Source organism: Aquila chrysaetos, chromosome 13 (genome assembly GCF_900496995.4).
Source record: "Aquila chrysaetos chrysaetos chromosome 13, bAquChr1.4, whole genome shotgun sequence".
Lineage (NCBI taxonomy): Eukaryota > Metazoa > Chordata > Aves > Accipitriformes > Accipitridae > Aquila > Aquila chrysaetos.
In genome coordinates this window covers 2,144,441-2,216,529 of record NC_044016.1, presented here as the reverse complement: position 1 = coordinate 2,216,529, position 72,089 = coordinate 2,144,441, and the positions used below count along the sequence as shown (strand labels likewise).

General features: G+C 40.8%; 2 protein-coding genes across 2 annotated transcripts; both read left to right on the top strand.

Moving 5' to 3' along the window:
- The first annotated feature begins 31,720 nt into the window (after positions 1 to 31,720).
- Positions 31,721 to 33,752, top strand: LOC115350226. Its single transcript, XM_041128576.1, has 7 exons — positions 31,721 to 32,037; positions 32,117 to 32,236; positions 32,433 to 32,597; positions 32,827 to 32,868; positions 33,034 to 33,118; positions 33,223 to 33,276; positions 33,585 to 33,752. The coding sequence occupies exons 1-7, from the start codon at positions 32,006 to 32,008 to the stop codon at positions 33,693 to 33,695; spliced, it is 609 nt and encodes a 202-aa protein (XP_040984510.1). The 5' UTR covers positions 31,721 to 32,005; the 3' UTR covers positions 33,696 to 33,752.
- A 137-nt stretch (positions 33,753 to 33,889) lies between these two features.
- LOC115350225 (T-cell activation Rho GTPase-activating protein-like) lies at positions 33,890 to 37,844 on the top strand. The gene is made up of 9 exons (XM_030035634.1): positions 33,890 to 33,995; positions 34,077 to 34,252; positions 34,485 to 34,646; positions 34,731 to 34,840; positions 35,008 to 35,203; positions 35,430 to 35,547; positions 36,117 to 36,262; positions 37,236 to 37,327; positions 37,414 to 37,844. The coding sequence occupies exons 1-9, from the start codon at positions 33,890 to 33,892 to the stop codon at positions 37,547 to 37,549; spliced, it is 1,242 nt and encodes a 413-aa protein (XP_029891494.1). The 3' UTR covers positions 37,550 to 37,844.
- The last annotated feature ends 34,245 nt before the right edge of the window (positions 37,845 to 72,089 follow it).

Below are 72,089 nucleotides of genomic sequence, written 5' to 3'. Positions count from 1 at the left end.
GAAACATAACTAGATCCTTAAGCTTTCAAAAAATTATGTATGTGGTTTACCTCCAGACATTGTGAATAGAATTGGCAAGGAATTCTTCTTACTGATTTCTTAAAGAATCCTCTGAACCTCTTTCACTCTACTTGATTAAACTGAAACATGTGATTACACATTTACCCTGTTTTCTGATTTGAAGGTGGGGGAGTTACCTTGGCTCACTTTACAGTTTCTGACTAGAAAATTTTGGGCGCTTGGTAAAAACAAATTCCTTCACATTTTAAATTTAACAGATGTGGACCAGAGTTCACATCTAAACAAAACATTTCACCATTTTGTGTTTCTTTCCATCCTCAGAAGGAGCTCTTCATTATGGGCTGAAATGAAGGGCAAAACTCGTTATTTGAGTTCCATGCTGCCCAGACAAGCCCCATGGAAAACCCCTGGAAAAGACAGAGTAAAATAAAGCCACACACATTGAGCACAGATTGAACAAAAGAACTTTGAAACAGCATTCTCTGGTTTGCCCCTTCTGCAGACTTGGGGAATGGTGCTTATTTTAACATTGTGAAAAACAGTGATTTTATTGCAATTCTGCATAGTTCATTCATAGCTTTGTAGTAACAGAAATAGTACCCATCTTTCCAGCAAGTTGTCTGAATCTGCATGTGAAACACTCATAAGTGGAAACGCCTAGCACAGTTAAAATCTGCTATTCCTTGACTATAATGGTTCTACAACACCCTTCCATATAGTAAATCTTAATTGGCTTTTCACATGAAAAACAATCTCCCAAATTAAGAGCAGTTTAAGAGTTAACTATTACAGCTTTGTGAATGCCCATGCAATTACAAGGACTATGTAATTTTTTTAAAATTACAAGTTCCATCATTTCAAACAAAAATAACTTTCCTCAATACTCTTTTTAGAGCTGCAGTGAGGGATAGGCTATATCAATTTGATTAGAGGAATATTTTCCTTCCCTTGAGATTGACTTCCTACACATCTCTTGCAGAATGATTCATAGGGCTCAGTCATTTAGAATTGCAAATGTCGTATGGGACTTCTTGTCAGTTGACAAATGGGTGTAGTCACATTTAAACAAAGAAAGAAAAGACAGAAATTATAACATGGAAGAGATTAAACTTCACTCATTCTAACCATTACAACTCCAGTGCTCCACACTCATTCATTGTTGTGATTACTCTAATTAAGGAACTTCACTGGCTTACTGGGTCTCTTAGTTCACACGTGTCGTCAAAAGTGTATCTTGTCTATCCATGCTAGCAGAAACTGAGACAGAAGCCATTTTGGCTCATGAAATGCACTAAAGTAGCTGCCAGCATTGCTTCTGCTTGAAATTTTGTGGTGCAACATATTTAGTGTGCTTGAGTAGTCGACTTGGAACAGCAATGTGGAAGTGTCATTCACCTGTCATGTAAGCTGAACTTAATTATACAATAATTGCACATCCGATACACTGAAAGTGAAAGGAAGCAGCATTTCCTTGTACTTACCATGAAACAAACATGTATTATTCATTCAGTTACTACACTGAAGTACTATTACAGGCATTACCATTTTGCTTTAAGGTACGATGAGTAATTTATTAAGTAGTGATGCAGATGTTTATAAAAATGCTAAACTGAAGTTCTGAAATGAAGTATTGCAAAGAGTACGTGAGACTGACGGTCTAATTCATGGCCAGAGAAAATAGGCAGTTATTAAGGTTGGGTAGGACTGCTCAAAGGAAAGCTTTGCACTTTTCCAAAACCCAAGGTATAGATACTCACGAGGTGTCTGTCACTGAAAACGAACAAACAAACAAAAGAGTCTCTTAAAAGTTTCAAGAAAGAAATGGTCAAGGTTTCATAATACTTTGGTTCTGTATGTCAGCAATTGCTGATTTGCTGATGGTGAGCACTATCTCATGTCTCCTCTTGCCATTTCCCCACCGTGGTTTACTCCAGAGCATTCAGAGTGGTTGGTACTGATACCACTTCTGTAGCATTTAACAGCGAAGCTACTGCCTCTCTATAGTTGCTTCACCTATATCCTCCTAACAGTTCCCGTGTAGCATACGGTACTGCGATGACTACCTCTCCACAGCTGAATCTTACCCTTAAGCCACTGAATAGACTGTTCTGCAATAGGAGGGACTTCATGGAAACCACAACAGAGGTGACAGGAAGGAAAAATATGCAATTGAAAAGCAAAGATACACACAACCACTTAGAAAATTTACAGGATTTGAAATATTGGTTTATACTTGTACTATAAAAATCCACAGCTAGTTCAGCATGCACCGATCTCAGAAATAAGGCTTACATCATTCAGTTGCCTCAGTTTAATCTAGTCCATCCTGAAACAATCACTGCAGAACAGGAAAGAAATGTTTAAGATCGACATATTAGTAAAAATCAACATCATGAATAGTATTAAACAACTCCCAAAACATTTGCTAATGTACCTACTTTCAGCTTACAAGATTCTATTCTGCCTGGTTGACTGAAACAGAAATGAGCAGCTGTACTCTAAGAGACATGAGATATTCAGTTGTTTAAATTAGAGAAAACAAGCCCTGCATAAATACATGTACAACCTTTTTTTAAAGGACCCCACAGCCCTTGAAAGGGCCATAGGATGAAGGTCTAGCCAGTGTGGAAAGAAACTGCTCTTTACAGAAAACTCAGTAAAGTGAGAAAATAAGAGCTTTGACTAAACATGGACCCCAGACCTGCAGCTAAACGATGAGTTAAACCCAACCGTTGTGAAAACCTGAAACCTGGGTGTGATGTGCAGGGCATTATGGAGGGTGGGTACTCACCACCATGAGGTTAGCGTTGGCAGTGTACCAGGAAATGTAAGCAGCACCCAGTGACTAAATACTCCCTTTTCTGCTGTATCACCCCCCAGTGGGGATTTTTCTCTTCCTTCTCATTCAGGAAACTACCTAGCCATATAAGAAAAAGGGACCTTGCCTGTTGGCTGGCTCCTCTACTCTAAATCTTACCTATATTCATGCTGTCAGAAGACCTCTTTTAGTCCAGTTTGAGAAAAGTTTCCTGCCAAACTGTAACAAGATTGTCAGACTAAAGTAATCATAAACAGAAGATCGCAAATTTGGCATAGAAAGAAAAAACGAATATGGAAAGCCTCTTAATTCTTCATCAGCTCACCAAAAAATAATTTCCTTTTAAATTTAGGAGGAAGCATGAGCACGTTTATTAGTCTGCATGCCAGAGCAAAATGCCTGAGCAAACTGTGACAATGGACATTGCTATACAATTTAAACACTTAGTAGTGCAAGTAATTAAATGCTCCTCCACACCTTACTTGCTTCTCTTTTCAGACACATATATAGCAATACACTTCACCACATAAAAACGATTTTTCTACTTATAAGAGGACATGAATAAATATAAATTCTGTCCAACTTCAAATGGCTGAACAGGATATTCACACAGTCAACTTTATTCAGTTAATACACATGCCTGAAACAGTTTTGCCTTCCATATAGTCACTGACACCAATATGGCACTTGAGTGCTTTGTCTCATTCTCTGGAAACTCCGCTGACTGATAACTCCATAGGTCACTAACTCAAGCACCCACTTCTATTGAAGCATACTGAAAGAATAAGATTCTTTTCCACGACACTCAAAGAACACTAGGGTTTTGTGTATTGCTAGTTTTCCACCCTAAACCCTGAAGGCTTGTACAGAGATAGAAAATTTTGCAAAACTTCTAACCAGACTTCATGATGTAAGAATCTGAAGTACCCCTTTGGAAAGATAATAGTTTTGGGTTCAGAAAACCAGCTGCACCACAAAGCCTATCATTACAGAGCTCAACCACAGTAATTGGAAGATTCACACAATAATTCTCATTCACCAAAACAATCTGTAAGTAGCAATATCCCCTTTTAGTTAGATATGGCTTGATTAGCCAATACCTTACAATAAAAATGTCTGAATAAATTACAGGTGGTTAGACTTTGGGAATTCACTGGACTAGTCCTGGGCTAGAAGTAATGCATAGGAGCCTTTCAGAATTCACATGGTATTTCTAAGACCCTGACAATTATTTTCCAGAGTCCTGTGTATATGAGGTGAATTTTTTATAAGTCCAGATCTTTTATAAGTAAGATCCTTTTTGGATCATCCAGATCTATTTTAATGTCTAAAGGAAATAACTCATTCGGCACAATAACAAGGATTTATTAGAGCCTTTGTAGGGCCAAACTAAGCAGAGCAAGGAATTGAGTGTGGTTTGGTTTTTTCCTAATGGCATGATACATATGCAAGGTTTCCCAGTGCTCTGCATCGACTAATGAGTGAAGCATCAATTTCAAGCATACAGAACAGCTTCATGCATTCAACAGCAGCTCACCCAGGGGCATCAGTTTTAGAATTTATTCTATTCAGGAGTAAATACAATATATATACATATTACATATGTATATATGTACAATATACTTGTATATATGACTGGTATGTATACAGCCAAATACAGTTTCAGATGAGAGCAAGTAGAGGAATGCTGGCAAGAGAAACACATTTAGATTTTTCAAAAGCAATGAAGAATATTTAATAACAACTTCTAGAGGTGTTAAAAATTAAGAAAATGCAATCCCAGTTTAGCATCTTATTATTAATTCAGCACAACATGCATACCTCTGCGCCCCAGTCCCTTTGCATCAGCAAGGGTGTAGGACAGAGGACAGAAATTCTCTTACCACATTTCTTTAAAACTGCAGGAATTCCAGAAGTACAAATGTGATTGTATTTTCTTACAGCTGCTAAATAGTCACAGCTGATGTATTCTTTAATGATATAAGTACAGTGAACTACAGCTACTACCACTCCCTAGTGCTCACTGCTTGCTCAACATTCAAGGACAGACTTACAACCAAGGAAAGCACCAGACAGTGGGGGTGTGAGCTGGGAATAGTGCTATATTCAGAATGTTGACCACTCTTGCAGTTTTATCACACATTTTTTAATAATTTGTACGTTTCCCAGCAATGTAAATGCTTGTAGTGTCATGTAAGCATACATTCATGCAACTACTCGAGATTTGCAGTTTTCATTAAGAAAAACAAGCCTGGTGGTAACCTCAGATCAGCAGGACTAGTAAGAGAGAAGGGCTAATGAGAGAAACTAAGAAGGTATTTCAAATTACTGTTGCCTTTGGCCTGTCTCACAGTTCCACAGAGCGGTGCTAACCCATGGATTATTAATTTTTGTGAACAGCACACTACAGCACTACAAACTCCACCTTGGACAGAGAAACACTGAGAAAAAGGTATGGCAGATACAAGACAAGAAAGACTACCATAGACATGAAAACCCCTTATACAGGTTACTACTGTGACTTTAGGCAAGGGGACTGTAGTTGTTAACATTCTGCATCAAGTAATGAGTTTTTTAAGTCATTACTTTAAATCAGATTTTGGAAAGACAGAGTAGGAATGACTTAGCAAAGTGATTCAGAACTCTTCCAAAACACACTTAAGACTTGATATCATTAGTGCATATCTAGCAAAACTCACAGTTTCTTTCTGACATTGCTCTAGTAGCAGGTAAGTATTGATAGAGTGTTAAAGAAATGGAGTGTAAGATTTCTCTCACAAGACCATGCAATATATTGAACACCTACCCAAGACACTGATTTTACCTGTTCATAGAGGTATGTATAGGTCAGACCATACTATGTAAAAAAGCACGGTTAATTAGTATTGATATTTTCCTGGTAACACCTAGTTCCTTTCACTTGCAGATCTCCACGTGCTTTACATGTACAAGGTGTCCACTTAACCAGAAGCAAAGACTGAGGCAGATAGAGCAGTAATATAGCAAGACAGCTCAATATGATGCCAGTGGATTACAAAACTCAGATCTTCAGGTCCTAGTGTACTGCTGAAGCCCTTAACAGCTCTTTCTCAGACTGCTAGTTAATTGCCTTCTCATGAATGGTGTAAATGCCTTTTCAAGCAAATCCCATCAGCATTTTCTTAGAACAATGCCCTATCATCAGCAAAATTACTCACTTGCCTACATACATGATGTAAAAATCCAGGGCATTTGTTACCTGTGTTAATGAAACTTGCTATGATGTTATCTTCCATTCTGAGTATTAGGACTACAGCAAATACTGCAAGCTGGTACATGTTCTTTTTCTTAAAGGGACCTATTCAAAAGACAATGAAAATGACAGAGTTATTTACTGTATTATTTTCACAGTGATGGAAAATGCAAGAGAGCCACATAAAAACAAAAGCCATTTTTAAACTTCATTATAATTCTTTTTTTTCTCCTTTAAAATTCAGTACTCTCTTCAGAAGAGGCTGCATATATACTAGCTACGGTGCCTTCTTTAAATTGCGCATATAATTTAGAACATAAACTGAGACTACATGAAAACTGCTAAAAGACTCTCCCATCCAGGACATTTAGAAGACCAGTATATCTCTATGCCAAAGACATACTTTCAAGAGACTAGTTTTACTTAATATTAGCTGGCTGAGTTGCAAAAGCCTCTTGTTTCTCAAACGTCCGCCTTCAGATGTGCCAGTTTGTTGTGGTTTCAGCCCAGCTGGTAACAAAGCACCACACAGCCGCCCACCCTGGACAAGGTGGGATGAGGAGAAAATATAAAGACAGGCTGGTGGGTCGAGACAAGGACTGGGAGGGATCACTCCCCACTTAATGGTCACGGGCAAGAGACAGGCTCAACTTGGGGAAGAAACAAAGTCAATTTAATTTACTACAAATTGAATCAAAACAAGGATATTAGGAAGTAAATCTTAACCTTAGAACACCTTCCCCCCAGCCCTCCCTCCTTCCCGCCTCAACCCCACTCCCGATTCTCTCCACCTCCTCATCCCGGCGGCGCAGGGGAACAGGGGACGGGGTTGGGGTCAGTTCCTCACACCTTGTCTCTACCGCTCCTTCCTCCTCAGGGAGAGGACTCCTCACTCGGCCCCTGCTCCAGCGTGGGGTCCCTCCCACGGGAGACAGTCCTCCACGAACTTCTCCAACGTGGGTCCTTCCCACAAGCTGCAGTTCCTCACAAACTGCTCCAGCGTGGGTCCCTTCCACAGGCTGCAGTCCTCCAGGCACAGACTGCTCCAGCGTGGGCTTTCCCATGGAGTCACGGCCATCTGCACCCCGGCTCACCTCCACGGGCTGCAGGGGCATCCACCTCCTTCCTCGCTGACCTCAGTATCTGCAGAGCTGTTCCTCTCACATTCCAATCCCCTACTCACTGCAGGTTCCCCTTCTTAAATCTGTTCTCCCACAGGTGTTACCACCATCACTGATGGGCTCAGCCTGGGCCAGAGGCGGGTCCAGCTTGGAGCCAGGGAAGCTTCTAGCAGCTTCTCACAGGAGCCACCCCTGCGGCCCCCTCCCCTGCTACCACAAAAAAAAAAAAGTGCCACACAAACCCATGACACAGTTAAAATATTTTTACCTTGATCCTCCTTACTCAATTAATAACCCCACCTCACAGATGTATCTTCTCACTGTTGATTCTTCACATTTGAAAGACCACATAGAAAACACCGTCTCTCAACAAACTTCTTGTTTTCTCTTGTGGTATCTTAAGCATGTCTTTGTTTCTTTAGTTTACAATATTTTATCATCACTGCAGCAAAAATCCCACAGAAGGCCATAGCAACAGACTGAATTTATGTGGAGAGCGATCAGTCAGCCACAGCTGGAAGGAATAGTGAATCCCAATTTCATTTCAAAATCTAATGAAGTTGGCCTCTCAAATCTACTTGATGTATCTACTAATATTAGGCTTAGATTGAAATATAAGATTTCTTCCTCAAGACCTTTCATGATCATTTGAATCAGGGTTGTTTAGAATAGAGGAAAGGAGGTAAAAAAGGGGAACATGGTAACACTTTCAGTGACACAAAAATCTGCTGCAATGAAGAAGGAAATAACCTTGGTCTTCATGTCCACAGTGGACAGGGACAAGAAAAGAGTGTTGCTTAGACAAAAGACACAGGATAGAGGAAGGGGGGGTTGATTAAAAAATAAATCAGCTTTCAATGACAGAGATAATGAACTACTGTCACACATTGCCTGGGGAAGTCCCAGAGTCACTGTCTTTGGCGGTTTCTAAGAAAATGATAGTCATTCATAGCATTAAGAATGGAAAATCCATCAGGAATGATATAGGGAAAATATTCCCATACTGGACCAGATGACCCCAAGAAGTTTCTTTCAGTCCTGTGCCTCTATGATTCTGGCAACTTTTACTTATATAGCACATATTACATTATCAATCTAGTCATGTATTTCTCACAAAATGCTTATGGAAAGATGTACCCATAGACAACTACAGATTTCAAATAAAGAAAAAAGATTGACTTGGCCTTGTACTGGTATTTGAAAGAAAAACTCTATTAAGTTTAACCCACTTCCCCAGAAGTATTGGAGCATTTAGGGTGCTGCTCTTTAATAAACTAAAGTCAGCTGTGGGCATTGAATGGCTGTGGTAGAAGCATGCGTTTATTTTCCTTTGCAGCATTCATTATTTATTTCCATTAAGTTTACTTCCACAGCACTAAGGCACTTCTGCTTTCTGTGCTGTATTGTCTTGTTACTATTGGGACATCTTACCCACTGACTTCATTGACTATTTTATCAAGCATCAGATAGAGTCATTGTATATTCTCCACTCAGTTTTACAGTCAAGTATCCTAGGACCTTCATGAAGCCCCAGTGTCATTACAGCTGCTGAAGAACGACTTCAGCTTCCATACTGCATGAAATAGAAAGAAGCTGGAATAAGAGTGGATATTAGTCACAAAGCTTTGCTGATGTCTTTTTCCATTTTCTCTTTTGACTATTCTTTGGCTTGTTTCTGATGTCAGAACTGAGTAAGGAGATAATACAGTGCTACTCTGACAGCCCTATGCTAGCTGGAAACACAAGCATGTTCTCTGGAGGTCATTTCTATACCTTACTGTAGGCAAAACTACAGCTGTATGTTCAAGGTGATTTAAAAATAATTATTTTAATGAAACAGTTACTGCTGATGCCTTTGCTAGCTGTTCAAGTTTTATGGGTTGAGAAAGTATTGCATCATTTAGCAAACACAGCAACTAAAGTGAAAAACAGCTGGTTATGGTAAGGAAACAAACCAACACAAAGAGCAATAATAATTTGGCTTGTGACTGGGAACAAAAAAAAAGTAATTGAAGACAATGATTGTGAATAAGCCTGTTATTTCAAGTAGAATATTCAATTGTCTGCTACAGCTAATTATTAGCACATTTCAGCACATACCTTTCCCACTTTTGCAGCCATATGGCGCCCTTACATGCACTCCGAGCACGTACGAGAGGTCTAATTTAAATTACCTCAAGCACTTACATAATGCTTTGTATATTCAGAAATCTGTAAGATTCTTGGCTGGATATAGTCTGGTCTTTTCAACACCATCACTAGAAAGAGCATTGGGAGCCAGCCAGGACCTCTCTCCTAGCAAATTACAGTTAGTCCTTGCACTGACAGAAGGTGCAGGTGCAGAAGCTCCTTTCCCTAACCCTACTGCTGTGGGTCAGACTCTAGCAGCAGCTTAACATCGGGTATTTCTCCTTACCAGGAGTTTTGATTATGAACACTCTATTCATGAGTCCATCTAGTGGATAGTATGAGACAGTATATTTCTACATACACATAGAGTACACATAAGCATATCTCTAAACTCTTCCCCCCCCCCCAGTCATAACAGTTTTTAAAAAAAAGGTAAAAATATGACAGTTTGGCATTGATCTGAATAATTTCCTAAAGATTAAAACCCACCAAAAATACTAAAATACTTTTATCTTCCTTAGAACTTGCCTGCAGAAGCTAAATAAAAGCTCCTTCCTTCCAAAGGGCAGGGAAGTTTTGGAGATGATGTGAACTGCGGAAAACAACTGCTTCCCTTTGCGAATGATACTGATTTTCCCCAAAGGATTTCAGGGAGGCTGGTATTCTCCAAAGCCTTGTGCAATCTTCCACACGCTACTCTTGAAGCCTCCCTCGATGCTCAGAATGTGCCATATTCGGGGCTGCAACTGGTCACTAGAATCCAGTGGAAATTTAGTGGAGAGTGCAAATTCACTGGATTCTCCCCCTGACTTCAACATCACACAAGCCCTCTGCCTCTGTTTCCCTCCTCAGGCTTAGTCTTTTCACACTTAGGCCCACAGGAGCTTCTCTTACCTTTGCAGTTACATAGAGTTGGACAGCGAGTGTGTCGGAGGATAGCTACAGGGCGAAGAGTTCAGTGCTGTGCAGGATCCATGGGCTGTACGGAGTTTACAAGTGCACCTCCCACAAACCTGCGAATGCACAAGTACAGAGTAACTTGAATATTTTGTTGTTCAAAATCTAAGATCAGCTGAGGCCTTCAAAACATTTCATGCAAGTTAGGAAGGGGGTACGCCTGTCCTTAATACTTTGTTTTTTCCAATTACTATAGCAAGCAACTAATCTTGCGTAACATTTAAGTTTCCTGCAAATACCTCTGATCACTCCAGTTTCTGAACTACACCACAATTTTGCTGCCGATACAATATGATGGCCATCAAATTTAACAAACCAGCTGCCAGTTCAGAGAAAGCATTGTGCTGAAACATTGGCACTCTGCATCAGTTTGATGCAAACAAACAGCTTTAAACTCTCAAAAAAGTAAAAAAATAAACAAAAAAACAAACAAAACCCCAAAGCCAGTTCATACATTACTTGACATTTGCAGAAAACTTCCTTTTTTCTGCCTTCGATTAGCAAAATTCTATTGTTAATGTCCAGTAATTTCTCTGTGAATACATTTTTATTCTCTTTCTTTTTTTTTCAGGCTGTTCTTTTCAACTGCTCTTCTTGTCCCATGTGTTCTTATTACTGGAAACAAAAGTCTAGTTACACTGGATGTAAAATAAATATTAGGCATTCACAGTACAGGGAAGTGAGTTAAAAGCACCACCAGATGAATAAGGCACCTTGCATCCATTATATACTTTGTTGATCCTTGGGTGAGTGCTCCAAGGAGATGAGTATCATGTATTTAGGAGAGTTTTCCTCTCAAAAATAAAACCACTCATACTACCAATAAGTTTTGAAAGAAATGGCCTTAATATTTCTGTTCTGGGAAAAGCTGAAGAGGAATGAAGCTCTTCCTTCTCCACTCCTGTTCCAGCCCTGTCTCTGAACTGCAAACATTTCCCACAGCACCACCTGCAAACTATCTAGCTGGAGGCTAGAATTATAATACATCGGGGGAAAGATTAATCATTAAATCTAGTATGTTACTGAAGGACGACAGTAGTGCCATCTTTGCAGATAGATTAACAGCCACACTTAATGCATGTAGTAATTCATTTATCAGTTTGTGTCCAGACACACAGACACTTTGTGTATCATAAGGTGGAAGAAAGACTTAACGCTCTTCCAGATGTTTGGCTAGAGGTAAATCTGGGTAAAACTGGAAGCCCTTTATGATATAACAGTATCTTCAGACATTGATTTTTGAAGAAAAACCTTAACTTGGAGTTTAGTCTTGCTTCTGTTGAAAAAACTATAAATTAAATGTAACGGTATTTCTAGCATTTCAAAGGGGGAGAGGCATCAGATGCCTGTAATATGGGGAACACAAGTTATTTACTATGTTATATGCCATTTTATATGGGTCTCCCATCTGACTTCCAGCAGCTCCTACAGAAGTATGTCCTACAAGACATCCTTTACCTGCCAGCCAAGTTCCTCAGATACTCAAGGACATGTAAGGTGGCACTAGATAGCTATGTTTAAGAATCTGGATCCGTTCCCAGATTACCTGCTGGGCTTGCTGAAAATAAAAGTATGAGTGTTAGTATCTGAAATCATCATTATTCTTTACTGCTGGTAGAAGCCATTTTAAACTACATTCTCCATCTAAAAGACAGTCTCATCTTTGTAGCTTCATATCAGCAAGAGCAGATTATACCAACTGGGTCCACATTACTGCAAAAAATACTTTTCCATTTCTGCTTTCTCATGCTTGCCATTTTCACTTTAGTGCTGAGTTCAATTCATTTCAAATCTTACCAAAATTGCTTCACTTTAAGTAACTAAATTAAATTCCAAGCCAAAGTACTTAACTGACCCAGTCAATTGTACTTAATGTTACTCTTACCATACCTCCTCACTTAAACATAAGCCCATTGCTAATTTGTTTTACATGCAATACTGTAAATTAGTGTAGATGACAGCTGCATGACAATTTTCAGTACCTGGTGAAAGAATCTTATTCTTAATGCGGTATTTTTTTTGATAGTTCATTTTGTCTTCTAAGAAAGCAAAATAATATTGCCTGTCAGAGACTAATTAGACTAAACCACTGTTTATTATTTAACTTGAATTAAAACCTTGAATATTTTAAACCGTGATGAATTGTTGGTGAAATTTTTATTCCGTATTGCCTTTTGGTGGGTGATTTTTACTTCCACATCTAATTAGAAATTCCCCACACACTTAGTTTTCACTGAGGTTGGAAAACATTTCGTGAAGAATTGTTTCAGGTTTCTTTCATTCACTTCCTCGATGCTATGACTATGAATTCTGGAGCAAAGCTAGACGAAGTCAGAAGCGTTGAATGTAAAAGGGAACAGAGACAGGTGAGGAAAAGTGGCCATATTTCTGATCCTTGAAATGGTTCCTTCACACCTTTGTCCCTCTCATCTCTGGAGCACCTTCTAGACAATACTTGCTGAGAACTATTGTCAAGTGGCTGACTTCAATTCTTCTACTGTATATGCTTCTCTCAGCAATAATGTCTAGGAGCTATAAATCACTGAAAAACTCTGCAATGTCAGGCTTAAATCCTCCTTTGCCTATGGAAAAAGGTGTTACTACTAATAGTATCAATCTTCTGCTCCTGTGGATCTGATCTTACTGTAAAAAAAGTTTTGCTGTCACAGCTACAAACTATACCCTTTCATAGAAATAAAATGATGGAATCACTTGGGAAAAGAATATGAGCTTAAAGATGAAGAAAAGGACTAAGAATAATACAGGCTAACAAGGGGTAGGAATATACTGTGAAATCGTTAAACAGTCCCTGCTTATAGAAATCTTCAATTATTATCACATTCAAAATATCACGCACAATGAGTGAAGGATGACGGAATTTAGGTCATCCAAGGTTTGCACTGCAACTGTATGGATTTGTAAAATTCTAGTCTTTATCGAACCATAGAAAACCTTAGTCTAAATTCACTAATTCTAGAAAACTTTTGCTACTGAATTCGATGAAGCTTTTAGGTGAAAAAATCAAATATCCATTTTTTCCCCACACATAAGGCAACCATGAATATTTCATGGTTACTTGTGAATATATTTATGCAAAGATGATGCTTACAAGAACAAGAAAAGACAAAGAACAGCATGTGATAGCCAGCTTTCTCATGTCTACTTCACAAGAGGGCTGCTAGTTCTACAGAGGCTTAGGAACTAGAAATTAACTACACAGAACAACAGCAGAGCTAAAGCATGGGCTTACCCAGTAAAATAATTGTATTGATTTTTAATAAATATGCTTGCCATCTGATATCATAGATTTTTTTTTTTTTTTTTTAAGAGCTTTCATTACAATTTTCTTATGGTCTCAAATGACTGGAGTTCACAATTGCTTTTATCACTTTCCAGCACAGGTAATACATTCTAAGATAGACAAAAATGAAGGAGTAAACTTTATTTGCAGGTACTGCCTTCCAATTACTCCAGCATAGGTTCTTTAATACACACTGCTATTTTTATTTTGTGCTTTAAATACAAAAGTAATCAACACAACAAATCTACATTTGATATCTGTACTACATTTTTAAAAGCTGTAAGTTTTCCTCAAAAAAAATGGGAATTTTTACATAAGACAAGTAAAAAGGAACTGACAAATATTTTACACAGAATGGTACAAACAGGCTGGCATTTTCTTTCATATTCAAGAAAATTTACAAAATTTAAACTACTGGCTTTTTAAAGCTAAACTCTGTGTGAGTGTGGGCTTGAGTTTTTACTCAATGGTTAGAACCAAGCATGGCACGGCTGGGTAGATGATTTATCAGGCAACCAGCAGAGTTCTTCTGAATGTGTGCCACAGGTAATTTAGCTGCAAATTAGTATTTCATTTTGCTTGAATGTGTGTGCATTTCTCTGGAAAAGGAGATGGGCATTGACTTTGCTCTTCTGTATGGGTATAGGCATGGGAGCAGACAGGGCCCTGCCAGTTTTGCTACATGCATTAAAATAAAGAGGAAAAAAGGGATTTGCTACCTTTTGTCTGTATTTCACACAATTTAAAAAAGGATGTCACTGACATCCATAAATGTAGAAAAGTATCTGAACTCTTCTTTGATCTGTTCTTAGGAGTACAGGATAGTTTAAACAGACCCTCTGCAATTTTGTTCTCATTTATTTACATGTTTTTTGCATGCACAGAGACAACGTTTTGTAGGAGTGGCTTGTCTCAACATGATTTCAATATGAGGTCCAAGAGCTACTTCTGAAAATCTAATCCTAGTTGGTTCAAAGTTAATTGCATTAGAAAGGAACAGGAAGGGGATCATAGTGTTCTTTGGCCAACAGTATTCTTCTAATTACCTATTCTTCAAAGAGTTTATTAAGAAACCTCACATACAGGTCAAGCCAAGCAGTGCTAATTTCCAATAAAGGAAAAAAAATTGTCAATAACTATGGTACTTTGAGTAAATGGAATAAGGAAAATGGAAATAAAGATTAAACCTATAATTTCAATTAAGTGTTTCTACCTGTTTAAAATTTTAAGACAAATGACAAAACATTGTATGAAAAAAGAATGATCTGACACATTCTCATGTACAGACACCCTTCAATTCCTTTATCTTTATAAATTATACTTCATTAGAAATATGCTTTGTTCATGCAAATATATCTTGCTTTGAAGAGGAAAGCAGGTATCATGTACAGATGCATGCGGATGAGACAAGCAGAATCAACTTGTGTTGGGCACTGAAAGCCTTTTAAAGTATCTTAACAATCAATACAGAACTCATCACCACTTCACAGATAGCACAATGTACATTGAGATAATTATTATCACTATTTTACTCTTACCCAGATGTGTTGTACTTCACATCCTTGATCCTAAATATCAAACCTTCTTGTTCCCTCCACTCTCCCTCATCTAAGACTATCAAATCAGAAGATACATGATTCATGAGATTTTCAGTTTTTCACAAATGACCAGTAAAGCATATACATGTGAGTAGGATGCTAGGGGAAAACAGGGAATAAATTAAATCACATATATGCATTCATATACATACTATAACTTCAGCCCACATATCTCAGTTTTCCTTACTGTGGAGAACTCTGCAAATAATTGCCACAGCTACCAACACTACTACAGCTTTATCAGTGCTGGCAGCCCTAGTGTAGATGGCACCCCAGCAGCTGTCAGTAGCATCATGTCTATTAAACCAGCTCAGTGCCAATCTAATTAACACAGTGCTGAAACAGCTGCTAGTGCTGGAGAGCTGTGAATATTGCAGCTCCTCATATCACTAATGTCAGTGGAGCCGCAAGAGTGGGAATGTTCTGTAAATGTTCCCCAGTGCAGAACAAGCCTATGTTGGCAGTGACCTGGATTTCTGTCCTTGTTGGACATAATACTTAAAGGAAGGTGTCAAATTCAACTCTGTCCTTAAAATCTAATTAAAGACTCCCCATCCTACATGTTTTCTTAGAAATTTTGAATTCCTGGATTTCTGATGACAAACTCCTTCATGTATCTGACTTCAGCACTGCACATGATCCTCCTGATATAAAAAGAGCTGTACAGACAATGCAACCCATGCAACTGTTGCTCAGCACTAAAGAAAACATTGTGAAAAAGCCAAAACTATTCTGGTAACGGGTCCCAAAAGGGCACTATCTGGTTTTATCATTTCTTAATGACGGAAGAAGGAGAATTCACTATTTTTAGACTATTACAATGAAGTACAATTGTATATACCTCAATAGAGGACAGACAATCTTCAATGTTTGATGCCTCCCCTCTCTAGTCACTTGGATTAATAAATGTGCTACCATATCTTCAGAGAGGCTTTAATGACTTGTCTGAGGAAATCACTATAATCACTTTTGTCTTTTAGAAATGGTGATTATGGAACAATGCTTCAAGATGAGAAAAACAGATGAAATACCAACTAAGTATAATGAGCCAGACAAGAGTCTGTCAAAACCCCAAATTGTTGTAAATGTGCTTCCTCCCTGGGGGAATGGCCTCCACCAATCTGCAACTCACCTGTTACACAGAGGGTAGGGGAAAACGACAGGTCAATGAGCTCATTGGAAGAGGCAGGAGAACCTTTTAACTGATGTAGTCATTTTCTGCTTGAACAGAAGGGATTTGGAAAGAAGATCTCCTCTCTGTTTACGGGGCAATACCCTAACAGTCTTCCCAAAGACAGGGCTCATAATAAAGATGCAAGTGAACTTTCAGGAGGGAAACAGGATGACATGAAAGACAAGAGTCCAGAAAGCACTTAGGAGAGTTCATATTTTGCAGGATTGAGTTAAAGAGAAGAAAGCTCTCCCTGATGTCTCTAAATTAATCAAAACAACCTTTTCTCTTGGCGTACTGCAGAGATAGAGCTCAGGTTTAAGTATGATTTATTGCAGTGGAAACACATTCAAGACAAGCATTGTCTCTTTTCCACACTTGCATAGCATAACAGGACCCTCTCGAGTCCCGCCACTGTATAAACATCTGATGACCCTTTACTGTGGCTGAAAGCTTCGCATTTTCTCCAGTGAACTGCATAACTTAAGTGACCCACTTAAAACATCGCAATGAAAATTTTCCTCAAAATCACTCATTTATTTGGCAGTACTTATACAAAACAATAGTAGAACTTTCATTTACTTTTTAAGGGTAGGCTCGATATGTGCTGTACCCACCTCCACAACACAGAGGAGTAAATGGCCATTTCTCACTCAGCAGCAGTACTAGGGTCTGTGAGATCTATACCCCTGCCCCATCCCCAAAACATGACGGCTGGGATTTCTGGACACAGAGCGAAATCTCCATTCCAGTACATCAGGAATTAAGAGAGTCTGTCCCCAAACATAGCAGCCAGTGCAGATGGCCTTCTTCTAAAGCTCCTGCTGGCACAGAGTAGTGGCAGATTGTTCAAAAAGGGATAGATTTGGGGAGCAACAAAGAAGCCAAGGATAAAAGTTACATCCAGCTTTGTTCCATGTGCAAAAGGAAGTCTATTATGTGCCCCTTTTGTTTCCTCTGTTGCAGGAAGCAAGAGATTTTAAAGGACTGAAGTTTAAAGACAGATGCTATAAAAAAAGTAAACATTATTTTTCTTCTCTTGGCTCCATAGAAATCAGGAGTTGTCATTCCACTGAGATTCCTTGAAGAGAATTTTTAATTTGGGACTCTGATGCTTATGCTACTTCACAGATATGAATACCTGTAAAGTTTGAACTCTCATTTCAATTTTAATCCCTTAGCAGATCCATTGTTTCTGAGAAAACAGCAGGTTCTTTAAGCTCTTCTCTGTGGGAATATTTGTCTGAGTTCTTGTCTTTATATACCTAGAAATTATATGACCTTTTCTGCTAGCCGTGTATTTTAATCACAGTTATGTCTGTGAATGAATGTATGGATCTATACATACAAATATATTCTGCCTGTTTATGGCCACACTCACCGAACCTCTTGTTATTACACCCACAGAAACAACGGGGCTTACGGTGCTTTTTGCCTGCGTGACCCACAACACTCCCACCAAACTACACAGCAGACACCGTCTTTGCATTCTGTACGTACAATGACCAGGGGCCTGAACATAGTGGGAATCTAGGTACCACAACAACAGAAATACGTACATATTCCAACAACACAGTTTTTCATTCTGATGCACAAATCAGAATCAATGACAAAGAATCCTATTCGCAGGGACTTGCACACCATTCCTCTCAGTCTGCTCTTCTGCTATGCCAAGACGTTTTGAAAGTCAAAGGAAATTATCACATCACAAAACTGTATCTTTCTATTCCCCTCCAATAACACTCACCTGCTTTTAAATCAAAGCTAATTGTTTTTGTTTTGTTACACTGACATATTTAAAAAGCAGCAACAGTTTCATGTTCTAGCCAAAACCAGCCAACTGATACAATATGCCAAGAGCTTTTTTAAAAAAAATTATTCTAAGTTGTATCTTTTGTTGCTGAAGATAAATATTGCTTTAGAGAAGACCACAGTAGCTATTTAACAGCCTAACACAATAATAAATAAGACAGGAACTGAAGCAGAATACATATTAAACTGCATCTGCATCCAACACACTGTACCATGGCAAAGCAAAGGGAGAGCATTGCATCTATAACTTAGCTTTCATAAATAAAGTATATCCACATGGTTACTCTGACCAAAGAAAACTAGCCTTTATTAAGACAAAAAGTATAGAAAATTTATAACCAAAATCAGCATTAAATTGTGAAATCTTACATGTCAGGAAAATAGCCATGAAAATCCCTTATTTCTGTAGCAGTCTCATGACTTGTCCTACCCTTTTAGTTTCACATTGATGTCACTTAACCAGTTAATAATTTTTCGTTGGTACTTGCAATTTAATCCAGCTTTATTTTTAAATAGCCGTTAAATGCATGTTATATAACTTTCGTTATTAATTTGATGTATTAGAAAATATAACTGCATTTGTTGCTTGTGTGATATTAAGGTAATTGCATGTCAAATAGATTTACCTATGATATAATTAATAAAACGTAACAAGTATTCTTTTTATATTTGCATTACAGTTAGCTTTTAGACAGCACAGAAATGTCAAAGCAATGAACAGCCTAAAACTAGGTTTTGGCTTTTTTATTGGCAGACCTAAATAGAAATATCCTCCAGTAATGCCAAGAGTTGATTTAATACTCAATCTGCCAGCTAATCTTTATGATAAGTAAGTCAAGACATGGTAAAAGAAACCTATCTTCAGAAACTTTATCTTGCCATCAGCTTGTATTTTGAATTAATATCCTGAATATAAATGTCATGATTCACCAATAAAGTACAAATGGAGGAAGACATAATGAAAGCCTTTTACTTCTTTAAGCAGAGGAAGGCAACAGCGTTCTAGTAATTTGGTCACCTGTGCTGTCACCATGGATGAAGGTAAAACAGAATTTTATTTATTCTCACCTTATGAAAATAAGAGCAAATGTTCTAGATTCCTTGGAAAAAAGAAACAAGGCAGAAGTGCATTCACAGCAGCAAACACTGGATTCTTGCAAAGTTTTTGTTTTACTAGACTATCCAGAAATATTCCTTGATTGTGGTGGTGGTGGGGTTATTTACTTGCCCTGTTTCTCCTAGTGATCTCCTTCTACCTGGAATGAATGTTTATGAAAAAAATTAAATGAGAGGGAAGATGAAAATAAACATGCAGTAACAAAAGGAATCACATACCTCTTGACTATGCTTGCTACAGGCATTGAATCCAACATTCAAAGCCACTCTAGCTAAAGCAACCAGCAGGCAATCTTGTTGTAGTTGGAGCAATGGAGCAGAAGGGCAGATGATGGGAACTACAAATGAGTCAGTGACAGTGAATACACACGCTGACGTACAATAAACACAATCTTAAGAGCTTATACAAGGGATTATACACCATCATCGTACCATACTTCACCTTTCTATTTGTTCATGTACTCTGGAGCCCAAGTCAAGCTCCTCGTAAAACATCAAGCCAGTTCACAGTTCCTGTAACTTAAGCCCAGAGGAAACAACAGTGAAAGATGGGAATCGCTGACGTAGGAGCCGCTTCCTTGTGGTCCTGGCCATACATAACCCACACCTGCACATGGACAGACAACAAAACGGTTCTGTGAGGTGCCACCTGGGCTCACCCAGGTTCAGCAAGGCAGCGTTTGGCTATGCAAACTATTGCCCAATATGTTGCCACGAATGCAACCGTATTTAACAGGATATCATGCCAATTCCCAGTGCAGCATCTAAGCAAGAGAACACATGAAGTAAGTGGACAAGAAGAAATCTGAGCCTGCATAAGAAGCTGATGTATAGAGGCAGCAGCAACTGAACCACTTCACCAATCTGATTTCAGCAGGCCTAGCTGGTATTGCCTGCAGTCTTACTCATTGCTTAGTATTGGGATTTTTGTTTATGTACTTACATTTCCTACTCATTTTGCAGCTTTTTGCTCACAAAAGCTCATTGCTACACTTTTCACTCAGGCTGCAAAATGCATTACTTTAGTATAATTTTCTTCCTTTTCTTCTTAAAATGCATTACAAAATTTATTCTATAAATAAGAACAACGTATTGCACTGAGTCATTTTCTGAATGGAACAATCACTTATTTTTTTGTTCCCACTCAGGGAAGGGTGATGGAGGTTCCCTTTAAGAGACTTCTAGAGAATAGACTTATCTTGCTATAAATTACCTGGTATCTTTATAATTTCCCATTTAAAAAGACAAAGAACTTCCTGGTTAAATCCTTCCTTCATGCTTCAAAAATGTGACAGAATGGAAAGAATGCTTTTTGCCTAAATTAGCTGAATGTTGATCAAGGGAAGTGATCTAATTTTGGGAACCTATGCACCTGGCACAAATAAAACATACATGAAAGGATTTTGTACCCGTTAATCCATATTTTATGGTATATAAAAGTACTGTTCTGACAACAGAGTAAAGGGACACTCAGAGAAAGGTTTTTAGTTCTGAAGTATTCCTCTGCAGACTCACCCAAGTTAGCTCTGCCTTGGCTAACCCAAGAAAAATACAGGAACTTGGTGGGATGGGTGAGGGCCAAGGTGCCTGAACATGAGTTGCCGAAGATTTGAAAGTTGTTCATGCTCTTGCCGGAGCTTAGTGCATCTCAAGAAGTCCTTTTACATGTTTCCCAGGGACCCAAACTGATATATATGCACAGCATGGACACTTTGTGCTAATCACCTCAGTAAAGAAATTGTTTTCCATGCAGTAAACATACCCCAAGAAGCAGTAGCAGAGAAAGGTATAGATAAATCAGATGGCTGGGATCAGACACACAGAACCGAGACCAGTGGGCACATGAACATTCAAACACCTTGACTTTTGCTTGCTAAGCACATTAAGAGACATTAAATTGCCTTTTGAATCATTAAAATCTGAATTAAAACATAGAAAAACTGAATGGACTCTTTTGCAAATACCCGATCTTGGGAAAGGAGCAATGGTGCAACCTATTAATTGTTAGCAGAAGTAAGTGTTGATCATGAAGAACAGATTCGTTACCTACAGAGGACACACCTGAATTAAAATTCAATGTGTGGCTATCACCTGAACCTATTTCACCCAGGCATAACAATCACTAAAGGTGAAATTAAATTAATCACTAAGAAAAAGGTGGCCTTAGACACAGGGACAAACTTGCATAACTTTGAAATTGAGAGGCCTGGAGAAATGGAGAAGATAAACTAATAATAAACTGGTTTTAAGCAAAATTGTGGACAGATGGGCCACTCAACAGAGACAGAACAAATAATGGGATATATTTATCACATTCTAACCTATGTTGGAGTGAGCCTATGTAAATTATGCTTTTTTCAGTGTTGCAGTCCAAATATGGCAATATTTAGAACCTTGAATTTTACACTTCTCTTTCTGTTGTCTTGAATCTTGGAGCGAGATTGTCAATTTTTGTTGGCCTCACTGAAATCAGGGCAGCCAGTCAGATATAGATGAGTCAAAGAATGGAGTCCTAGCTTTTACCAAAACTCCTGTAGCTTTAAGATCACCCAAAGAAGAAATGACAAAGACATCTTAAACCCCCACCTCAACCTAAGGTAGTCAAATTGGTATGGGTCAGGCCACTCCCCTCTTAGTGTTGTAATCAAAGCTACACGGCTACAACACCGTGTGTAAGAACTTCAGGGGAAATATATTTAATGGAGTGTAGATAAAGTGCTGAGTTTTGAAAGTTCTGGGTTTGAACTCGTAAAGTATTTCATTTCAAGCTACGTTTGTAAATCATTCTTCAGTATGCATATGTAAATATGAGACTTGTGCCATGAGTCTAAACTCATTTGGGTGTAAAAATAAGCGGCACATCTAAGTCAAGAAGATTACACTGATACAAAAAGAAAAGACATTAAACCTTTTTGCACATGGTTTAAAGGCTAAACTCCAGCCTATGTTCTCCTTATCTACAAAATGTCACTACTGGTCCCTCTCATCTCTTAAGTGGATCATGTGTTTATTAAATGAGTCATCTCCTTATGAAATTAACTACTTATGTATTAAAGTCCATATTCTGGCTAGCTCTAAACTTTAAAGCAAAACCAATGAAATATTATTACTGCAGAGTTCCCAAACAGATAATGAAGGGACGAGTGATGAGATGTTAGGGTTGGTTTGGCTATACACACACATTCTCAGGAACAAGCGACTAGAGGAACCAGGGAAAGGGGTGGAAAAGACTGACTTATCCTAACAGGAGAAGGTATGCTACACCTGGTATAAAGATCAAGCAAATTACTTCCCCTTGGGGAAATGGGGTAACAGGCATTGAGTTACAACTGCTGCAGCATAGCTGCACATGGCTTATTCTGGAGACATGAACAGAAAAGCACAATCTAGCACTAACTTAGCAAACTGAAGAGGAAGAAGAGACAAAGAATTCCAGTCTCTTTCAATACTGGCCTTCATCTTAAATGCCTGCTATGTTGTAGCTCATTAGGTGGTATCATTTTGTCATGAAGTTCCTTAATGTCACTGAACATTGCTCCCAAAGGTGGAGAAGGTTGCAGTAACAAGCAGGGGCTTCTATGCTTTAGCTGATGATTAAAATAACCCGTCAGTCTGTAAGAACAAGGCTACAGCCATAAACTTTCTCTTCTGTGATTTCACCTTTTCGTTAGAACCAAGAGCTTTGTTCCAGACCTGTGGCAGTGAGCCGGCAAAATAGAACTTCAGAAAAATACCGAACATTCAAAAACACGTAACAGAAATTGCAGTGCAATACTTCTCTGATGCTTTGTGGAAGTAAAATGATGTGAAGTATGTTCTAAAAGACTGCAAAAGAGGGTTGTACAGAAAACTAGAATTCAAAAGAAGTAACTTCTTTTGCCTTGCTTTTTTTCAAACTGCTGATGCATCCAGGCAGATTGTTTTTTCAACGCAGAGTCAGGGGGAACAATTGGTCTCTAACACAGAAGTCCTAACTTGAGTGATGTGGCACGGAAAACTCATAATGGCTGATGGCTACAAGCTAGCACCTAGTAACAAACCTGCTGCACTGCTGATACAATCACTCTGTGAAGGTAAAAAGTCCATCACTACACCCACATTAAAATAGGCAAGTATAGGTAACTCAACCAACTTCCCAGTAACAACAGAAATCTGAAACATTGAATCAGTTATAGACAAGTAAAAGTCCCAAAGAATTTTTCAATCTCATAATTATTTATCAGGATGTAAGTGAACCTTGCAAAGACATAAGCACAAACACATGCTGAAAAAGCTATGAAGGCTTTCAGTTCAGCTAAAAGGGGTCATTTTACTTACATCCACACTCCAAGCTAAAAAATATATTGAAATAAAAAAAATAGTAAGATCACTGATCACTGGAAATAAGCGCTCCACATATAATTTGGCAAGAATATATAACTGGAACAATTACTTTAAAAGTGTAAAAATCACAAAGAAGTAGTAATGTCATTTACAAGATCCCTAACCTTGTCAAAAAAAAATCCCAAAACAAACAAACTGATTTGATTTTAATGGTTTCTGTCTGCTTTAATCTGTATTCCTTTGGTCAGAAATTAGTTTAGTATGTCTTCTTTTAGTACAGTTGCTGTTTTCTGCCTTTGAAAAAGGAATACTACGTGTTCCCTGTGTTTATTATTGTAGTCAGATCTGCTACATCTTCAAAATTTCTTCTAAAGCCTTGAATACTATTAAGGTTAGACTAACAGGGCTACAGCTGCCTGCAACCTCTATCCCCCTCCATCCTTCTTTAAAAGATATATTTGCTACCTTCGCCATTCTTTAGTCATATGGAAACTCTGGTACTAAAGAACTATTAAAATTATTTTTAAATGTTATTATTAAAATAGAAATTACTATTATAAAACGTATAGCTATTCACATCGCTAATTTGGACAAAGAACACTTTTTATCCTTTGCCTTAACTCTAGATGTGGCAATACGCCAATCCATACGCTGTTTTCCACCAGCTGCACTACCTGTATGTCAGCATCTTTACTAAAAACTAAGGCAAAATTGGACTTTAGTAGGGTTAGTTACATGCAACAAGTTCAGCGTGTAGGTCACTCTTCAAAAGCCTAAGGCTGCAATATGTACTATTTTGCCTCTAATTAAATAGTATACTTGGATAAGTTGTGTCGACAAGGAAACAGCTGATGACAGGGATATAGAAATGGATTCCGTATAACCCGTTCTATTTAACTCACAAATGATCATCCTGTTTTTCTTTTTTTTTTTCTTAAATGAACTGGCGTAAGACATTAGCTCCATGCTTGTGACCATTCATAACTCAATGAAGACAGAATAGCACATATCAAAAGCTTAAAACAGCATCACTCACATAATACAGGTATTAGGACAAATACAGAAGAAAAAAAGGACCTGTATAGCCATTTAAGTTCAAGCCAAGACAGCATCAAAATACACTGGTATTTCTTCTATTGTCCCAGATGTATAGCTCCCACATAGCCATAATATACATTTCTACTAATTGTTCTATTGAAGTGTTACGCCTAACTTGATCAAAACACTTGAGGTTAACAATTGCAATGTTATTGAATATAACCCACTCTCTCACTTGCTGTACTACAAATATTCTGTGTATTGAGTTTAACTGCATCTTCTAGTGACACATCCAACTAGTCAGCAGTAACATTTACTGTGTTGCAAGCTGAACCTATTTTGGAACACATAAAACAGGTTTATGTCCCTTATTTTAATTGAAATATAGATATGCTACTGTAATGCAACAGCTCTTCATAATGTCTTCAGTACTTTTTTTATGCAGCATTTACTATGTAACAGACATTAAATCTTGGGAGAGCTTGTGGATATTGCCAGTGCTCTTTTGGCTTCCCTAGAAATATTCAGAACTCAGACTTGAGAATTTCTTTGTTTTGTTTCTAAATGACCCTTCCCTGGAGATACACTGCTTGACCACTAGCTGTGATCTGCTGTGTATTCCTGGATGAACGGTGCAGGACCTATGTCCTGGTTTAAGCCCAGCCGGTATCAAAGCACTATCAAGTTGCTTGCTCACTGCTCCCCCCCAGCCCCGGTGGGATGGGGAAGAGAAAATATAAAGAAACGCTCGTGGGTTGACACAAGGACCGGGAGGGATCACTCACCACTTATGGTCATGGGCAAAAGACAGACCCGACTTGGGGAAGAAACAAAATCCATTTAATTTACTACCAATCAAATCAAAACAAGGATACTGTGCAGTAAAACCAAACCTTAAAACACCTTCGCCCCACCCATCCCTTCTTCCCAGGCACAGCTTCACTCCCAAATTCTCTACCTCCTTAGTCAGAACTTAATATTATTATTAATAGTATTAACGCTGAACATACTAACAGAAAATCATTATTTTCTGAATAGAGAGTTACAAGTATTTCTCAGTTATTCTTCCTTCCTAAAAAAAAAATACACTGTGAAGTTTTTTAAAAGGGTATTCTTAAAAACATTTAATCAGGTTACCAAAACCAGGTATATGTCTGAAAACCTAACTTAAATCTGGTTAGTTTTGGCACCATAGAGAAAGAACGCAGATTAGATTCTTTCATCTCTCTCAAGACATTCTTCTCAAGTAGAACAAGACTCCGGTGTCTGCATTGCAAGTAGTCCTTGTCAATACTATTCTGTGAATATATTATTCCGTAAATGTTGCCATTTTTCACTGAATATAATTCAATTTTTTTGCAGTATTCATACTCATATAAATTATTCACATAATAATGGCAATATTTATCAAGTAATTAATCCTTTCTAGTGTTTAACCAGTCCTAGCTGCAGACAAAGTAGGCAGAATGTATTAGTCTATACGGAACAAGCACAAGTTATCATTACGATTAATCAAATGTGGGCATTTCTATTTATTTCTTCCGAGCCTATGACCCTGCTCTGACTATGAGTATAATGAAGCTTCCTCCAAAGCTTTTGGCAGTTATTGGGAATATTTCCACTGATTTTCATGGTCTTTGGATCAGATCCTGGTAATGCTGATAGTACACAGATAGCCCTATTTTTCTGAAAAAAAAGTGAAAATAAACAAAGGAATTCACGTTCAGGTTCAGAAAAGCATCCCTACTCATGAAGAACACTAAACATGGTCCTTGTTTTAAATAGGCATTTAAGGCATTTCCTAGTAAGAAAAGAGATGGGATTTAAGCTTATTCTAACCTGATAAATATGTACTACATTACATGTGCCACTGTTAAAAATAATCTTTCCTCACAATTAAATGCAAATTGCTGTTTGACCAGTCAGAACACCAATAATTAGCAAGACTAACAACACTTATGTTATAGAACAAAACTGACTAACCCAGGTCACTTAATAACAATGATCTGTGCTGTATTGTTGTTTTATCTGAATCAGGCTTGGCAAAAGAAGTCACTTCTTCAGGCTTCTGTTCTCTAACTGATTCAATATCAATACAGAAGAATAACACACTTGAAAATAATTTTTAATACCGTACTTTTCAAATCATATATAAAAATGCAGATATTTGATGAGAAGAAACTTCCAACTCAGATACCTATTACATTGAGGAAAATATATACCAGAAAAGCCCCCGACTCAGAGTCAAATTCCACTCTCCCAACCTCAGTCTGCACCAGCATCCAATCTCACACAAACTGACTTGAAACAGTGACATTGTGCAGACATTCCTGCCTAGGACTTCCTCACACAAACACATTTCAGCCTTCATATTTTGGTAACTGTTCTTAGCTTCAAGCAGAATTGAAGGAATTTGCTATCTGCATACAATGTGTGATCCCTTGTGCAAGAAACCAGCTCATTTATCCTTTAACTGGAGTGCAGTCAGGTTCCCTTCCGCACTCAGCATGAAAGGCCTTGTGAGATATTTTCCTGTCACAAAGAACCCCAAACATTCATGAAATGCAAATCAGACCCATACCCCCAATCCCACATGTAATGAGGTAAGAGAGATTTTACAATAGCCAATACATTTTCAGCCTGTATCTCAAGATAAGATGATAGCTTTTTCACAGACTTTGAGCAACACAAAAACCAGGACTAAAACACCCTACCAAACACCACAAGATCCAAGATAAAAATCACAATTTTTGCTGGGTATCATCAACACCTTCTTTTTTCTTTTCTTCTTGAAAGACTTCCATTCTTCTACTGATTTTATTATTTTCCCATGAAACAAAAGTGTTCTAGATGCTTGTCTTATAAAAAAGCTTTAGTGAATAACTCTAGTTTTAAAGATTACAACCAAATGATCTTTTTCTTCTTTCCTGCTGAGATTCCTGACTTTTGTAAGCCTCTGGATTTCATCTCTACTGCAGGAGAACAATAAAAAACTTCTTGCTTATGAATTTTTAAAATGTGAAATGCAAGTACAAGATGAATAGAATTTTGAACACACACTATTACACTATGAGCGATTACCCAGAAAAAGTAGGGAACACATACAAATACTTAGGCATTTAAGATGATTGCTAACCCTGTCTCACAAAGCCGTTTTTTCCTGCTGCTTTATTCCACATTCCCTTGGTTGTAAGTTAGTTCAATGCATCCTTCTTTTCACTGTAGTTGTTTTCTTCCTTCAGAAAGGAAGGGAAAAAACCTATGTATGTTCTTTCTGTTTATCCATCGGTAACATACCTATAGCTCCTCTGCTAATTTTTTTTTAACTTTTTTTGCCTTGAATTCACTTAAAGTGCATATTCCATATAAACTCCATTTTCCCTTTATAAACTATAAATAACTACTGTATCAAATATTGTTGACTGGATATATGGATTTCTGATATTTTGATTTATAAAACAAAAGCAGCCACCTGAAAACTTCACAGTGTTTCATGTCCAATTGTCTGAGTTATTTAACTGTCACCTCACTTCACTTGCTTCAGGAATTATATGTGAGGATGTACTTATTGATTAAAATGACGATTAAGGTAGATTATCATCACATATCTGTACGAAACTTTGAACATTCTGTGTTTCTCAGCTTTTACGAATGCTGCCATATTTACATGCAACATATCTGAAATTTGACCATGAAAAATGTATCCCTCACACATAACAATACAAAGTATTGAGTGAGGCACATTAAAACAAAGATGTGTTCACCTAATTCTAAGGTCTTTATAGTTTAAAAATCACCTACTAAAAAGCTATGAATGTTTTGCCTGTGAATACAAGAATTAGCTGCTTTTTTTTCCTCAAAAGAAAGCAACAGGCCTGCCTGCCAGTTTCCTGGCAATTGCAGTTGGTATTTGAAGAAGCTTTCTCCTTCTTAATAGAAAAGAACAATTGATTTGAAATCTAGAAGTGAGACTAGAGTAAGGGGGTACATACCCACTACAATCTATTGCAAAGCCATCTGCAAGGTTCCACATGAGATTGTTTTGTACAGAACTAAAAATAAATAAACAAAAAAGCACACGCAGCATCCACTTCACCTCTAGACTTTTAAATGAAAAGATGTATGTAACCTGGGATGCAGTGAACTATATACGGGAAATCAGGCCTGATAATCAAGCTCTTTCATGTTTGTCTTACAAAAGCAAGGCTTATATTTCTATTTGTTTGACAAACACCGATTAGAATGAGTCCCGATTTTAACATTAGTTCTGCAGAACAAAACTCCAGGTAGTTGAGTGTTTGTATAGCAATTCTCACTCCAAATCAGCCCTTTTCTATTTATTGAGGAGCAGGTGCTGAGAGAGAAAGCAAAATGTATTGCCTTGTTTGGAACAACAATATCATCCCTAGCAATGATGTACCTTCATGAGTAAATTGACTCACATGGGTAACTTCTAACTTGGCTGCATAATTATGCAAGTAACTTCATGGGATTAGTGGCATAAGTAAGTGCCCACTAGAGTAACAAAAAGGGCTTCATGCTTTAACATTGTTTTTCTTTCCCTTTAATGTAAGGCTCCTGTAACTTGTAATGCAACACAACTGCAAGCAAACATCAAGAAAAAAAACCCAAAACAAACAAAAAAACCCAAGTATGGGCTAACTTAACAGAGCATGCAGGCAGTAAAACTTCTTACTCAGCATCATCCTGGCAAGACGGCCATTCTGTAGGATGAGCTAGCATGAACTGTCCAAAGAGTAACTGCAGTGTGCACTGTTGCTATACTAGCAGGAAACTCTGCTGCACACAGTGAATTATTCCTGCTGGAAAATGCCAATTGTATCCCATAACATTGTGTTTTCATTTTGTTTTTTTCCTTCATGGATGTGTAAGTACTTTGCCAAAAAAATTGTACTCAGTAGTTTATCGTATTTAGTTCACATCCCACATTTCTCATGTTGTTAGAGCTTATGGGACTGTTATTTACTCACAAAAGACTACTGAAAAGTGGTAAGTTACCCTGTACACTGTAGTGCATTGCTTCTACTTCTGAAGACAAAGTCCAAATAAAAGGCAGGAATGCCCTTGATTGCAGAGGAAAAAATACAGCTGCCACAGTGATTCCTTCTGTTGCTCCTAATGCTGTATATATTAACATCAACATCTGTTGACATTAGCAAAGAGGAACATGGAACTAAACTTACCATCAAGAAATCATGTTTTTGTGTGATAAATAGGCAGTAGCAGCTGTTTTTACAGCTGGGAGATTTCCTCTAACTGTGGGACCAGACACAGTCACTTCTTGGACATTCCAGATTGTCTTGAACAGTGCTAGAATAAACAGAAAACAGAAAGAAATGCTGAAATCGCAACTTTTCTTATGGCAAATTGCAGTATTATTGGCATTCTTCTGAGTCTTCTTCCATGTGCTGCCCAATTCTTTTTTTGTGTGCTGTAGTCTGAGAATGGCTTCAAGGGACCTCGATAAAGGACATGCTCAGGACTACACTTCTCTTAGATTCTGTGCTTGACTGCTTCCTCTGTGTTACTTACCAGTCAAGTTCTCAAGGTTATACCCAAACTTCATCCCACTGGCCCAGAATATTAGAACCACAAATTATGGTAACTTCTCTGGGCATGACGGGAACAGGCAGCCCCACGCTCACCCTGCAGCTGGTCTCCACACATTTTCTCGACACGCATTTCTGACTGCAGCACCATGAGCGCTTGGAAAGTCTCCTGCTTGTTTTGCCTGCTAACAAACCACTTCAAAGACTTCGGGCCTCTGTTGTCTGCTCACATGCTACCCCACGGGATGGCCACATGCTTGTACCTGTAATGCTCTCACAGAAGAGGACTGAGAGGGCTGTGAAAGTGGTACCAACTGCAGGTGAAACGACTTATGTAAGGGATTTTTCTATTTGGAGAAGATCATAAAACAATAATATTTTGGGCTACCAATAAAAATACAGTTTTGTGATAAAATAGGAAGTTTTAGGCCCCCTTCTTCCCTCCAAACAGTGAGCAGCAACCTCTAGACAGGAGCATGGAATAGTCCTGACCAGAGTCAGCATGGCATCACATGGACCTGGTCTAAAATAGCTTTAACAAAAACCCAGACTCAGAGAAGAAAGCAGCAGCAGCAGCAAAGATAAATCCTGTGATTATAACCAGAGTGAGGTTGTAAACTCAGTATCTCTCTTCAGTAAAGTGACCATTAAGACTATGGCTTCAATTTCTGCCCTGGGGCCTTTTCAAGCTGGTTAGGTCATTGTTTTAGAAGTTTGAGGTTTATTCAGGAAGAGATCGATTCAAGAAAGGATCATATATTTTAGCTGATCAAGAGAATACATGGCACATGGTTATGTCTGTCAGTGGGTGAGCCGATGTCCGTAGAAGCCCGTCAACAGCTTCACCAAGATTACCTTCTCACAAGGCCATTCTTCAACGCCCTTCAGATGGTTAAAAATACACAGCCTATCTTCTTAATGCCACTATCCAGGAGAGGATGTTTGTCCCAGGTAATGTTTCATGGTCTGATAGCTGTCTTTCTCAGGAAGGAAGCGTCCAGGGTGAAAGTGTTTTTTGTCTTAATGAGGGCAGAGCAAAAGCGTGATGCTGCACAGCCTCTCCCTCTCATGGGGAGGGAGATCCATACTTGTGCCTGCGTCCAGACCACGACATTCCCTTTCTCTTGCAGCGTGAAACGTTGAGGCACATAGAGCAATGCAGAAAGCACAAAACACCAAGTTGCCGTTACAAAGTTGGAAACTATCTGGACCCTATCAGCATGTTCATCTTCTTTCTCACTGTCCCATGACAAGAGGTAGCCTTCCCAATTTGGCCACTGCTTTGGCTAGAGAAAAACCACACAATTCTAATCCTCAGCGCAGTGGCACAGGGAGATGTGCATGAAGGGTGGGAATTGAAAGGATGCTACATATACAGGCATGGGGAATACAGGGATAGCCACACACTTGTGACTAAGACACGGTGGCTTAGGGAAATGCACAGTCCTCCTGGGGCATGAAGGTCCTAGCAAGAAAGGCTGCAGAAATCCCAAGCCCTTCCCCTCTGCTCTGTCCAGCCCTGGGCTCCCCAGTGCAAGGCAGCGCCAGCCATACTGGAGAGAACTCTCACCCCAGTGCCCCTCCCACTTTCCGTTGGGCTCGGAATGTTGGTCAGTTGGAGCCCACGGCCACCAGAGACAGCAGCACGGAGCCGTGCTGGCACACAGGAGCACTGGGAGGAGGCAGGATCTGGCCGAGCAGCACCAAGCCGGCACCGGCGCCTCGCTTCCCATCCCCGCTGTCGCCGACTGGCCCGCGTCCTCGGTCCACGGCGAGGGTCCTCCTCTCCCGGGCAGGATGGGCCAGGCCAACTGCTGCTGCGGCTCCAGGTGGGCTCTCCCTGTGCCTCGGGGGCACGGCCGGGACCCGCAGCGGCCTTTCTCATGCCCGCCGCTCTCTGCTCTGCAGGGAGGCTCTCGCCGACGCTGAGCCGGTGCTGAGCGCGGACGTGCGGCTGACCCGGGGCCGCAAGAGGAGCGAGAGACGCCTTCTCCTCCTCCAGGAGGAATTGGTGATCGCCAAGTTGCAGTAACACCCTCAGAGCCCAGCCGCCTTTCCCCCATCCCTGGCCCTGGCACCGGCACAGGGACATCCTGGCCCCGGCACCTTGGTGCTGGATGCGCCCATTGATGTCCGTCCCAAGGGCAGGTGGGGGACAGGGCTCTGCCCGGGGGGACCCCGAGGAGGACACCCCCAGCTCACCGCCTGCCTCTCCTCTCTGCAGACGCGGCACCACGCTGCGCCCACAGCTCCGCCTGGCCCTGGACCAGCTGTGGGTGCTGAGCGGCGGAAAGGAGACAGCAGGGGAGGAAAAAGAGGAGGAGGAAGGCGGCGACGAGGACATCCTCATCCTCGTCTGGCCCACCGGCTCCTGCGTCGTCACCTTCGGGTGAGTCATGGTGCCACGTCCCATGGCTGGGCAGGAGAGGTTCCCAACTATGCCCAGAAGAGAAGGGCAAAAGTCCTGCTCTGGCAGGACACGGGGAGCCAGGGCTTGGGCAGCGTCCCTGTCCTGCCCCTGTGTCCTTCCCCACGGGGCAGGGCTGCGCAGGCGCACGCCTCTGCCCGCGGGCTTTGAAGCAGCGGGGCCTGACGCTGGTTCTCCTCTCTTTCTGCAGCTCCCGGGCGCTGAAGGAGCTGTGGGTGGGCACACTGCTGGGGCAAGCCAAACCTGGCAGATGCAGCCAGACAGGGGAACACAGCTCCCCAGCTGGGGAGAGGTGCCCTCACGGCTGCCGGCAGCTCTGGGGCAGAGCTGCCGGACAGGAGAGAAGGGGCAGCTTGGGGCTCACCCAGCTCTCTCCCTGTCCCTTCCCGGTGCACAGGACACCAGGAGGAGCAAAGCGAGCCCGGGTGACCCATCTTCCCTCCCTCAAACCCCTGGAGAAGGAGCTGAGCCGCCGCCACGCTGTGAGTGTCTCCCCGGTCTGGGCTCTGTCCCCGAGCCCTGGTCCTCCAGCCGAGCAGCAGAGGCATCGCTGCTCACCTTCCTCCGCTCCATCTCTCTTGCCCAGTGGAGGACACTCAGCGCCGGGAGCCTGGAGAGGCTGATCGAGGACCAGGCAGAAGTGAGAACGGCTGCCTTTCGCCCACCTCTGGCTGTGCCAGCACGTGGGGCCAGTGGGATGAGGATGTGCGGGAGGGAGGGAAGGTCCTGTGGTACCACTCGGGGAGCGGAGAGAGTTGGGGAGCCTCCAGGAATGCTGGCACATCCTTGCTGGTGGTGCTGGGGGGAAACCTGCCATACAGGGCAGAGAGCCCGGGAGGGGAGAGGGTCCCAGCTCTGCTGTGCTCAGGCTGCTGGTGCTGGGTGGCAGCTCGCCGGTGGCCCTTTCTGCTGCGGGGCTGCTCTCTAAACACAGCCTGGTTCTTGCAGGATCATCCCAAGCAAGGGCCACCGACAGCCCCGTCTGGGAACAAGGGAGACGGACTTTGCCGCTCACCAGGTGAGTTTTGGAAAGAAAACCAACCTCCTGCAAATGGTTGAGCTGTGCTCACTTGTCCCTTCAGTGTCGCCAAGCAGGTGTGGCACCCCAAGGGAGGATGTCACCTAGAGAAAGAAGCAAGGACATGTGCTGGGCAGCGGTCGCTAGACGTGGTTCTGTCGGGACATGGAGCCTCTGCTGCTGCCCACAGCTTGGAGGAGATAAGGGCGAGGGCTCAACAAGCTGTCCTGGTGGCATGCCGGCTCTCAGGAGCCTCCGAGATGGAGCCACTGAGCTGGAGCCGTGGTTCCAGCTGCTGGCTCCCTGCCCATGCTGCCGCACTGCTCAGCACCATGCTGCAGGCAGGGCAGGGCAGGGCAGGCTCCAGGAGCAGCGGCCTGGCTCTCTCCATTGACAGGCTCTTGCTCCGTTTTCCTTTGCAGCAGGAGGGAGCAGCAGCACGAGGAGGAGGCGGCTCCTCTGGCCCTTTGCTCTGCAGAGGACCCCAGCCGCTGCCCAGGCGCCAGAGCAGGCAGGCTCTGGCTGCCGCGGGGTGCTCTTTGGACAGCTCCTGGCAGCCCTCTGCGGGGAGGACGGCTCCCTGCCCCGGCCCATCCAGGTAAGCCAGCCTGGGCAGCGGGTCCCCAGCCCTCACTCCCGCTGCTCCAGAGGGGATGTGGCTGTCCCCAGGAGCTCCGGGGATGGGGGATTGGTCTCTTCACCCCCACAAGACGCAGCTGGTGCCAGCCCATTTGCAGGGGCCTAGGAGCAGGATCTGGGGCAGTGCTTTGGTCACTGCTGTTGGAAGGCAGCTCCTCAGCCAAGTCACAGTCCTCCTGCACCTCTTGCAGGAGATGCTGGCTGCCCTGCACCAGGAAGGACCGTCGACGGAGGGGATATTCCAAAGAGCTGCCAGCGGCACAGAATTTCGGGAGCTGCGAGAGGCCCTGGACCGCGGCGCTGACGTCGACCTGGGCAGCCAGCCTGCGCTGCTGCTGGCCGTCATCTTGAAGGTGAGTGCTTCTGACCTGCAGCTGGAAGAGCTCCTATCTGGCCTGGAGTCTTCAAAGGCTCACCTGGAGCCCCTGGCGTTGCAGGACTTTCTCCGAAGCATCCCCGCCAAGCTCCTCGTAACAGACCTCTATGAGGACTGGATGGCAACCATGCAGAAGACCAGCAAGGAGGAGAAGATGGAAGAGCTGAAAGCGTAAGTGTGGGTAACAGCCTGCCTGTTTAGCAGGAGCACTGACCCCTGGCTGAGGGCACCTGGAAATCTGCGCAACTCAGCCGCTAGCTCCCACCTGCCTTGGGCAAGCTTCGCGGATGGCTGAGGGCAACATCTGCTCTATTAACGTTGAATTTCTGTTTCCTCAGGGTGGCCGAGAAGTTGCCTGCAGCCAATCTCCTCCTCCTCAAGCAGCTGCTGGCCCTGCTCCAGCACATCGGCCACAACGCCTCCACCAGCAGAATGACCGCCAGCAACCTGGCCATCTGCCTTGGGCCAAACCTCCTGAGCCCACCTAATGAGGACCTGCTCCCGCACCAGGCCATGCTGGCGGTGACTGAGAAGGTACGCTGGATTCAGCAGCCGGCTGCAGCCTTGCCGGCCCATCAGAACTTGGCTGCTCAAAGGTCCCCGGCTGCCTCCTCTCTCCAACAAATGCTGGTGGGGTGGCTGCCTGCGAGAGCAGCCCCACAGCAACAGCCGTCTGGCAGAGGCAAGGGTCAGCAGTGGGAAAGGCTGCACGATACATTTTCAGGCACCCGGGTTGAGACCAAGGGTTTGATGTGTGCAGGTGAATGTGCTGGTGGCATTTCTCATTGAAAACTGTGGTGACATCTTTGGGGAGGAGATGGATGGCCGCTCCTGTCTGTCAGCCAGGGAGTCACCAGCACCCACGGACAGAGCCACAGGTATGAGGAGGAACTGAGGGCTGTCACATGGTGGGGTCTTCTGTTCCTGTTCCTTACTGTGCTCCTGGTGGACACCTGTGCAAATGGAGGGAGCTGCTAGCGCTCGAGACTTGACAGCAGTGCTTTCCTATTGTTAGGCTTCCCACGTGATCAGAGTGATGGTATTCATACAGTAAACATCACTGCTGATGTTCATCATCTGCCCTTCTACTTCCACTTGCATCAGGGAGACGCTTTGCAAATGCTGCTCCTACCTCAGCATCATTTCTAGCAGGGCTAGGCATCGAGTTCTGTCTTTTAAGCCCTGCTTCTCCCATCACCTCTGTTTGGACGCTGTCTGTCGGGGCATGAACACTTTGGTCTGCAAGATGAGCTGAAGCTCTGACTTCAGAAACCTGCTGACAGAGATGTCCTTTTGCAAATCGTTTCCATTCAATGCAGGAGACCTGACAGAAAACAGGGCATCAGAGGGCCAAGAAGACAGCTGGTGTAAGGCTTTGGCCGGGTTTTGCTTTAGCCGTTGTCCACTTCCAAGAAGTCACCTTGCTGCACGTGCTTTTGCTTTCCAGAGCTGCCTTTGGAAGAGCAAAGTGGCCCTGCAGGTGAAGCAGACACAGAGTATCAGTCAAAAGCCTTCCTGGACACACCACCGTCTTTGCTTGTCCTCCACAAAGAAGCAGGTGTAGATATGGCAGTGGAATCAGAAACAGGAGAGGTATGTCAGGTCGACAAACGCTGTGACGCTTCTCATGTATGAGAGTAGTTTCTGACAGGTCCAAGTAGCTGCTGTGCCTCTTCCAGGCATTAGATCTCTTGGGTGGTGGGTTGTTTTTTTTTTCACTCTAGAATGATACATAAGAAAAAACAGAAAGATTGTTTTTCATATGCATTAGGCATGTACTTAATCAAACTAAATGCCTACAAGAAGTCAAATACAAAAAGACAGATTTCAAAAGAAAAGGCTTCCACCTCAGAAGGTGGTATTGCTGCCAAATGAATAGCAGCAGAACTACGTCTCGGGAGGGCAGAAGAAACCCCAGCAGAAAGAAGTTGGCAAGCCTTTTCTTGCTCTCCTTTCCCAGCAATTCTCTGAGCTCTATCCTACCCTCGGAGGCCCCTCAGTCTGTGGTGCCCCAACCTGCAAGGGGCAGCCCGTCGGCTCCTTCTGCACACCAGGATGCCAGGGCTCGAAGTTGTGGCTGCTGCAGCCCCTGTGAGCCCCAAGCGGGATTGCAGGCTCCCAGCTGAATAGCCCTCACAAATTAGCTGTGTCATACACCCGTGTGAAAACTGTGTTCGGAAGCAAGCTTTGAAGAAAGGACATCATTCTTGCTACAGACTAAAATCCTCTGAAAGTGACAGCAAGGTCATCACTCTGCAGCTCTGTAAAAACTAAGGCTAAGTGCAGTGCAGGTTTGCCATGGCACTTTGTGAGACAATCCTGTTTGTTAGCATTTGCTCCGCTGAGCAGTCATGGGTGTAGTTGTCAACTTCAGAGGAGTTTGGCTAAGATCCTACTTCATCAGAGCTTCGTGAAGTCTATTTTGGGAAAGGGGACTGTGCACAATGTGGATAATGCAAACCAACCAACGGGATCTTATTTTAAGAGCTAAGTTAGCAATTTGGAAAACAGTAGCTTACTACTCCAGGTATCTTGCCACCTGTTAAGTTCAACATTTCTGGTTCAGGTGCCTGTACCTTTGCCTCCAATCACCGCAGAGAGCACAGTAGAATTCCTGGTATGTCCAGAAGAACTGAAAAGTGTTTCAGAGGAAAGAAGGTAAAATGAGCTTGCTTTAGTTAAAGTATGAACTGACTCCAGTGGATCATGGCTTTACCTATCTAATCACACTGTGGAATATAAAGGCTTGCAGGATCTTCCAAGGAAAATGAAAATCGAAGAAACAGAAAGAGAAAACAGGCCTGTGGAGAGGAGAGTGAAAGCATACCAGCAAAGAAAATGAGGAGGAGAGAAAAAGAGCTTTTGGTTATCAACAACTGAAAAAATCCAGGAAGGTCAAGAATCCCAGGTGTTTGTTTGACCGTTCTGTCCATCTTTCAAAACCCTGAACACTGGTCTAAGTATATGAACTATTTCTATGATACACAAAGATGGCCCCAGAAAGGAAGCACGCACCTGCCTTTTGGAAAAAAAGTATGTCAGGAGGAGAATGCCGTTCCCAATTTTGCAGTTTTTGTTTTGCACTTATTGAGTTCTGTTTGCTCAAGGGTAAGCAGACACCCTGGCAAGGTCACAAAGTCACAATTCTTAGCTATTTAACCTGCTACCTAAATAAAGACGCAAATTAAGTCCCACTTTTTTGTCTATGTCAGTTGGCAATCCTCACACTGCCTTGTATTATCTGAATCCCAAATACACAGCAAAGATTTGTTCCAAGTCACCTTAGACACTAAGATATTGGCACTTTTTTAAAAGGCCAAATTTCACCTGAGGTAATTTAGAGGGGGAAAAAAAGTCAAAAAAGAGAAGACAAATACATCTGGTCACTATACAGAAGGGCTCTAGTCTGGTGCTTTCATATTTTTTTTCCATGCACAACCCACTAGATAGCAAAGCCGTCTGGGATGTCTTAGGTGCAAACCGGTAAAACCAGACAGCTCAGCATGGTGTTTTGCAGAAAGAGTGACTTAAGTCCTGGAAGCAACACAATACCAGGCAGCTATGTTGCTCTGCCTGAGGGAGCGTGTTTTGCCTGCAAACTTGGGTTGCTTGGAAGGGACAATGAGGGATGATGCTGTGCAGAGTTTGGAAATAACTATATTGTAGCTATCCAGGGGCTCCCTGTCGAGCCCTGTTGCATAGCAAAGGGGCACTGTAAACCTCTGTAAACTTACAGGTCTCTAAACAGGCTATTACCCACGTTGGTAAGGCGCCAAAGCAATCTCATAGTCAATGCCAGTGCTAGTTCTCTCCTCTGGGCTATAAACAATTCCTTTAAAACTGTATTTCCTGAAGAAAGGGGAGCAAAATCATGCCTATTCTTGCCTTTATGGTTTTGTCAGTGCTTTCTGACTCTATCGTTGTAGGTGCTGATTTTCTGTTACTGATTGGATTTCCTGGCTGAGCCACTGGGACTCCTGGGATCCTGCAGTTGATGTCCACAACAAAATTATATTTTTTATTCTTATGACTAGGTCTGCCATATGATATTCTGGAATAGGTAGATTTTGTTTTGTGATGAATCCTAGTGGAGGAGTTTGGGATCATCCATCGTCCCAGAATCCTTCCCGGCAGGCATCAGGGCTGAGTTCAGAGGCTTTATGAGTAAAACTAAAGCACTGAATCACAGAGAATGGTTAAGGTTGGAAGGGACCTCTGGAGCTCATCTGGTCCAAACCCCCTGCTCAAGCAGGACCACCTAGAGCTGCTTGCCCAGGACCATGTCCAGATGTTTTCTGAATACCTCCAGGCAGGGAGACTCCACAACCTCTCTGGGCACCCTGTAAAAAAAGTGTTTCCTAATAGTCAGAGGGAACCTCCTGTGTTTCAGTTTGTGCGTCTTGCCCCGTCACTGGGCACCAACAGAAAGAGCTTGGCTCTGTCTTCTTTACACCCTCCTTTCAGGTATTTACACACATTGATAAGCTCCACCCTGAGCCTTCTCTTCTCCAGGCTAAACAGTCCCAGCCCTCTCAGCCTTTCTTCACATGAGAGATGCTCCAGTCCCTTCATCATCTCAGTGGCCCTTAGGAGGTGATCCTTTAATACTAAGAAGCTTTCTCGGCCTCCTCTACCCTCCAGGGCTTTCACCCTTTAAATCATCAAAATTTTTAAATATTCAAAAGAGGCTTTTAAATCGCCTGGAAATTATCTCTAACTAAAGGAGAGTGTCAACAACAAATCAAAAAGCTAGACAAGCAGATGACTCCAATGGGTACAAAATGTTCTCTCTGGTCTATCTTTTTACTACATTAAGAACAAACTTGCAAATTTAAACCCCTCATGACTGAGGCAATATTCCTGTTTCAGATTTTTTTTTACTCAAAGCATTTACAAATTCATAAAGGATATTACATGTAAGTCTAGAAAGGTAGACAACATGCTACTGTTTCACTACTTGATGATAATAAATATAAGACATCATATTTTCCAGGGATGTAAGCTTATTTGTATTAGTAAGAAAAGGGAAAACTTCAATGTATTTTCTCCCTGGTACCTCCGCTAACATTCCTGCGTCTTTCCAAATAACTACATACCTGTAGGCTATATAGGAAAATCACTGATGGGGACTTTGTCATGTCAAGGTAGAGGGGTTGGTTTTTTTTCTGCTGAATGTATCTCAGCACCCTCAGGAGACAAAGGACTGGATCATGTAAGCCTGAACCAAACATGATACTGAAACATCTATCTTGTGACTCAAATGGGAACACAGTGGCATCTTTTGACTATTCTTAATTTACAAGAGGGTATCATTTTTACACACTAAAGATATCAAAGAGAGAATACAGAATGCAATAATAGGAAAGAAATAATAGGAAGAAACTAATAATGATAGTAATAATAATAGCAATAATAGGATTGGAATATACAAAACAAGTAATGCACAATGCCATTGTTGTCCCAGTAAACTGTCCTTATCTCAACCCACAAGGTTCCATTTTTTTTTGGGCACCCCCCCAGCCCACCCCCCATTTATATACTGAGCATGATGTCACATGGTATGGAATAGCTCCTTGGTTACTTCAGGTCAGCTGTCCTGGCTGTGCCCCCTCCCATGTTCCTGTGAAAATTAACTCTATCCCAGCTGAACCCAGGACAAAGATCATATATGCCTGTATTTTTTTATGATTCAGCACTCCTCAGAGCTGAAATTAATCTCCTACTGCACAGCATTAAACCACCCAAAACAGCAGAAGGTGCAGTATTGCACGTCAGAATATTGCTAAAACTACGATTCAGAGGATGGCCTTAAGCAAGTCTGACTTGGAAAGATTCTACGTACTCCAACATGCTAGTGATAAAATTTAAAACATATGAATACTTTGGGGTTTGTTTGGTTTGGGGGTTGTTTTGTTTTGTTTTAAATAAAAACAACCAGCAGCATCATGTTGGCAAAATCAACTCCTCATGGACTGTTCTGGATGGTTTGCTATTTATGCTGCATCAGTCTGGATTTTATCCTTCTGTGTATCCCTTCCCACAGTTGAAAATACAGCAGCTATTTTCAATGAAAAAAATTTCCTGTTTTTTTCCTCCAAGTATTCATTAAAATACTCAAACAATAGAGTTAAGATAAAATACTAGAAACTTAGAATTAGCCTCCATACCTAAAAAAAGGTGTTCTAATTAACTATTTGACCAAAAATATTAAAATATATTTAGGTAATTATTAACAGTCCTTTTAAAATAGCCCTGTGTTGGCAAGGGAAAAAGAGTAAGTACTAATAATTGAACATAAATGGTCAGCTGTCCTCAAAGCAATCTACTCCGAAAATTACATCTGGAATTTACTCATAGAAAAATGGAAAAAAAATTACCACAAGTATGACAGTATGTGATTGTACTGGTTTTGGCTGGGATAGAGTTAAATTTCTTCCTAGTAGCTTGCATGGGGCTATGTTTTGCATTTGCAGGAGAACAGTGTTGCTAACCCAGGGATGCGTTAAGTTATTCCTGAGCAGCGCCTGCCCAGCGTCACGGGCTTTTCTGCTCCTCTGACTGACCCACCAGCGAGCAGGCTGGGGGTGCACAAGGCGCTGGGAGGGGACACAGCTGGGACAGCTGACCCCCACTGACCAGAGGGACATCCCACGCCAAACCTCCATTCCTGAAGATGGCTGAACACCTGCATGCTGATGGGAAACAGTGAATGAATTCCTTAATTTGCTTTGCTTATGCGTGAAGCCTTTGCTTTACCTATTAAGCTGTCTTCATCTCAACCCCTGAGTTTCCTCACTTCTACCCTTCTGATTGTCTCCTCCATCCCACCAGAGGAAAGTGAGTGAGTGGCTGTGTGGAGCTTAGCTGCCCACCGGGGTTAAACCACAACACTGATTATGTCTGACCCAAGAGAAGACTCGGATTCATTAAAAGAATTAAATGCAGACACTGTGATGCTATTGCTCAAACTGAGTAATGCCCTAACTCTCAAACTATCATTTGAGCTACATTTGGTCAAACACCCCGCTCAAAACCCCCAAAACCAAAAACCCCAAATCCCACTTCCCACTTCAGGCACAAGGTTATATTAAGCATGACAACCAGAATCCATTCTAAGTATTCTAAGTATTTTCAGTTCAGAAAGCCATTCAGTTTTCCATTTAAAGTATATATAAACACTCTCTTGATTGTTTATGGATTTAAGCACAGGCTGAAGCCATGCTATCTCCCACTGGGCTTGCATACATGATTAAAATACACGCTGAACTCCATCTTGAGTAGCACTTCTGCTCTGAATCCAGGCTGTTAGTCTTATTTCAGATGGGAGACACTGCTGAAATATCTGAAGGAAATCTGAGTCAAAACTGTATGACTATATGGGGTCTATTCTTACTGATAAAGAAATGATAAAGGTTATTGTTCATGCCTTTCCTTCTAACAGTGTAATCTTTTTTTGACGCGCAAAATACCCTGCTTCTATCACACAGAGAACTCCAAAAGCAGCTTCTAGCTAAAAACCTCAGCTATTTGCAACCAGCTTTATTTTTAACATATCCAAAAACTATAGAGAACTGTGAGCAAGAGACATACGGTGTGTTCTATAAAGAGCAAGCAATTGCCTGCCAACAGAGTTGTTATGATTAATTGCCAGTTCAACAGAAGGTAGGAAGTTCTGAAGCAAAGGAGAAGGAAAAAAAAAATGGTCTGGGGAAATTTAAGAGGGTCACGCAATTTAACTGCCTTGAAAATTATTTGGTAACCAATTAAGGCAAAAGAGAGCATGATAAAGGTGGGTTAATTCAAAATGCTGGGTGGATAATTACAAGTAACTGATGTACATTTCAGACTATGAAAGGTTTCTTAAGTTTCTTCTCTCTGCAGGTATGAAGGTGCATAAGCAGACTGAGTAAAATCAGATTAATCTAAAAGTAACAAGAATTACCTATATTCACTTATAAAAGTAAATGCAAGAGAATTAATACGAAACTAAAAACAATTTTAAGAAATCAACTGATCTTCAGTTGCGTCAGTTCACACACGCGTACATCAAAAGCATATCTAGCCTACAAAGTCAAAACTATAGTCTTAATTCATCCCACCCTTATTCATATGTGCTGTGATCTAGTCTGCCAAAGCATTTTACTTCTTAAGTTCTCTGCTCTTCTTCCCTGCACAAGGTCTATGATAGCTTTTGAATAATCAGTTAGTCAAGACTTGTTCATTCTCCTCAAAGTAGCTCTAATGACTTCAAATCATAGAAAAATTTAGGTTGGAAGGGACCTCACGAAGTCATCTAGTCCAAACCCCTGCTCAAAGCAGGTCTAATTAGATCAGGTTACTCAGGCTCATGGCCAGACAAGTCTTGAACGCCTCCAGTGATGGAGATTCCACAACCTCCCAAGGTAACAGGAGTTGTAGACAGCTAATAAGGTCCCACTGAAGCATTTTCTTCTTAAGGCTGAGCAAGCTCAGCTCGCTCAACTTCTCATTCATCACATTTCAGGCTCCTGACTATCCTGTCGGCCTACCAGACTCCCTCCAGTATGTCAATATCCTTCTTGTACAGGGGAGCCCAAAACCAGACAGTATTCCACATGCAGTCTCACAAGTGCCAAATACAGGGGATGAATGACTTTCCTGGACCTGGCTAATGACTGAATGTAAGCCATTAGCTGTCCTCAAAACAATCTACACTGGCAACTGCATTTGCAATTTATTCAGGGCAACAGAAAAAATATCTACCTTTCTTACTAACACAGCCCAGGATGTAGCTGGCCTTTGCTACAAGGGCATGCTGTTGGCCCACGGTCCACTTGTCCACTAGGACCTCCAGATCCACATCTGCAGAGATGGATCCTTTTCTTAGCCAGATGGACCCCAGCCTGTACTGTTACGTGGGATTATTTCATCCCAGATGCAAGACTTCACGTTGACTTTTATTGAACTTCATAGGCTCCCATCTGCCCTGTTCCCCAGCCTGCCCTGCTCTCCAGCCTGTTGACTACTCCCCCTCCCCGAATTTGGTGTCATCCTCAACTTGCTGAGAGGGTACGCCCGTCCCATCATTCAGGTCATTAATGAAGAGATTAGCTGCAACTAGTCCCAGAATTTATCACAGGGGGATACTACTAGTTACGGGCCACTGGCTGGACTTCACACTACTGACCATAACTCTTCGAAGCACCACAGTCTGGTCAACTTTCCAGCCTTGTTGCCTATTTATTCAGCCTGCATCTCACCAACTTGGTGAGAAGCTTATGGGAGACTGTGTCAGAGGCCTTACTCCAGCTTTAGCATAGAATATCCACTTCTCTACAGCATCAATAACCTCATCACAGAAAGCAAAAGGTTCGTCAGGCATGATTTACCTAATTCACCCTGGTTAAACTAAAGCCATGTTGGCTGCTCCGAGTAACAATCTTTCCTTTCATGTGTTTAGAACATCTCTCTAATCTTTCCAGGGACTGAGGTGAGGCTCACAGACCTCAAGAGTACCCCAGGGTCATGGAAGCCAAATTGCTGCTTCGAAACTGGCTGGGCATCAGTCAGCAAGTGGTGAGCAATTACATTGTACATCACTTATTTTGTATATTCCAATTCTTTCATTATTATTATTATTATTGGTTTATATTATTATTTTCTTCTTTTCTGTCCTATTAAACTGTCTTTATCTGAACCCACAAGTTTTACTTTTTATTCTTCTCCCAGTTCTCTCCCCCATCCCACTGGGTGGGAGGACTGAGCGAGTGGCTGCGTAGTGCTTAGTTGCTGGCTGGGGTTAAACCACGGCAAAAGCCGACAGTGCCTGGATGCATCCACTTCTATTTGAGCCTTTCCTACTCACTGGAAGGACGGAGGCCACCAGTTGGTCCCCCTATCCTTCAATATAGAGTAACTCTTGATATTCTCCAGGTTACCTCTATCAGTACCACTCACATAGAAGAACAGAAAGTGCTAATGTCCAAGGGCTGGGCAAGCCTTGACAGCATCTTTGCAAAATCCCAAATCCCAATCTGCTGGCAAGGACCAAATGTTCCAAAACATCAGACAGCATCGGTGCTTCTGTCCTGCACAGCAGTATGTCTCCTGTAGCTATCCCCTGCTTTTTTCCCCCAACATGGAGACACTCAGGTTGGGCATAGCTGGCTCTGACGCGTGCCCCCACACGTCTCGTTCATCCTCACCAGGCGCTGTACCTCTGCCGCAGTTACAGCTCTGCAGATGCAAGAGGAACCTTCCTCCCTTTGCTGGAAGTCAGAAGCTTCCAGCCCTCCCTACCCTGACAGCCACCCTCCTCTGTTTGACCGTGGCCTCATGCTGCACATCTTCCACACAGCTCCTGTCAGTCTCCCCCTCATTCTCCCTGAGGCCGCGGTGCTGGCTCACCTCTCCCCCAGGAGAACTCCCCCAGCCCAGGCACTCTCTCAAGCCCCAGATCGGGTCCTCCACTCTGCCCAGGCCATCACCACTGGAATACGCGGTGCCAGGAGGCTCCACAACCTCCAGGCAGCCCCGCACGGCCCGGCGAACGGCGGCTAAGCCCCCGCTGTGGTAACTACCCCGTCCCCGCCCGCCCGCCTGCCTGCCTGCTGCGCTACGGATGCCCGACCTTCCCTCATCTGGAGCCCGCCTGCCCCCGCAGCAACCGCCGGGGCCACACGGCCGCGACAGAGCTGGAAGAAAAACACCACAGGGAGACGGAGACCCATAACGGCACGGCGGATCCCCTGCCGCCGCCGCCGCCGGGCGCCCACTGCGGCTGCGCGCAGGCGCCATGGCGGGCGGCCCCGCTCCCCCCCCCCCCCCCCCGCGGGGACCCGCCTGAGGAGACGACGGGCAGCCCCCCCCCCCCCCAGCCTTCCCCAACCGGAGCGGTTTTTAAGATTCACAAAGAATTGTGATTAACGGGCGAACGGCAAACGTGGAGATACCACACTTCGTTAAATCAGCGCGTTGGAGGAACCTGTGGGGGAGCAAACCACGTAAAGGCGCAGCAATGTATACATAACCCTCATAGACAACTGCAGACCGAGGAACTGGCACAAACTGTGAACGCGAAGTAGCAGATTATTATTTAATGCCGGCCCTCTTCCACACTCATCCTCGAGCCGTCGCTGCCGTGATGTGTTTATATTTAACTTTTCACTTGGTGGGACCTGTGCTTCTCCAGAGGGGTTTCAGGATCCTGGACTGACAGGCCAGTCCAATATGGCGCCCAGTCCTCCTTCAGCAACACTGACACACACTGCATTTTCAGGACCACTTACAGGCCACAGGACAGTCCTGCTGCTACGTGGCACAATTTCCTTGGATAATCCACGTCTGCATCCAGTATAATCTATTTGTCAAAATACAGTACAAAATCCTGGTCCCATTCAGCCTTATGGGACAGAGTTTTGTCAAAAAAAATTGTCATTAGGCCTTCCTATAAGAGGTCCACCTTCAGAAGCTGGTGCAGGTTCTACGGTAGATGGAGAAGGCTGGAGTTTGCCTTGTCTTTCAGCTCCTCAGCTCTCTGAATCCAAAGGTAAAATTTGAAAGAGGAATGCACTATTCATTGACAAATTAACTGTTATGAAAGATGAAACTGATCATCCTGTCATTTAACCGTGACGTCCCCATAATGTAGACATCTCTTGCATAAGAGTAGCACATTTAGGAGTTGAGGATGAAACTAAACTTTCTCTTCAATTCACTGACAATATTTTCAATTTCTAAAGGCCTTCTCCCCTGTTCAAAAATAGTATTAGTGATTCTGAAGAAATATAACAAGGCAAGGCAAACCAGCTGAGGTGGAGCATGAAATTACATTTCTCAAATATCATTAAGATTGGGTTAATTTTGTACCACTGGCCATTCTTGACTTTAGTCACAAGAGTGGATTCATTTGCCGACTTCTTGGTCAGTGGGTTAAATTTGGTCATGATGACTTTAATCATTACTGTGAAAGGTTGTTATTAGTCAAAGGTGATGGGAGCAGCAAGAATAAATAGCTTATTACTAATTTGTGTCAGTTATATATGAACTCAGTGCTTTCCTTCTTTTTCACCCATGTGAACTCAAATTGCTTTCAGCAGGCATGCCCCTATTTGCCATTTAACATGGCAATTACTCTCTTTTGCCTGCCTTTCTCACAACTGTGTCTTTCTTTGCAGCTATCTTTTTTCCTCCTTCTCTGCTGTGTGTCACCAGAGATGTGTCTATTTTACAGACGAGAAGGTAGGTCTTTGCCAGAAATTCACAATCCTCTTCTCCTGTCAGTACTTATCCTCCATTTCAAACTTCTCTAATAACATCCTAGTTTTCTACATTTGTCTTCCTTAAAAATATATATAGTTAAAAAAAAAAACCACAAAAAACAAAAAAACAAACAAACCACAGCAACTTAACTATGTAAATTACACATTTTGCAAACTGATTCTTTAAAGCTGAACAGAAATGCTATTATTAGCTTGTCTACTGTATGTCAGGGAAAGGACGGCTGCTTTTTCATGCAATTTGCTGACCCTGACTACCTTTCAAGGACATAATACTGTTAGTAAAGGCAGCACTTAATCACTGGAAGGTTTTACCAGGTTAAGTGGAGGGAAGATTTTTCATTACTTGGAAAATTTAGATCAGTGTGTGCTTTTGTTCAACCACTAGTTAGTTGAGGAAGTAACCAGCTTACATTATCAAGCCTGTAATTTGCAGAAGGCCAGACACGCTACTAACAGTCGTCCTTCCTGGCCTGAAAATGTCCACCTCAAAACGAATAAGAGGAATGTACTTATAAAGCAGTAAAATAACTATTCTTACCACGATTATATGTATGTTAGATTTATGAGTGGTGAGAAGAGTTGCTGGAATTTTTTTCAGTTTTGTTAGGAAGATAAGAAATAACAGCTGAAAAACTTTCCCAAGAGAATTAACATTTTGGAAGAAAAGTGATTTTCTTTTTTTTTTTTTTTTTCTAGCTAAAGAAATCATCAGCTAGTACAGAATGATGGATATTACTTTCTTAGTAAATATATAGCTTACAAATCTTTGAACTCCAGACCTCTTGTAACAGGGAGCTAAGACAGGTTCTCACAATGCTCTATTTTAATTTGTTCTGGATCAATATAAGTGAACACTGAATATTTCTATCCATTTCATCTTAATTAATTAGGAGTGAAAGAAGGACCTAGACACTTTGCTCGTAAGTCAGGTAAGACTAAATTCAAAACTGTTTTCAGATCTGACAAATTTTGGCAGATATTCTCTATTTCTAATTTTGAATGGGATTAGGTCCAGAAGCACAAGCATGGTACAAGACAACCAACTTTCCTACTCACCTTATTCCCCTGAAACTATGGAACACTACAATTTTAAAATGGAAGCTTAAGAACATATCATCAGCCCATTTTTCCCAGTTCTGTTTAAAGAGCTCTTTGAAAAGCATAGTTAACTTCTGTTTCATATGTTAATATCGTACTAAATTGCCTTATTGCTTTGTGATGTACAGGAACTTTGATGTTGGCTTCTCTATTTTATTTCAAGAATTCTTTTTACTTGTAAGCTTGAAAAAAGGATCTTCCACTTAAATAAGTTGATTGCAAGCAGTTTCAGTAATTGAATCCCTAGATATTTGTCTTTCTGCTGGGAGGTTTCATTTAACTTTTAATGGATTTTTAATGCTGAAACAGTTTTATTTAAAACTGTTGCCATAAAACATGTTAGAATTTTCTATTTTTGTTGCAGATTTTTTTTCCCCAAAACCTTTTTAAAAGCTGAAATTTAAGACATATTATTACACTAAAAAATACTGTAAAACATATTCTGAGAAATGAGAAAGATTTGTACAAGATAGAACTGTTAAGACTATCACGCTGTCAATCTGTTGCAAAGTGTTCACCAGTACTAAAATTTTTACATTTAAATAATATTATCAATAACTGGAGTATATTTTCAGTGGGAAGACAAATCCTCTGTGACCAAAATGTATAGGCTCTATAAACTGAAGACCTATCTACCACAAAGTTAAGAAGTCAGTGGCTGTACAGCTGCACAGGAGTCCTGTCATCAGAGCTAACAAACTTATGCCCCTCACTTGCTTTAATTGCACTCTCTGTAAAACCAGTCCCATTTCACCCCCTGCTGTTCCCTGGCGTGGGGTCAGCAGGATGCAGACAGCATCCTTCTGTGCTGTGATTAAGGCGAGCAGTCTGCAGAGGGGCAGGAAGGGTACCAGGGATGACATCCCCTACCTCGCAAGCCCAGGACACACTTGGTCCAAGGACGGGTGGGCCCCAGAAGGCAGCATACGGGAACCAAAAGATGCTGATGAGAGCTCCCTGCACACAGCTGTGCTTGTGGACGGAAGAAGTTTGATGACTTTAGTGTTTATCAAGATGAGCGCTTTATAAATTTGTATACCCAAAAAGTACTACCTGAATGCATTTTCTGGGTGCAGAGAGCAGGGATTTAGTCGGTGGTCCTAAACCACGAAGCTAATGCAGCTTAATAAGATATTACCTGTCAGCTGAGCTATGGTAACAACAGGCATGTTCTGATCAGCCTGAGTTGCAAAGCAATTTGGCTAGATAAATATCTTCTGACAAAAAAAGTTTTAAGAATAGGACAAGCCTTCCCTGACTGTCTCTTGTAATTAATCATTCACACAGATCACACTTAGACAAAATTTTGAAGTGTTCCAAAGATACAGGACAAGTGACTGGATCATAAGAGCACAGACAGTTCAGATCCAGGTAGGTAAATATTGGAACTACCTCAGGTAACATAGAACTGAAGTTCTGTTCCTCACAAATCAATCATAGAAATGAAAAGTTACCATTATTATAATATGACAACGGGGAAGCCAGTGGCTTTGTTACTTATTCACATAATCTGGTCCTTAAAAAATATCTCCTATTCTCATCGTTGCAGTGAAATTAACTGTTCTTTATACATCTTTCAAACTCTCGTACATCAATGAATATAAGATCAGAGTACGATAATCTTCAAGGGAGAGTTGGTAGCTCACTCTTATGTAAAGCTGAAAAATGACCAAATCAGGACTTATACACACATACTGACAGGGATTTTTTTCTGATTTTTTTTTAAAGAAGTCATTCCTAGAGAACTCTTAGCTCTTCCTAAACTCATTTCCTCTGAAATCAATCCAAGTTAAGACATCCAACATCACACAGAATGTGTGCTTAAGTTCCTCTATTCTGTTCACCCATTGTCCTATGTCTTGCTTTTGAGCCATGGGAAAGCTGTTGAGAAGAAGAAAAACCTGTTTTAGCTCTTGCTCATACCATTCAGCTAATCCTGTGATCATGCTCAGGAAAGTCCTCCCCTAAAGTCAGAGCAGGTAGAACGGAGTCAGAATTCTGGATTTGGCTTCATTGTACACATTTAAACACAGTGTCTGGAAGATGAATAAGCCAGACTGATACTTAACAATGATGCATAGCCATTCTCAGACAGTTTAGCATAATACATTATTCCAAAATCTTTTGAAAATACCAGCTTTTGCAGACTCACAAGGTTTTTAACAAAGAACTCTCTAAATGCATTTTAAAACATTTTAAGCCTTATATCGCTAAAAAGGAGACCTGAAAAATTAAGTCACTGTGACTTTGCATTAGTGGCCATGACAGCATACATTTATTTCTGACATTTACTGTTATTCCCGTGAAACCCATAAATGTTGCAGACAACTAGCTGGTTGATCAAACATTGCATAGCTTAACTTCTTCTGTAATTTAGGGGTTTTTAAGCCAGGATTTGAAAAATAAAAATTTTTTGAACATTTCATATTTATTACTTTGCAGTCTTCAAAAGGAAAATCATGCACCCCACCCTGTTCTGCTCCATCCAGTGAACAGTTTCTCAAAGAGCAATGATTCCTATTGTGGCTAATAAATTCTAGGATATTACAGATTAATGTGGAATATCTTTTTCTGGCTCCTATTTATGTCCTTGACCATATGATTTCCTTCATCTTGTTTTGGGATGCATCATTTAATCATTCAAGGCCATTATAGACATTTTACCTCCTGCAGCAATGAATCCTACAGTTTACTTATACATGTCAAATATATTTCCCAATAATTCTAAAACATGCCTCTTCTTTCTCTCCATTCACACTGCTAAATACTACAGTAAAAGGACCTCTAAACCTTATTTTTCCTGCTAACATTTTAGCTAATCTCTGTATCTTAAAATCAATGAAAAGACATTTAGCAAAGCACGTCATATGCAACAATAGCACTGAAGAATATAAAGACGTCATATGTTTGATTTTCCTCCTCTAAGTTAAAAATGTTATCTGTGTTGTTAACTTCTGGTGGAGGCTGCGCAGAAATTGATATTGCTATTTATGTTTGCTCCTATGGAGAGGTTCTGCCTTTTCAGAGCACCATAATTGTGCTCAGTAATTGAAGTATGGGATTATTTTAGGCTAAAGTGTGTTTTCTCAATCCTCCGTAATTTTCACCATCTCTGCTGAAGCACTCCAGTAGTATTACTGACTCTGTCCTGTTTCTGTCTTCTTCCTTCCCCACATCAAATGTCTGGGTTTGTTTGGTTTTATATTAGAAGTTTAATTTGTATCTAATGCAGATTTGGACCATTGTATCAGATACTGAGCCAGAGTCACGTGGCTTTTGTGATGAGCAGTCCTGTCTCACAAACCTGTAGTTTCTAGAAGGGCTTGACTACTGCTTTTCCCGGAGGCTTTTGACAAGATCCTTCACCTAATGCTCTTAAGGAAATTAAGACAGTGTAAGAAGGAAGACACTTGCCTGGGTAAATAATTGGGTGAAAGTCAGGGAACAGAAGGTAAGAGTAAATGGTTAGTAAGTGGTCAGAAGCAACTTAGGAATAGGTATCAATGAGAGGTGAGGTATCAATGTTTACAAATACTATTAAGTCATTCAGGATGGCGCAACTGTCAAGAATTGCAGAAGGTGTGTACAAAACTGAATAACTTATTTTGCCCCCAGGTGTTGCATATGTAGTTTTATTTGCCTCATCTCAAAAAGACAGAACTGGAAAACGTTCAGAGAAGAACAGCAAAGATCACAGGTATGGAGTATCTTCCAACAAAGAGTGACTGTGCAGACCAGAACTCTTCAGCCTGGAAAAAGATCAAATATGTGACAGAGCCATATAAAATGTAAAGAGCCCAAGGTGTTTATTGTTTACTTTCTTTCTCAATGGAAGAGCTAGGGTTCATCAAATGAAGCTAGCAGGAAGCAGGTTCACACTGAGCAGAAGAGGGTGAATCTTTATCCAATATGTAGTTAAACTGGTGGAAACCCTTGCTATAGGATGCTATGAATGCTAACCATTTACATGATCTCAAGGGGACACTGTATAAAATCATGGAGAAGAAATCCAGTTGAGCTATTAAATAGAAAGATTTATCTAAATCTCTCTGGAGTAGTCCATAAACTGCAAATTCTTGGCAAGAGTGCATACCAGGAGGTGTCACTGGAGGCTTGCATCCCCAGGTACCTGATGGTGGCCACAATTGGCAACAGGACACAGGATTAGACACAGTGCAGCCATATCTTACGTTCTACTCCCTTCAGTAGTGGAGTTGTCATGCTGGTTGCTTTCAGTCTCTGAGACGCTTGGAACAGCTTCTCTCGTTAAGCGACAGTGGATGTTGTGGCTAACTGATAATATACTAGTCAGTGAAGTTACAAAAAGACCCAGCAGCTGGATATTGAAGCCAAGAAAGTTCAGACTAAGACACAGTTTTTAAACACAGAAGGTCATTTATGTTTGGAAACCTTTAGTACAGCCATAGCACACTGCTGCTCATTGACAACTTTCAAAGAAACATAAGGCTTTTCTCAAAACCCAGACACCACAGGGAAGCCCCGCAGACAGGTTGTAGGTTGGCTGTGCAAGTCCTGACAAGACAGATTTGCTTTTGAGCCTAGAGGCTGGGCACAACTTCAGTCTGAGCCCCTGTCCTAATGTGATTGATGAAAGACAGCTTAGAGAATTGCCATCGTCATGAATTGCATTCAGAGAGGTGTTCAAGTTGGAGTCAGGCCTGTGTCTTTAAGATGCAAGTGTAACTATTTGAGATGTAAGTGTAACTTCACAGGTTGCGTATTAAAAATTATAATATAATTCTTCATTGAGGGTCAGCTAGCATGCAATGATCCATACCTTTGTTTTCTAAGAGCGGGCTTTTTCATAGCAATGAGTAAAGCAGAGTAATTTTTTTAAATTTTCGGATGCTAGGCATTTTGAAAGTTGCATTTATTTAGCCTCCTCTCCTTAATAAGTATCAATATCTGGGGTCTCAAGCCCAGCTTGCTGGGTCTTAGTCCTAGTAAATACAAGAGAATTGTGTGTAGAGCAGCTACAACTTCTTATAAGTAAAGCAGGGCAGAAATGTGCCATCATATGCTTTATTTCTTACTTCTAGAAATAAGCAGGTTCACATTCTGAAGAGTTCCAAACCTGAAATTTTCCAAAAAACTTGAAAATTAAGAACTGCTCTTTTAGCCAAGTCGTATCAATTTCAATATCATCAAAGTACCTGAAATTTTACACTATCCAGAAAGGTCAGTCAGTTCTAACTTTGCAGAAACAAAATTGTTGGGAGATAACTTCTCAGTATATTTTTTGCCGGGAATATGCTTTAATCTCTTAAACGTCTTACTTTTTCCTTTTACAAAAATAATAAGCAAAAGACAACAACAGAGAAAGAACATGCTTTCTTCCATTGAAAATCTTTGCATTATCCATTGGGATCTTTGTAATGTTACATTCTTAATGAGTTCAATAACTTTAGCATCTCAGTGTAAATACAGAATTAATTTATATTAAACCTAATAAAGTACATATCACTTACAAACTACTACTTAGTTCCTGTTTCACAGTGTACTGCATTGGCAAAATTGTGAGCTCAATGAGCTAATAGAATCTGTTTTGAAGCATGGCCTTGATTTTGTGAGCAGCTACACAGCATTGTAATCTTAGAAAATCAAATTCAGTCTATATTTGTCTCCCTGTCTGCAACAAGAGGATAATAATTTACTTCACAGGAGGGGCATAAGGATGGGACTGATCCTGTCAGTTCCTGTATCTGTATCTTGCTCTCTAGTCACAGGAGTTCAATACCTGGAGGAATGCATGGCTGAGCCCAGTGTTAGCAAAAGGCTTTGGAGATGAAAGCATAAAGTGCTATTTTTAAAAGATACATTATTCAGCCTTCAACTGTGAAATCCCTGCTGCTATGTAAAGAAAACATTAATTTTCCTTTAAAAGAACAGTGTGTGGGTTAAACATTTCTGATGGCAGGACTATGCACAGCATGTGGGCTTTAAGTACAGCTATAAAAACTAGCCTAGAATACTGTTTCACGTATGGTGAAAAAACTTGTACTATTTGGTTGAGCTAAACACAATGAACTTTGAAGTTGACATCTACAAATGTACCTTGACACCTGACTCCTACTGCAACCAGTGGACATTAAGCACCTAAATACCTCACAGGAGCTGAACCTTATGTCTTGTGGTTGGTGCTTAGCTGGGAATTAGATTTAAATGACCAAAATTGCCATCCACAGAAACTATTCAGTTGCTGTCCAACTCTGGAAGTGCCTCAAGTCCCTGGTGAGATCAATTTTTAACACTAGAGCTCCAAGGAGACCTCCAGGCATGTGCAGAAATTTCTCCTTAGCATTGCCAGGTAACTCAGTATTTTCCCCACACAAGTTCCAGCCAAGTCCACAAACTAAGTGTCCCGCCTTTTTTTCCCAAACTTAATCTGGCAAGCAAGTAACAGCAAACGAACCAGCTCATACTGTCTAAAATAGTCTTTAAGACAATACTAAGGGAAGGAGGATGGTGTCGTCCCCCATCCCATCAGTTGAAACAGCAGCTTCATTTTTTAAAGCTTTTATCCAGGAAGACCAGACTTCCCATCTTCCTGTCTGGTGGGGTCAAGTCCATCTCCTCTGATTTCAGTAATCAGCTTCAGTATTATGTGCAGTGAGGAACATGTATTCCCAATATTACCATAGAAGCTGTTCTCGTTAGCACAGAATACATTGGGACAGTGTGTGCCCAGCTTTCTAGCCTAATACTAAAGACGTGCACCTGGAGGGGGAAGTCCTGGGTGCCTGTTCCATTTCCAAGGACAAGGTCTATATTTTGCTTGTACGTTGTAAAATGCACTAACAGTCCTTAGATCTAGGACTTGGACCAAAGATTCCTTCTCCCAGGAGAAAACAGTAACTGTGCACCACAGTTCCATGTTTCGAAAGCAAAGAGTATGTAAGAGTGCATCAGCATCTACCTGTAGGAGAATCCTGTGTGCAGAGCTATTTCTAGATACCATTCAGCAAAATATTTAGACTCCTGCTGGAGATATACTGAGGATTCAAAATTCAAAACCATTTTCCCTGTTTTTCTGTTAGCAAATTAGATGGTTTCCTGGTTGCTTTGCTAGTTTTCAGGTACTTTTTCCAGAGCTGCACAGGGAACCATAGCACTTAGTGTAGTCCTGCAGACTTTGCTTTCGCAGAGAGGTCAGGGAGGTCACAAATATACAAAGGAGGTATTAAGGTATTTAACTTTTGTTTGATACTACTACCCAAAAAAATCTATTTAACTCTCACACTGAAGATCCTGGAAATTTCTGGAGATGCCCATGCTCCATTCTCAGCAAACCTGTTTCTTCATTAAATAGTGGTCTTATTTCTGGGCAGGCTGCTTTCCTTTCCTCCTCTGCTAATTCAATGAACGCCTGCCCTGCACCACTAAACCTTCACCCTATATTTATTCTCAACATAGAAGACCATCCCCCAGTGTCAAATCCAATTCTGTCATTTTTCTCTTACTGCCATGAGATACATTGAACCATGAGTCACAGGAGAGTCCACATATACACACTGTGGCTAAGGGAGAGAAAAAACAACTGTTGCTAATTTTCATCTGTTATCAGGTTGACTAACTCTCTTCCAGTCACAATTATATCCCTAACCTCATAGGAAGAGAAGAAAAACAGCAACATAAAAGCACATGTACATTTCACGATTACAGTCATGCAAAAACTTTGGGCTTGAATACACTGCAGACAACCGCTAGCCTTTTTCAGCAAAGAACCATGCTTTGGGCTACCATGGCTACATTGCTGTCTCTACCAGGGCTAGCCCATTCAAAATACTTCCCCAGGTAATCCTGCCCCTGGCCATCACATGACTTTTTTCAGCCCATAAAGGGTTGAGGTTTTTTTCAAAGATAGACATAGAAAAGCAAAATGCAATCAAATTCTCAATCGGATCATTTTGTTCTCCCGGTGTTTTGTTCTGTACGTCCATGTTTTACTTGAACTAGAAGTGACCTGTCACTTTTAATGCTAGAAGCGTTTGAAAAATCAATGAGAGTGAGAGAAACATTCATTCTTCTCTCTGCGGCTGTCTTGCTCCCATTTAGGTGCTGGTACTAAGTACCAAAAGTCCTGTCTATTGTTATATTAATGATCGTGTGATCTCCTCTGGTCAAATAGAGTGTTTCTCTGTCTCAGACTTTGATTATGGTGCTATAATTTCCCCATAGGTGTCACTCATCTGACAGCATGCATTCAAATTACATTTTACTTTCTTTTGAATGAAAAAAAAATCTTGATTCACACATAAAATATTCATGTCACAATCTCTGGGAAAGTAATTGTGTCCTTAAAAGTTCAGACGTTGCCTCACCCCTGGGGGCTGTATATACCAGTTTAGATGGTATACACTGTTTTCAGCTACCGCTGTGGATCAAACACAACTGCTGGTTTGATTTCTAAGCACTGTCACTGTGTACCGTATGAATATATATCTGCAATGTAAATTGTCTGAAAAGCTGGTATAGCTGATCTCATTACATAAAAAGGGCTTTTTTTTATTAAGGGAACAATAGAAAATTTAAATGTCTAGAGAGCTTTTTTGAGAGCTGTCAGGTAATCATCGTATTCATGGGGAAGCTGGTGCACAGTCTTCCTTCGGTGAAAATCACTCCTTTCAAATCTATCTTACCTATATAGCTCAGTATGGAAACATACATAGCTGCCTGGAACTGATACAGCAGTCACGAGCAATGTGATCCAACTCCACCAAATCCAGCAGCGGTGATCTCCAGACCTCACTGGTATTTCAACCAGGTCTGTGATGGACCAGGTATGCCAGTGGGTTAGACTGCACCTGACTATTTAGGAGGGTACGTGTGGGAGGCTGAGAACTAGTGGTCTTCTCCATCTAAATCACGTGCTGAGGTCGGCTTCACTTTTAGAGACCGCAGCTGGATCTGAGCACTTGGATATGGTAGGCAGGGCTACCATCGCCTGTGCGAGCCAACGGAGGACAACACATGTGATACTCAGTGCTGCCACAACAAGATGTTTACGGTTTGTCAGCCTGTCATCAGTGCAGTGGCTCCAAAAACTCCCTTTCCCATGGCTGGCAGATCTGTCCAAATGTGAAAATGTTGGCCCTATTTACATTTGTAAAAACTCTCCAATATTGCCTTAGCACAGTCTGGGACATTTCGCTATCCGTCCTTTAACCATCATCTCTATGTTTCAATGTGCGTCAGTGGTTGGCGATGCTCTGGCTGGTTAACATTTAAATTCTGTCCGGGTAGCCATTCACTTCTCTGATGCAAGTAATCCTGTGTGGCCTGACCCACTGCCCCAAAACCTTTGGCTCAAGCCCATAAATGCTGCAGTTCACTGAGCTATGCTTCTCTCTCGGGTAACACCCACAAATATGAAGAAAGAGCATACTACAGCTCTGTTTAAAACATTAAAATGAGTATTAAAAAGTATTGACACAATCAGAGCCCAGCAGGGTTTCACTCTTTACCAACTCCTATGAATAACAGATACCTTTAATTCATGTCTCTGGTTTCTAACCAATTCCTTTTCCATCTTAATAATGTATTACCTCACCCATATTTAGAGAACTTTTACAATAATCTATCAAGGGAAACTTTGTCTAATAGCTTTCTACAAATCCAGACATATTAGATCTATTAATTTAATTTAATAGCTGCTCCACATTGTAAAAGCAACCACTTCCTTTTTCTGTAATGGTGAGAAAAAAAAATAATGCTTCAAGTCATTACATTAGCCTCACTCTGCTCAGATTATATGATGTGACTGCTTCAAAGAACATTTTTTAATAAAACCTGCCAATTTGCACTTTCAGAAAAACTGTGCTTTGCTGGTTGGTGTCCTTACCTCCTACAATGCACATTCCCATTGAAGCTACAAGTCCATCACTTTAAATAGCTCCTTAACACCAAAAAGAAAAAAATGGTGAAGAAAAATACCACTATCTCCACCTTCTCCTGTGTGCCAGAAAGATCAAACTGAGGGAGCTCATGGATCACTCTCATCTTTCTGCTTAAAGTACAGCCCCAGCAGAAAAAATCTCATATTTTATTACAAAAAAAGTATATTCCAAACCCCTGCAGCTGCAGAGGGAAGTTTTAACATGTTATCCATATATTTTCAAAACTCAGAATATGAATAAATTTAACTTTAAATTCATTATATTTCTTAGAAGCCAGGCATATGGAAATCAGACTCGTACTTAATCTGCTGAGCAGTGGTATTTTTCATCAAACAGGAACAACAGTTGAGATGGTTTGTTTCAAGAGGACAACTAACCTATCCTTGAAGAACAGTATTTGCCTCAGCTGAATATTTGGTTGGTGCTGATTAGAGGGATAGTATCTTGCATTTTTATATATAAAGCCATTTATCTTGTGAATCTGGAGTTAGCAGACTCAGTATTGCCAGCAACTGAGAAGTGAAAATAATATGAAGCCTTGTAATACTGTTAAGAAGGCTTGATACATATCAGATTGAAAAGTATCTTAATTCTTGTTCTCTGTTTAAAGCGAGAAGACTTGAGGACAGAGCAGCTCCTCTTTCATCTTGAAAAATCTGCCATACACTTTTTGTATCACATGCTTGGAATTGTTGACTACTGCTAATCCAGATTTTAAAGGGGAGGTTTTGCCCTGAAGAAGTTGGTACAGTGATTCAAATTTCAAAGAGATGAGAGCAAACGCTGTTTTCTTCTTTGGTTAACTTTGCATAAAATGTTAAGATGTGTCAATCTAATTTCTGATAAATGAAAGCAGCTGATGTTTGAAAATGTACTGTGGAAATAGCTGGCTGGCTGTTCACATCCAGGGTGAGTATCAGCTATCAAGCTTGAAGGCATTTTAACGATGCTAATGTTTTAATGTTGACTGTTAAATGAAAACAAAGTTTTGATTTTTAATGTGGAATATGGAACTGCTCCTAATGGTTTGGCTAGGACTTCTTGTTCTATCTCATAAATTCATGCAATCAGATTAAGCTATGAAAAATGAACTATTAGACCATATTCCTTTCTGATGTAGTAAATCCACCTGAAGTCAGTGGACTAAAATGAGGTATAACTTTGACCCAACAGCTATATTTATTATAGTTAAGTCTAGGTTTAGAGACATGGTCTTTTCTGTTAGCTGTTCCTTTTATTCTGACAAAGAATTATGGATGGGGCTTCGTATTTCTAAAAAAATACTGTTATAATAAATTAATGTCTGATCTTTTTCTATTATTAATATTGAATGAACTCTCAGAAACCATTCATAGTTGTTTATGATAGTGCATAATTATTTAAAATGATATTGATGTGTTTTATTAGGAGCCCACACCCTGCAGAAGATTTCTCTTTCTATTTCAAGGACGAACAATTTCTAGGATTTTAAGGGACATTGTTGGCACTTTTCCTTTAAAAATGAAAGAACTTTTAGACTACAACATTACATGCGAATAATTTTTTATGGTTTTGTATCATCATTCCTTTCCTTCCAACAGGTTGAATAGTGTTTGATATATTCTTACTGTTATTAACTACTCAAGAGAGTCCTGGAAGTTCAACCAAACCTCATACGAGCAGACTTTCTCCTCGAGTCTATGCTACTTTGCCTTGAGCCAGGAATGGAAACAAGACAGGAAACTTACATGCCAAAAAGAAGTAGTGTTTGAGAGAGGAACTGTGTTGCACTCATGGTCTATGACTGATGAAAGCTGGGTACTTTTCCCAGCAACTACTGGTTTTACTCTAGGGAAATCACTTAAATCTTCATGCTACAGTTTTCCCTCCTATAAAATAGGAGCATAATGCTTCCTTCGCCTACCTTCTGTCTCTCACACCCTTGTTAGAGTGTTAATTCTTAGGATGCATCTCTGACTGTATGGCCAGAGGAAAATAAAGGTCTTGATCTTAATCAGAGCCTCTATCTGGTACCTGAAATGCAAATAATGAATGCTAATTCAAAGTGAAAATCCTTGGACTTTTTTTTTTCTGATGTGTTCAGGTCAAGTTCAAGATCATTCTTATTTTACCTGAATGGCTGCTTGTTTTTTTAGTTCTAGTTATGGCTGAAAAATATTTGGCACTGTGGCCTTTAATGTTGCTCACTGGGGCATTCTAGGATCATTATGAGGCTGAATATGTCCTAAATTCAAGAAAATAAAAGGAAGATTTTAAAAAAATTGTTCTTCTTTCTTAAAGGCAGATGTGTTCAGGAGAAGAGAATGCTTCTCAGCTGCATGCCTTTCATTTGGTTGTTCCAACTTCAAGCTTAGCAGGCACAGTCTTTTTTTCGTTTAATAGGCCAACCTCAATGTATTGTAATTAAAACAGAGATAATCTTATTTTAGCATGAAGTATCTATCTGAATTGTATGTTATCCTACAATGACATCACATATGATTTATATGTGGCTGACAAACTGAAAGTTTACAATTTAAAAGACTGAGGTGGTTTTATTCTTTTTTCATTTTTACTCTTTCATTAATTGGGAAAGGGAAGTAAGGAAGAGGTAACTGATCCAACAAAGAGAGGGCTTATGGGTTTGGGGCATCAGAAAAAGGTGCTGTCCTTTTTGCCACTTACCATTGATCACCCAGGTTTTAAAAGTGCATACAAGTCTCCATTATAAATCAAAGTTCCTGCCTTGTGATTCAACATTATCATAAAAGCAATCTGTTTGTAAGACCGAATTTCTCAGTCCACAAGTGCGTGTGGCTGTGTATCACTTCCAGGAAAGGAGAGGGGCTTTTTTAACAGCTACTCTGTGACACCTAAATGAGGATGCTGGTCCTTGTGTTTAATGGATGGAGTACTGACAGGATTGATTCAGAGCACTGAAGTTGGATCCTGCTCTGAATCACTTCCTGCAGAAGACACACTTTAGACACTAAATAAATAGAAAACCTATGATAACCAGGTTGGCAAAATACATAGCTAAGTTAGGTACCTAGTAAAATAACTTTTTCTCTAAAGTGTTCAGCCTGAGCATAAACTGGTGTTGCCTGAAATTGAATCCTTGAAGGAAACGATGAGAGCTCTCAGACATCAATGTTGCATCAAAATATAAACTAGCTACAAAAAAAAATGTAATTGCTTGGTTCAAAAATACATGTATGAGAAATCATTTTTTAGAGAAAATAGGAAAGAACTTAAATGAGGAAAGGACAGGAGCCTCAACAGAGCTAAATAGCTATTACATTTTGACCCATAGCAGAGGAGTCGCTTACAAAGTGTAGAGATGATTTTCCCTCAAATCTTCCTCTAAAACAACCCCCCCCCACCACTTTTTGAAAGACCAAAAAAAGCTTATTTTAGCCTTAAAATCCAAAGATTCCAGGAAATCCTGTGCTTGTTCAGCTCTGCGGGTCAGCTATTCCACTAGTCGTATCTTTTATAGTAGGCAATACATGATGCTTCAGAGGAAGCGTAAAGTAAATGACTTGCCCAGAGGGACTTTTTTTTCCTAACAGCCAGAATTAGTGGGCTAGGTTGTGTTCGAAGGCTTCACGTTTACAGCCTATAGAAATAGTTTATCTTTTGCTTCATTCTGTTATAGCTCTATACTTCTTCTGGGACCAGAATCAATACAAATAACAAAGTAGTATGAGAGTCTGCAACTAGGCTGGCTGGATAGAGTTTAAGTATTAATAAATTAAGCAAAAACTCTTCAGATTTCCAGATTAATTCATTGACAGGAAAGTACTGGAGAAGCACAAGCTGACTGACATCTGATCTCCAAAACAAAGTCTGCATTATTCTTCTTACCATATCCACCCTTGCTCTACTCTGCATCACCAACGTAAGTGAGAGAAGGCAGCATACCAACATTTCTTCTCTATTTGCAGCAGTGGAATCACATTCTTCTCAAGTGCTTTTAAAGTTGTATTTTTAGAAGATGCTCTTTCCTTTTAGAGTATTCTGTTAGGAGTGTATCAAGGGTACCATGTTAGCAAAACTTAGTTATTTTACCAAATGTCAGAAACATACCAACAGCAGCTATGGCAGCAGGAGGAGAGCCCTTTGTCTGATCGTGAAAGCTGGGGATTGTTTTGACAGAACAAGATGAAAAGTTAAGGAAAACACTGTGGTTGTTTTTATTTCTCCTCTTTCTCTTCTTAATGCTCTTGGAGTTAAATGACATCTTTATATTTCCTTTTTTTTTTTTTTATTTAATAAAAATGAACAAAGGAAGGCAAAGAATATACTCTGCTTTTTGGGGTAGATTTCCAGAGGTGTGAGGATAGAACTAAATTATCCAGCAAATAGGGATTTTTAACATTTGGGTATTGATTTAAGACAACAGGCACATTTGCTGAATTATTTGCCTGCAGGAGAACTCACTCCCAGCAACATCAGCCAGCTCACACAGACATGCACATACACACACACACACGCACGCACACGTGCAAACACACAAAGAGCTTAAGGTAGAATAAAAGTCCCTGCAAAGGGTGGTACTAGGACTTGGCTGCACATAAAAATTCACCTCTTACAAGGAGGCTGTCCTAATCAGTTGTCATCATTTTGCACTATATTGCGAAAGTTAAACCTTATCATCCATCCATCCATCCATGACCATGGCTGCAAGTTTTCAAACGTCCCCTACTTATGCCTGTGGCTCTGGTACAAATGAACCTAGAGAATGCAGTCCCATATAGATCCCTTACCACTACAAAAAAAGACGCGACAAAGCCATAAAGAATTTCAGATAACAAGCAAAAATAATTCAAGAGAATCTTCAGGCTGAATTGCCACAAGTCAGAATGTGGAAAAACTTACTTTCTGCCCCTGCCTAGTTAGCCACCTTGTCTATCAAGTCTAAAAGGGAGAAAAAAACCAAAGAAAAGCAAACACAAACTACTGCAGTATGAGTCTGTGGTTTGGGAATAAAAATACTGCTAAACCCCCTCCTGGAGCTCATATATTTCTATAAATATACAAATATTTTGCACTGCTTTCTAAACAAAAAAATTTACAATTCATCATGAACCAGCACCACTGTTAAGAAAGCAGAACACTGATGTAAAAAAGAGGAAATTTCTACTTCACTCCAACAGGAATTTAAAGCTAAGGAAAGGATTTCTGATGTAAAAGCACTAATCAAACAAATGGTCTGACCTTGCATGACAGAAGAAGTGTGAAGAAAAATCATTTTAAGCTCCTTGACTAAGCCAATCAATTTGCTATCCTGCTCTTCCTGTGTTTTTTGGAGATGGACTTCCTTGTAAAAAAGTAGGGCCAGACAAAAAAGAAAAAAATGATTCATAATCTAGGAGACCTTTAATGGCAACACCTGTATTTGTCTGGCACAGACACAGAAATCCACTTGACATCCTATCAAGAATGGAAGAAAGATAACTTCTCTGTGTTTAGTCCACCCAATTCTACAACAACAAGGTCTTTGGGACATTCAGCACTTAAACTTGGCACAAAGAGCAATTCACATGTCTCACTTATTCAAGTCCTTCTCTGGTGTGCCTTTGAAAAGATAACAAACATATTTGTTGCGAAGGAAGGCCATACAAATATTTAAAGATCTGTTTGGATTAAGATTTTGCAACATGAATGTGAAATGAAGTTGTTTTTTTCTCTTTCAGCAGCTGAATCCTAAGGAACATCAGTGAATGAGCAGCAGCTAACTTAAGAAATTTGCACTGTAGCATTTAATGGAAAGATAAAGGAAAGATACCAGGACAGCCAAGACTCATTCTGCACTGATTTAGAAGCCCCAGATTTTTGCACTGATGCAGCAAGAAAGCTTGCTCTTGGATTCAGTTCGGTTAATAGAAAACAATTATTTAGATTACAGTTCCAGTAGAAATCTCAACCCTAACTGAAGTCCTATTGTGCTAAGCATGGTAATATGGTATGGAGCTCCTGTTCTGAAAACTTTCTACAAAGGGGTACTGAGGTATTAAGTGAATCACTGCAAATCACATAGCACAGCTGATGCAGGCTTCAGTTCTCTGGAGTCACAGTTCAGTGTCCCATCCAACAGGCTACTCAGGCTTGTGCAAAGGTTTGGTATTGTTGGGGTTTTTAGCAACTTTAGTCTCTTAGGATTTTTCCAAAGGCTGAGCTTGTGCTTATTAAAAGTTTAAAAGAAGGGTGTTCATGTGAACTGAACAATGAACTGGTTGGTCAGTGTACCAAGGCAAGATTCATTCCTATATGAGAATAAGTTACCCATACAGATCCAATTATGTAAGTCATGGTTATTAAACAGCCACTGAGTTTGGATGTACAAGTGTGTGGTACTGGAATAAACCCCTCCATCATTTCCTTTTCATGACCTTCAGCAACACTTGGCCATTACTGCAGCTTATAAATATTGAGGAAGCAGTACTAGTTAGAAATAAATTCACTGTTGCAATTTCCAGATTAAAAAAAAACAACCAAAAAACCACACAAATTCTGCAGCAATAAGGACACTAATTTTTGACACTATATGTCCCATACTAGAGAAGAAAATTAGCTGGTCTGATAGAAAGAGGCAAAATTTAAGTTTATGAGTTTAGATCAAAAGCTATGAATCAACATAAAATTGAATTCAATAAATAATTTAGTGTATGCCTACACTGTCATTTTAGTCCATTCCTCTGGTCCCCTGCCCATGTTTCTCACTTGTCTCTTCAGGCTCTGCTCCCATTGGGAGTGAATCACCGTTCCAGGCAGTATGGCTGCAGACCTTCTGCTCCCAGCAGCGCTAACCTTGACCAGTACAAATGCAACACATTTCCTTTAACTGGCTTTAGCTTCAGTGTTTTGCTTTGATGTCGCTAACTAATATAGCATAAGTGACCATAACAATGCAGAGACTTCACTAAAAGACAGTGCAAATGTCTCTTTGGATAATGGTTTCAGGATAATAATCCTCCTAAAACATCAAGAAAAAAATACCCGTTTTTTAATGGAGAATAATCTATGAGAAATCTGTCTGTGAAAAGGAAAATGCCATGGAAATAGCTAAGGAGCTGATGGAACATGTCCTGTACTCCTAAGACCATGTCCTTAGCTGATATGAACAGCTTTATGCTGAAGATAGACTCTGACAACACTTAGCCCCAGAAAAGGACTGCACTGTTGTAACACGGAGCATAACTTTTAGGGGCATTGCTGCCTAATTTACCTTCATCCCCAAGGCAGTCCTCAAAGATTCTTTGTTAATACAAGGATATTGAGATGCAATATACAACATGTTATACATGGCAAGGGGGACATGAAATACAGTCAGTGGTAATATGCCAGTGTCGTGATCTAAAGCACACTGGCTTTCAACGTGAGGGCCAGATCCCAAAAAGGACATGGGTGTTGGCAGTAGGAAGAATATAAATGTCTAAGAACAAATGAGATTGACGGGGGGGTGGGGAGGTGGGGCACGGAGCAAGTATCTGAAGAGCCACAGGCATCCACATTTTCCTCCAATTAAGTTACATAGTGGTCAGATTTCTGGTGCTGATCAGACACAGCGGTGTTGTCTCTTTGGTTGAGCTATGGTCAGTTTTCCTTCTCCACCTTAGAGATTTGCAGTTCAGGTACCAGCCATTTACATATCTGAAAGCTGCTAGGGATAGCCCATTGAGTAGGAAAAGACACATAAAATGGGAAAGAGTTTTTTCTGTGCTTTTTGTGCAGTGAGCTTGTCCTACAAGAATGGTAGTGGTCCTACAAGAATGGTAGTGGTCCTACAAGGTTCTGATAATGGGCATCCCTTGATATGGCACCAGTTTTGTGGATAAAATGTTGTTGTTCTTTACACAGGCATCCCCTCGTGTTAGTTCCATCATTAATCCAACATGATTCAAAACTGGGAAAAGAGTTTGTCTTTCTCCATCACGTTTGCTTACACTGTTGTCAACTGTTATGTGTTTAATGGGTCTTTCTCTATTAGTCTCCTGGAACTGTCCTTCTAAACAGTCACGTGGCAGTTATTAAAGTTACAATAGGGAATACTGCACCCTTGCACCACAGACATAAAACACAATGCAAGTTCAACATTCTTTACAGAGAAAATCAATAGATCTTCTAACAAAGCAAAACCTTCAGCAGTTTCTTATCCAACTCACAAACCCCTTTGGTTCAGCAAGTACAAGATGAATGACAGATAGCACTGAGCTAATTTCAAGAAAACAGCGCCAAAGCAAAATCCTCAAATGGCCTATTATTCCTGAAACCATTGAATTTACACATTCATTTGTCATTATATATGGGGCTGTGTCCTATTATATGGTTAAGACAGTTATTCTGCTGATTAAATAGTACATCAATAAAGTCATCTAATGCATCATTATCAAAGCTTAACCTTGCAAGTATGTTAAAATATTGGTGTTAATACATTCTAAATTAATTAATATTTTATTAGGAGAGTGGTTTATAAATGTACTTATTTCCCAGGCAATCCACACTTCCTTTTTTTTTTTCTTTCCTTTAGCTTTGCTTTGTTGCCCCAGTAATAAAAGGATGTGCCCCCTCCCAAGCCCACAGTGAATTATTGCACTGCCACCTTATACTTATTATCCATGTAAGAAGAGTTCATTAAAAACTTTGTTAAGACCTGATTGCTTTCTGCTTACATACGTAGAAGCTCTAGTGTTGGCAAAAAGTACAATCGGGTGGTTACAGTAGAGGGCTTAAGCGATTACAGTATGTTAGTCTCACCGACAGCATGTTTCAATAGTTAAGAGAATCCCAGACCACAAAATTTCCTCATAAGGACTTGCAGCCAACTAACACCATCATCGCTGGTATCTTCTGATAACTTTCTTTTCTTCTTCATTTACATATTCTTCCACTCTGCTAGCAGACTGCAGAAACTACTTACTGTAGCATCATAGAGGAAGGTTTCACTATCATTTCTGACTCTGTTTTCTTATGAAATAACTTTTTTAATCCATATAGTAAAGGTGAAGTAAAGCTGATGCTGATAGGTTGATTTCACTGAGGTACATATAAATCTTTTATTAGATGACTACTCACAACTAGATGTTACACATGAATCTAGCCAGCGCGAATCACTGAGATTGAATTCAGCAAGAACGGCAGTAGCATGAAGACAGGATGCCAAGGAAAGTTCTCACTTTTCACTGCATAGCGGAGAACTATGGTTAATATAGCAAGAAGTCGTGAAGTAAAACAGATGGAAGAAACATTCTGAGTGTTAGGGAGGAAGCCAGAGCAGTAAGTAGTAATGGGAGATGACTTGTTTTGCATGAGCAGTCAGCATTCTGGTCAGATTTCTGGGTCAGATTCTATAAATATTCATTTTCCAATCCTATCTTTTTTACTATTAAGCCAACAATATGATTCTAGTCTCAGAGGGATTAGTTCTGAGAATGGGTGTTTGTCACTTGTCTGGTTAAACCAAAACTTGAACTTTTTCAAAAAACAATTCCTTTTTTTTTTTTTTGTACTTTTCCACAAACAAGAAAACAAAGCCCAATAAGTCTACATGAAAGACAGCTGTGACTTGACCTACACAGTTGCAGAAAGGGTGAACCAGGTAGAGGGCTCTTAGTCCTATTGGTCCCTGTGCAGAGAAGGTGGCTAGCAAGAGGCTAGAATAATCAGAGGCTGATCATTCACTGAGCTCCATCCACAAGATTCAAGACTCCCATTGCATTATAGCAATAGTATATGACTGCAGCAACAATCACTTTAGCACAGTGATGATATGGCTACTGTGCACGTTAACCAAAGGATAATCACCTCTTCCAATTCTGCAGTACGTGAGCAAGACTTTAGTGTTGTTTATCCAGATTATAAAATCAGTACAGGTAGGTGTAATGGTATTGGAGCTTGTGAAAATGAAAATCACAAGTATCTGTAATGGTGTTGTTTTAAGGTATGATAGCTTGAAAAATTTCTTGTAAATCTTTTTATAAGCCCCAAATTAGTCAAGAATACAGAATGTCTTCTGTTGTTTGACATCATCAGTTAGGATTTTTCAGATACCTGACAGCACATTTTTAAACTATTTTATCTCTATTGAGCTTATCACTTGTACCTTTTGTGGCTACCTACCTGAATTATAGCCAAGAAAATTCAATCAAATTAGCAAAGGATAATAAGGTTATTTGAATAATTGTTTTCTGAGCATCAAACTCTTCCAAATCTAATTCTAAACAACTTATCCATGACCACTACAGAATCCCTCTCAGATAATATGTGGTTATAATGGCATCAAGAATCAAGGAGAAGAGAAATACTGCTTTGAGTCGAGACCCACTCTGCTGCTAGGACCTGATACAGAAAAACCTTTAAAGAAGTGCTTTATTTGAATGGAGAAAAATTCTTGTATTTGATGTGCTGGAGGTGATGACACATTTAAATCTGTCCATTTAAGAATGTGAGGAAGCCCAGGAACTGGGTTTCTGGGCCTGCCCATAAGCTTTTATAGTCCTGCTGATTCAGGGACTTCAGGATTTCTCCTATTTCCCCCCAGATAACTGAGAATTTCTCCACTGATTCGGATCAACATGTGAACAGACTAGTAATGAGCAGATACCTTCACTTGGAGGGAGCACATTACTGAGGGGAGGCTCTGTCTGGCCAGCCTTTCAAAGACCTTTATTATCTCCTGTTTTGCTGTTTGCGCTGACTCCTGTACCATACCAATTGCCAACTACTGCAGCAGCAGAAATAGCGAAGAAAAATTACAGTCTCAGTACTGCATGGGTTGGCAGAGCTGCTGTGCCTAAGAAGTCTTCAGGCACCAGGTCTACAGCGTCCAGGAGGTTTAGAGAGAAGCATGTTGAAGCATGGGTGGGATGGGGAACTGCCACTGAGCTCCTTCACTCTCTTGCAACACTACTAAATAGTCTCATCAGGTCCTCCAGGTGGGACTGCTAAATGCTTCAGCAGGTAGCGATCACAAACCCCAACTGCTGACTCCCGTGGGCAAGCAAGGACAACATGTTCCCTTCCTAAAGGTTCTTTCGTACCCACCGTAATGAACTGGCAAAGAATCAGTGCTAATTTGGCAGGGTGAATGCTTGTGGACTTGAAAAAGCCTTCATCCGATTTTCCAAAATGCGAAAAAATGTAAATCATGCTATCCTGTTTCAAAGTCTATTAGAAGGTAGCAGTGATGTATAGTTCAACCTAATACCTTTCACAGTGACTAATATGCAGCTTTCCTGGTGTTCACTAGGATGACTGGTGATAATGATAATGATGAATATCCATGCAAAATATCTGAGGTTTTTGGAAAATGGTTCCCTTTGACTCATTAAGTACACAGGCTTCACCAGCACGATAATGTGTCAAAAGCTATTTCTGAGGAACACAAGCTACTATTTCGTTTAAACAACACAGGATAATTTTAGAATGACTGAATATGCCTGGGGATTGCAAATGTAAAGCAAAAGTAAATTTTCCCTCCTTTAAGACTTGTCTTTACATTAGCCAAGGAAACATTAAGATTACTCTCACTGCAGTCATATCTCAATTTTATACTCGTAGAATTTTGTGATGGTAATAAATTATTTGAAAAATTAGTTTCCCCCGTACGAAGAACTGCAGCTGATGTGCTAACTGCATACAGAGAGAACCATGGCAGTTTACTTGTAACATTTAACCTGGAAATGTAAGAAATAAAGTAACTCATTCACTGTGTAATCCTGACATAAACCAAAATAGACGCAAAATAACAATACACAATCAAATCCAATGCATGGCTACATGAAGCAGCAAGCGGATGTGACTGGCTCTAAACCAAGTTAATGCGTAGGCTGCTTCCTTCGCTGAATGGAATCAGATTGCAGATAGTTAACTTCAGGCGTGATATGTCTCAAATATATTCAAGCTTGAAAAATAATGAAATGAGTAATTGGCATTTACCCAAGAAGTGCCTGTATTAAATGGACGCTCAGAAGAAGCAAGTGGTATAAAGCAAGCATAAAAGCTAGCAATGCCTAGGTGATGCTCTTTTCTCTTAGGGAACTGTAAAGAGTTTGGACAACAAAAGAATAAGCAGAATAAAAGCATAGAAGAACCAGTGTAGCCAATCTCAAGTATCATAGTAAAGGGGGGAAAAGGAAGGAGGAAAAATGAAAAAAAAAACCCACAAAACAACAAAAAAATTAAATACTACATTAATAATTGTGAAAGATGATCTTTTCTCTAAAAGGAATTGACTGTATCTAGCCATCCATCTTCTAACATTGTCAACACTTCAATACTTCTGCTTCTGTCTCAGAATAGCCTCTTTAATATTTAGGAAGTGCCACTGTCATTTTCCCCCTCTGCTTTTCTGGTTGCATCCTTTATGACTGACTGCTTGTTGCTAATGTCAGTGTCCTCAGGGAGAGGAATCATCCCCCCCCCGCTTCAGTTCCAGTCTGAGGCCGATGAGCGTGAAGAGAGATGGCAGTTTGAGGGACTCTGCAGCATGGAAACATGTCCAGCACAGAAAGGAAGAAGGACTGCTCGGTAATTGGCTCTTTGGGTTTTTTGTGTCAGTCTGTTAGGGAGAGGTACTGGCGCTTGTATTTCCTCCTAGATGGGAAAATAGAGTCCTCACACTTCATTTTAATTGTCTCAAACAGAAAAAGAATATAAAAAAATGCTGTGATATTCTTGGAATTAAAAATATTGCATTTATAGTGCATAATAAATTAAGCCCATCTTAATTTGCAATATTGCACTAGGAAGGAAAATTTATCCAAACTCCATCTGCCTTTCACCATCCATTATAAATGCATTAATAAAAACAGGCTTACCAAATAATCTGACAAGGCCTAGAGATAATAACAAAATGTAATCTACCTTTACAAGTATATGGATACACCTGCACAGCCCTTCTTGTTACCTGTATCTTTGAGAAGACTGCCCCTGAGCTGCAGCCTGCCAGTTAAACTATGGAGAGTTTGAGAAACACAACTCTTAACAAGGAAAATAGGGATTTCCTGCAAACATTCCTGGCAGTAAATAGAAGGGCTCTCTCTGCACACACAGCGACAATGCCCTCATTCGCCATCCTGCTTGCAAGCCATAACCAAATATATTTACCGGGTGACCAAAAGTAACTTGCTATTCTTGGATGAACAGCTTTACCCTGCTATACTCGAGGCTGCTTTAATGACACTAAAAATACAGACCTCGTGGCTATGCGCTAGGCTAACAGAATGGGGCCCCCACTACATTATGGCTCAAATTTAACATGATACATGATGTCAAAGCTAGAAAATCATTTTGTTTCTTAAAGTGGACAGGAGATGAGATTTAAACTGCCTGGGTTGGAGTCCTCTAATCAGTCATCCAAAATAAATTTTATTATTTAAGACTTATTCAGAGGCAGACAAGCTGAAAACCTATTTTTATACAATAAAAAAGTTTATAGGTTCTCATAAACATGTAAATTACTTCTTCATACACGTTCTGCACACTGATTTCTTTTGTTTTATATGTAAGACTTTCTGTTGTGCTTTGTGACCACGCTCGGCAGTTTCTATTTGCAAACATCCCACACCGGGGTTTTCTTTGTCATTAACAGCTCCAACCTAAAACTAATCTCCACACATGCCCTGCCGTGAAAATATGACTTTGGTACATAGGTTTGAACATAAAATATTCCACCTAAACTCTCCAACAGCACCAGGCTTTGTGTAGGTACGTGTTTGCTATTGCAAATATGTTTGCTAGATTTTACTATTGTTTTGCCGCAGATGGGTGCAAGCGAATAGTAGCTGTGTCACCTGTGTCCTGAGCTGGGTGGCGGGATACGGTGGCTTGCAAAAATGTTAATGCAGGTACCCGACTTTCAGCCTGAAACAGAAGTGCAGGAGATCACACCTCCCTCCTCAAAGGGTCGGACCTGTGGGTAGTTCCCAAATCATACTAGCTTACGTTGTATGAACTGCTCTCAGCTGCTGTGCGCTTACAACACAGGGTTGTAACAACCTGGGTTTGGTTACGCGAGGTTACTAGGACGCGTAGATGCCTTGACCATTTCTCGCGCGCAAACTGCACGTGCTCCTCTGCAAACTGTGGCATAGGGACACAGCGTAACGTTCGCTTCTCTATCACTTAACTTGCCTCACGTGCAGGGGAAGTCTCAAGGGCCAC

Excerpts from the sequence above, each read along its gene's own strand:
- LOC115350226 (XM_041128576.1), top strand. The coding sequence starts at position 32,006 with ATGGGCCAGGCCAACTGCTGCTGCGGCTCCAG. Across the intron at positions 32,237-32,432 it reads TTGGTGATCGCCAAGTTGCA|ACGCGGCACCACGCTGCGCC; the intron begins GTAACACCCTCA and ends TCCTCTCTGCAG. Across the intron at positions 32,598-32,826 it reads TCCTGCGTCGTCACCTTCGG|CTCCCGGGCGCTGAAGGAGC; the intron begins GTGAGTCATGGT and ends CTCTTTCTGCAG.
- LOC115350225 (XM_030035634.1), top strand. The coding sequence starts at position 33,890 with ATGCCGGCTCTCAGGAGCCTCCGAGATGGAGCCACTGAGCTGGAGCCG. Across the intron at positions 33,996-34,076 it reads TGCTCAGCACCATGCTGCAG|CAGGAGGGAGCAGCAGCACG; the intron begins GCAGGGCAGGGC and ends TTTCCTTTGCAG. Across the intron at positions 34,647-34,730 it reads TGCTGGCCGTCATCTTGAAG|GACTTTCTCCGAAGCATCCC; the intron begins GTGAGTGCTTCT and ends CTGGCGTTGCAG.